This window comes from Argentina anserina, chromosome 5 (genome assembly GCF_933775445.1).
Source record: "Argentina anserina chromosome 5, drPotAnse1.1, whole genome shotgun sequence".
In the NCBI taxonomy this organism is placed as follows: domain Eukaryota; kingdom Viridiplantae; phylum Streptophyta; class Magnoliopsida; order Rosales; family Rosaceae; genus Argentina; species Argentina anserina.
Window position 1 is genome coordinate 17317294 of NC_065876.1, and position 60948 is coordinate 17378241.

The 60948-nt window shown below is 37.6% G+C and overlaps 6 protein-coding genes and 1 pseudogene across 6 annotated transcripts; 2 read left to right on the forward strand and 5 right to left on the reverse strand.

Moving 5' to 3' along the window:
- Window positions 1–8128: 8128 nt before the first annotated feature.
- LOC126794330 (cinnamoyl-CoA reductase 1-like) lies at window positions 8129–10084 on the reverse strand. Its single transcript, XM_050521010.1, has 4 exons — window positions 9691–10084; window positions 8962–9483; window positions 8647–8839; window positions 8129–8460 (listed from the first exon to the last, which is right to left on the reverse strand). The coding sequence occupies exons 1-4, from the start codon at window positions 9806–9808 to the stop codon at window positions 8325–8327; spliced, it is 969 nt and encodes a 322-aa protein (XP_050376967.1). The 5' UTR covers window positions 9809–10084; the 3' UTR covers window positions 8129–8324.
- A 7245-nt stretch (window positions 10085–17329) lies between these two features.
- Window positions 17330–24300, reverse strand: LOC126795634 (cinnamoyl-CoA reductase 1-like; annotated as a pseudogene).
- On the reverse strand, window positions 18812–22426 carry LOC126794511 (uncharacterized). The gene is made up of 8 exons (XM_050521253.1): window positions 22298–22426; window positions 21657–21813; window positions 21015–21516; window positions 20809–20933; window positions 20597–20678; window positions 20411–20525; window positions 19518–20219; window positions 18812–19273 (listed from the first exon to the last, which is right to left on the reverse strand). The coding sequence occupies exons 3-7, from the start codon at window positions 21149–21151 to the stop codon at window positions 20130–20132; spliced, it is 549 nt and encodes a 182-aa protein (XP_050377210.1). The 5' UTR covers window positions 21152–21516; window positions 21657–21813; window positions 22298–22426; the 3' UTR covers window positions 18812–19273; window positions 19518–20129.
- A 1126-nt stretch (window positions 24301–25426) lies between the features above and the next one.
- Window positions 25427–28932, forward strand: LOC126796380 (PHD finger protein ALFIN-LIKE 7-like). Its single transcript, XM_050523199.1, has 5 exons — window positions 25427–25741; window positions 25838–25870; window positions 26487–26715; window positions 28171–28300; window positions 28394–28932. Exons 1-5 carry the CDS (start codon window positions 25645–25647, stop codon window positions 28673–28675), a joined length of 771 nt encoding a protein of 256 aa, XP_050379156.1. The 5' UTR covers window positions 25427–25644; the 3' UTR covers window positions 28676–28932.
- Window positions 28933–38061: 9129 nt separating this feature from the next.
- On the forward strand, window positions 38062–41968 carry LOC126793576 (50S ribosomal protein L21, chloroplastic). Its single transcript, XM_050520137.1, has 5 exons — window positions 38062–38391; window positions 38468–38548; window positions 40604–40705; window positions 40837–40911; window positions 41720–41968. The coding sequence occupies exons 1-5, from the start codon at window positions 38098–38100 to the stop codon at window positions 41789–41791; spliced, it is 624 nt and encodes a 207-aa protein (XP_050376094.1). The 5' UTR covers window positions 38062–38097; the 3' UTR covers window positions 41792–41968.
- Window positions 41969–42042: 74 nt separating this feature from the next.
- Window positions 42043–43654, reverse strand: LOC126793575 (hydroxymethylglutaryl-CoA lyase, mitochondrial-like). Its single transcript, XM_050520136.1, has one exon. It carries the CDS (start codon window positions 43268–43270, stop codon window positions 42053–42055), a length of 1218 nt encoding a protein of 405 aa, XP_050376093.1. The 5' UTR covers window positions 43271–43654; the 3' UTR covers window positions 42043–42052.
- Window positions 43655–44921: 1267 nt separating this feature from the next.
- Window positions 44922–47751, reverse strand: LOC126794753 (pentatricopeptide repeat-containing protein At1g14470-like). Its single transcript, XM_050521527.1, is given in 8 exon segments — window positions 44922–45726; window positions 45729–45908; window positions 46250–46305; window positions 46308–46589; window positions 46592–46723; window positions 46726–47402; window positions 47404–47643; window positions 47645–47751. Coding segments are annotated over 8 exon segments (2166 nt in total). The 3' UTR covers window positions 44922–45234.
- Window positions 47752–60948: the final 13197 nt, after the last annotated feature.

The window sequence follows — 60948 nt, forward strand, 5'->3', positions numbered from 1 at the left end:
AGATCAGCCCACTCCTCTCTTGGGACACGGTCCCCATGCTTATCAAATCCGGCCCCTTGCTCCATAGCTAATTGCTATGCTTCCAACGTTTCTGACATAACTTGTGCAATAGAATCAACAACATCCACATAAAAGCATGAGTAAAGGTCAGAAATCGGGTATTTCATAACCTCAAAAACGTTGAAGCTGATAACATCTCCATCGAATTCCATTGAGAAGCTCTCATTTTCCACATCGATACATGCCCTAGAAATCCTTATGAACGGTCTCCCCAAAAGCAGTGGAGTTGTCTCCAAGGGTGATACCTCCATGTCTAGCACATAAAAATCTACAGGAAAAATCAAGTGACTGACCTGCACAAGGACATCCTCAACATACCCCTTAGGGTACTTGTTAAATCGATCAGCTAATTGAATAATCACGTTATCATTCTTCAAAGGTCCTAATCCTAGTGATTGATAAACATTATAAGGCATAACATTTATTGAAGCACCTAGATCAAGCATAACATTATCAAATAACGTGTTACTAATTTTGCATGGGACAAAGAAACTTCCCGAGTTTTTCATCTTAAGGGGTAGCTTCCTTTGGATGACAACAGAAACTGTCTCATTCATCTTCACTACGTTCTCCCCCTAGTTTTGCTTCTTGAAGTGCAAAGCTCCTTTAGGAATTTCGCATACTTGGGAATCTGTTTGATACACTCCAACAATAGAAGGTTAACTTGAACCTTCCTAAAGACTTCTAACACCTCCTCATCTGATTTATCATTCTTGCTCTTTGCAAACCTAGAAGGAAAAGGTACACACGAAACAAGATTAGTTTTAACTAAATCACTTGAGTTAGAAATTGTACCTTGGGGTGCACCATGGGACGGCACCATCTCCTTCTTAGAGGTAGCTGGATCTTTCTCCAATTCCTTCTTCAAAGCAATTTCGTCACTTCCTTGCTCCTCAAGAAGATCATGGGCCTTATGGGCCTTCTTTGCAACATTTGGCCTCTCCTTAAGCTCAAGCCCACTTCTTGTCATGATAGCGTGGGCTTGCTCATTTCTTGGGTTTGGTATGACACCACTTGACAACTTCTCTTGCTTAGAAAAATGGCCCATCAAGTCCACTACTTGGCCCATATGCGTTTTTAGCTCCGCAATGTCTTTGCTATTTGCTTGTTAACCCACTACCAAAGTTTGAGTAATAGTGTTCAACTGACTTTGTCCAGCAGCTAAGGATTTCAACATTTCATCATAGTTTGGAGTAGCAGCCACGTTTTGAGGTGGTACATTGAGTAGTGGAGCTTGTGGTCTAAACAAACCAGCCGGACGAGGCCCAAATTGTATAACATTCTGACGTGGCCTTAGTACATTCTCATTGTTAGACCACTGAAAGTTAGGATGATCACGTAGGCCAGGATTGTAGGTGTTTGAATATGGATTGTACCTCTGACCTCCTTGATATCTAAGGGCATTGACTTCCTCATACCCTCCACTTGAAGCAACTTGAGGACACTGATCAGTAGGGTGCCCCTCCGTACATATTCCACAAGCTTGAGCTCCACTAGTCTTCATGAAACGACTCATCATCTTGGACAACTTGTCAACCTTGTCCTCTAGAGCAGAGTTCGAACTAGAGTGAGTTTCATGCACCTGCCGTGTAGCACTTGCAGATGTCCCAAATTGTTCATTGTTCATTGCTCTCTTCTCCAAAAAGATCTTATGCCACTACATTGCTCTTGTCCAAAAATGAACCACCACCAGCTGAATCAAGGAACTCTCTTTCCATATGTAGAAGGCCTTCATAAAAGTATTGAAGTAATAGACCTTCCCTTATTCCATGAGTTGGACATGATGCTACAAGAGACTTGAATCTCTCGTAGTAGTTGTAAAACGACTCATCCGGCCCTTGCTTGATACAAATGATATGCTTCCTTATATGAGTAACTCTTGAAGATGGGAAGTACTTTGATAGAAACTCGTTCACCATGGTAGTCCAAGAAGTAATCCTACCAGCTGGCACCTCAAACAACCATTTCTGAGCACGATCCTCCAATGAGTAAGGAAAAGCTCTCATCTTCATAATCTGAATGTCTGCTCCTGTTAGGCACATAGTCTCACAGTTGAACTGGAACAAAGTGAGATGTTGATTAGGATTCTCACCAGAATGTCCATGAAACTTGGGCAAATGGTGTAGAAATCCACTCTTCAAAACAAAGTCACTAGTCTTGCCCTCCTCTGGGACATGATACGCAATGTTAAAGGGCGTTGTCCCACCAACTGCTCCTTCAACATGACCATTTTGTTCTCTAATCGATGCCATTACTTCCTCTTGAACTTCAGGTTCTGGATCAGGTACATCGAAATTCAACTGGGCCAATGGAAATGGGCTTGTCAACAATTCTAACTCCAGATCCTCAAAGAATAATGGATTGAGCCCACTACAACTTGATGCACTTGGAAATGGCGAAATGGACACAAACTCTCTCTCTTCGTGAAATGAATCTGATTCAATGGAAACGTTATCAAGCTGAGATTGAGGCTGGATTTTTTTCAGGCGTGCACTAATCTCTTCGGACCAACCACTAATCTTGGATATTCATTAGCCTGAAAAGAACACATATTAGAATCTTTAAAAAGTATGAAATATAAGTATAAGTAAATATAAACTTCTTTCTTTTTCTCAAATTTTCGTTTTCTCAAATTTTCGTTTTCTTTCTTCTATCACAAACGTCACTCTTCTTCCTTTCTTTGTTCCGTTTTTCTTGTTTCTTTTCAAATTTTGTTTCTTTGTTCTTCTATGTTTCGAAATATACAAGTGTATGAGTATCACTAAGTCTAATTAATTGTATTCACACACAATCCTAACTTTTAAGGTACGTGGAGCAGAGGAGCTAACTGTGTAATGGACTGAAACCGTCCCCACTAAGGGTTTTGCTTTATCCGATATACCTTAAAAATTATAGTATCATTTTCTTTTGAAACTATATACATCTATTTATACAAAGTTATTTTCTAAGTTATAAAGCGAGGTGGACATGCGGCCTAAGTACGTCGTCTAGACACAAACTCATTCCTTTGTTTCAGAAGGCTGGATAGCTGGAATCAGAGATAGTCACAAGGCAAGACTCATTTGTTGGACACCACAGGGGCCACATCCTCGAAATTATGATTTCCCTATCGACTCCATCACCGAGATGTATGTCAGTCTATGGGCCTATGAGATCCAATTTTGTAAACCTTGAACCAAGGTAATGAAAATAGCATGCCCCTTACTCATCTCAGAATAACTTTGTGTGTTAGACTCAGTGTTCTAAAAAGCGGTCTAGGCGGCGCTAGGAGGTCACCCACCGCAGCGCTTTTTGCCTCGGCGGCTATCTGTGGCGTTTTGTGAATTAGGCGGCCTTATTCAGTCATATCAGACCTAGGCGGTCCTAGGCGGTCTAATCAGCCATATTTAGTCTTAGGCGGTCAACCATCATTTGACATTAAAAAAAACCTAAAAGAAGTCGCAACTCTCACTCTTTGTCTATTTTCTGAAAACTGAATCTCATCAACAGAATAAGAGGAAAGAAATATGAATATGAAGTTTGAGTCCGATACTGAATCAGTTAGGAAATAATTTGGAGAGAAACAAATTGAGATTTAGTATTATTGCATTTGTTTCATTATTTATCTTTTCTTCAATTATTTTTATGGACTTTCTACTTAAGTTATGTGAATTTAGACTATTTTAAGTATTTTTAAAATTAATATTAAACATCATTATATATTTTTAATCATTAAAATAGTTTAAATATATGTATAAAAATAAATAAATATTTAATAATTCAAAACCGCCTAGGCGCCGCCTAGGAGGCCGCCTAACCGTCTAGGCGCTAGGAGGTGGCTGTCTGCCTGCATACCGCCCAGCGGTTTTTAGAACCTTGGTTAGACTGGCCTCTAAGTGTTAATAAAAGTCGCCCTCAACCCCAAGTGACCTTTGCAAGGTACAAATGGAGGGTTAAGGCTAATATTAACAAAATTGACTTTACATATTCCGTTCACCTTATAACTTACAATAAATTAAGCATAAATAAACATTTTTAGCTTTCTTAAAAATTTATCTAAGTGTAACAAGTATCCTATATGCATACTACAACAAGGAAACAATTAAAAACACAAACTCTACCACATTTACAATTTATGATTTGTACTTTTTTTAGCCTTTCTTTTCGAATTACTGTTCACAAAAGCACTATTTTACGATTACTGTTCACAAAAACATATTAACCAAAATACAATTATACAATTCACAATATAGCACAAAAGTAACACTTCAAAGCATTGAGAATTAATCAATTCCCCGGCAACGACGCCAAAATGATAAAGTGTTGGTTAGAACGTCTATAAAATACCCTGAAAACATTATCGTTAGTATAGAATAAGGAGGGACGTTCAATCTGGGGAATCAAAAGGGCCTCAAAACTTTTCAAGTTATTGGGGGATTTAATTTGGATTCTAAAACTAATACTTAAAATAAATCCTAAATTACTTCTATACAATTGATCTACCACTCATCACATAACCAAAACACGAATTCTACTCAAGAAACATGTATGACACGCATAGAACAACCAATAGGCTGTAACAATTTTCGATTATTTGTTAGTCCATTTCAATTCCAATTCTAATTACAGCCCGAATCGGTTCATCTAATCGTTAAGACTTCTTAGTTATTTAGAATCAACGAAGCGTTCAATCCTAAACATACGCTAAAAAGAGTTCAACATAATGAAGCGTTCTAGTTAAACAACAAAGTAGCACATAAGCACATTAAGTCAAAATGGAGACATGTAAGCAAGCATGGCGTCACTCATCTTGATTAAGCATGCAAATTTCTAGAACTATCACAACCCTAAACAAGTACCAATAATTGAAACACGAAGCACATACTCACTTAAAAAACACTTTGGTGAATGAAATCACAACCTTAGGAGAACCATGGCATTGGCTTCCTCAAGCATTGATTTAGATGTACAAATTCATGGAATTAATTGAAAGAAAACCTAAAACAATTCAAAAATTATACTGCCCTTAACTATTACACACGGCATACACACATGATCAAGAGTTCATACAATCAAAACATAAAACCAAATAAGTCTGAAAATATATTCTTCATATATGAAACCGAAAATAACATTCATTAGTTCATACAATAAATTCGAAATTTGCATCAAACCAAAAGAAAGATTACAGGTCATGGTTGAATCACACAATAGAAACCTTGAAGGATAAAGCAAGGATGATTTCGATTATGGGGAGGCAAGAGGATGGCACGGCTATGGTGGTGATGGATGAAGGTTGTGGCTTGAATTTTTTGGATGTATTTTGGCAGAGGTTCGGCCTAGCTTTGTGAGAGAATGGTGATGCCAATTATGAAGGAATGCCATGCGTTATATCAAGGAAGGAGGGGAGGAGAGGCTGCTCGGTTTTGGGCTACTTGGTCTATCCATGTACGGCTAGGATCTTCTCTTCACAATTGAATCGAATGGCTCTCCTAGTTCCTTGGATTACTTCAGCTCTTATCTCCTCCTTTCTCTCATGTATACATGGCTGGACTCTCCTTATCCAGGGCTGAATTGAATAACACGGCTCCTTATCCTTTGCTGAATGGTAGACACGGCTTGTTCTCCTTCTTTTCCTCAAGAGTCATGCACGGCATCCACTTCCTTTGGCTTCAAATTGCACGGCTGAAACTCCCTTTTATTTCTCCATTTATCTCTTCAAAACATAGATAATTCTATCCTTGATTTTCTGAATAGGTAGCACGGCCAAGGACTCCTTGTTATACACGGCCTCTTTGCTTCTCTCAAGCCGTGAGTTTCCTTCTTCCTCAAGCCTTGGCACGCCTTATCTTCATCTGATCCATACCGCATAGGACTCATATTTCTTCTCTAATTCGTGCATTATCTCATCCATTCTCCTCTTGCACGGCTAGGATTCATTTTCCCTTCGAATTTTCTCTTAAATCCAAATCTGAAAATAAGAAAAGAAAATCAATAGTAAGAGATAATGAATTTCGAAAATCATGTCTTAATCTAGACAATTGTTGTCTTAAAAAGACACATGTAGTAGATGAGCTTAGCTAGATTAGGAAAGTTTCTAATTTGCAAAAAAGAAACTTACTAAAACAAGTAAGTTACTAGAATAGGAAAGTTCATATAGGAAAGTTTCGTAATAAGAGTTTGAGTTCAAGTATGACTCTCCCAAATGGTACGTTTCCTAGTCTAACAAGGATTCCTAATGCAAATAGGACTCTCAAGATATTGCAAATGCGACCAAAACGTATAAAGATGAAGACTCTTAATCCAACTAGGTTTCCTAGTCCTATACGGATTCCTACTCAAACTAGGACTCTAGACCAATTCTTCATTTTTAACTCATTTAAGCACAAAGACACATCCAATACCATCCAAGACTCATATTGTGACTCAACGACTCGATATTACAACAATAAGGGCTAAGCAAAGTACAAATGGATGTATAAACATATTAAGAACGTAGCACAAAGTGCTCCTATCAAGGTACGTGGAGCAGATGAGTCTACTGTGCAATAGACTGAAACAGCCCCAAGTATGGTCATGTTTTATCCGATATACCATAAAAATTAGGGTATCATTTTCTTTTGAAGCTATATATATGTATTTATACAAAGTTAATTTCTAAGTTATAAAACAAGGTGGATATACGGCCTAAGTATGTTGTTTAGACACAAACTCATTTTTTTGTTTTAGAATGCTGGATAGCTGAATTCAGAAATAGTCACAAAACATGACTCATTTGTTGGACACCACGGAGGCTACACCCTCTAAAGGATGTTTCCACTATCGACTCCATCACCGAGATGGAAAATGTCATTTTATAGCCTTCCAAAATCGGAAATCAAACTTCAGTTGCTAACAACTTTCACATACAATATCTGATTAAGGTGTGCCGCATGTCCACGAACTCGTATCGTCGAGCTCTACAACTTTCATGAATAAACTTTTCGAAGATGAGCGACGGAATGAAAGTCGACTTTTTGAGCCACTGAAAACGTAACGTTTTTCAACCTTGATTCCCGAAATCAGTTTCATTTGCAAAGATATCGACAAAAAGGCGTAAAAATGCGATTTTATTAGAATTACTAAGCTTAATAATTTACAAGAAATTGTACGAATTTAATTCGAAAATTCAGGGTATTACAGTTCAGTCTGGGAAATTGAAGGGAACTCTAAACTTTTAGTGTTAGCAAATAATAGGGGGTTTGATATGATTATTAACTACTAAAGTAAAACCTAAATTACTATTTACATGAGGACTTCTCTTTACCAAACTAAACCAAATTCACCAATGCACCACTTAATTACAAGTTTGGTTCTATCATGAATTCTAATTCATTTGATTACATACTTTTAGACATCAATACAATTAGAGCCTTAGGGGAACATCTAATCATGTAAGATTTCTATTGACATTTAGGATGACTTATGGCCTCACCTAAATTGCATGCAATCAAGTTTAACAACACTTAAGGTAGAAATCAAACAAGATTATATTTAAGCACCAAATCAAAATCTTTGTTGGAGACATGTTTCACGGTGGCGTCACTCACCATGGGGTACATGTAAATTTCCAGAATTTTCCACTTTAATTAACACAAACCGAACTTACTTAGGACATGATTCGATTTGTGTCAATATGGATGAGGAAGATAGCACTCAAATACAATCTTAGGGACTGCATTCAAGTACTAAATTTGTATGCACATATCTGAAAATTATCTAAGAGAAAGTAAAAGAAGAGTAGAACACAACAATAGAAATACAAACTTCAATAATTATAAGAACATAGATTTAGCATAGTTTCAAAAACATATCAAATACAATCTGAAAATTTTGAAGATTTGTTTGGATTCCCACAAGATTGGTGATGTTTTAAATTAAAAAATAATATTACTTATGTTTCTGTTCTTTTATAGGTAATATAAATTAAATTAATATTTATTAATTTGTTTGTGTCAAAAAAAAATTAGTTTGCTTTGTCCGCACAGATACTCGTATTTGTGTTAGTGCTTCACAATTAGTGAGGTTAGGCACCAAGGCTTAATTAGACTAGTAGCGAATAGCGGTAGAATATTTATCTTCAATAACATGCATAGATGTTTTGTGTTACAAAAATTTAAATGAGATATAACTATAGTCTTAGACTGTCATCCTTTCACATAAGAATTTAGTGACACGGTAATTGCACATACATATTGTTTCACCGGAAATACAGAAAGCATGACAATATTTATAGTTTGATTTGCTTAATCCAAGACTCCAATCTTCTGGTAGCTTTCAATGGAATCAATAAGAGTTTCCTCTAGTGGCCGGTAACTCCAACCCAATCTCTGCAACTTTTCTGAACTCAGCTTCTCTTCTTCTTCCTTCGTATGTGTAAGCCTGCCAATTCCAACAAAGAGGGGGCAACACATGATCACAACACTCTAAAACAAATCGTGATTTTTTGTGCTAAATTAGTTAGATCTTAATATAGGTTAAATGTAGTGTAAAATAATATAGAGATTGGGATTGCTTAGACATGAAATTATGGTCTAACTCAAATAAAGTTAATAAAAAAGTACGTACTCCGGGGAATAGTTGTAGTTGGGATGTGAAATCTTCAAGTATTTCTCTACTACTTCTTCAACCCCAATTGCATGTGATGTGCATATGTATCTTTCTCCAGCCTCAGCTTTCTTGTATACAAGAAGCAGTGCAGCAGCTAAATCGCGAGCATCCACCAACGTCCAATAATTGTATCCCGCCTTATCAAATCCGCCTTTTTAGAGAGCCAATTTGCATAATTAGACACTAAAATTAATGTTCACTTGCCTAACAACATATATAAGATGCATATGTAGGTGACACTGTAAATTCAGCACTACTAATCTAATCGTGTACCTTTGAATACTGAAGGCACGAGCCAGCTACTAGTATTCATAGTTGATTGCAACAATGGCCCCAAAATAGCAGAAGGACAAACAGTTACAACCTCAAGTCCGCTAGTGCTTCTTCCAAACTCCAAAGCTGCCGCTTCTGCTTGTGTTTTGGAAAGATAGTACCATTCCTTACTGGACTTAACATATTCAACATCAGACCAACAGCTCTCATCTTTCACTTGATCCTTCGGCCAGTTCGGGTTCTTCACAATAGCAGCTATCGAGGACACAACAACAACTCTCTTCACCTTGGCCTCTAAGCTAGCTTTCAGCACATTAAGCGTTCCCCTCACCGCCGGTTCAAGTACTTCTGCTTCGGGGTCTTCTACCTCAGTTGTTGGTACAGGACTGGCAACATGGAACACACCACTGCAACCCGAAATTGCCGAACATAGAGAATCATAGTCTAGCAAATCTGCCTTGAACAGTTTCAGGTTCTCTGATGCTTTCTCAAGCTTGTTCAAGTGCTCGTACTTGCTACCACCTGCTTGCACAATTAATACACATACTATGAGAGCCTATGAAATTGATTCACCAGCTATATAACATACATATCAAGAAAATACAAGAACAACATATCATGCAATTTACAGAAACATTTCACCCAACTCTATATGCTGAATTCCTGATTATAGCCAGAAAACAATTTAACTCGGAATTATAGATGATAATACAACGAATGAAGCTTGACCTGGTTGTCTGACGGTTCCATGTACAATATAGCCCTGAGAGAGAAGAAGCTTGACTACCCAAGAAGCAGCAAATCCTCCAGCTCCAGTTACGCACACATATTCATTCGCACCCACCATCTTGTGTGTCTATGTTTCACTTGACTCACCGACTCTTTCTTTCTTTCTACCACAGATATAGCCCTCCTTTTCCTCTTGTTTTATATATTTAAATTTTTTAAAAAAAAACCTTCTATTTTAATTCTCATGACTTGATTACAATACAAAATACTGGGTTTGGGATCTTATATATAAACTATCAAGTGTGTGCAAGTCATGTAGCTAGGACTTTTCTTGAGGTAGGACAAAGGGTCACTAAAGGTGTTTCCATAAATCAACATAGGCAGCTTAAGTTGTGCGACTTAGGGGTGTTAATTGAAAATCGAAAACCGAAAAAAACTCGAACCATAACCGAATCATAATTGAAAAAAACCGAAGAAAAAAAAAAGCGCACCAAACCACAAAAAAACCGCACCAAACCGAAAGATTTGGTGTAGTTTTGGTTTGGGATGTTTGGAAACCGAAACCGAACCGAAAAAACCGAATATATATATATTATAAAAAAAATTATATTATTTATAGATATATTTAATATACATATATATATATATTATTTTTACCATATCTGTATTTATATATGCTGATCACATCCGACGGTCGAAATTTAATAATTTGAATTTTAGATATCGGAACCACAACATGTCTACTAATGTGGTATAACTTGTTTAGTGGTCTTTTTGCAAATGTATGCAGTTGTGAAGCAACTATATCTTATAAATAGAATTTTACAAATCTGTCCACATGATACGTTACGTATAGTGAAATATGGTTATGGTAAAAAATCACATATTTTCGATAACGTTTGTGTCCCGATCGAGGCGGTCAACCCTTTTTACGCTTATTATCCCCTATGGGTAGCCTTATCCTTGGAACGTAAAATTTTTGAAAATTTTACATGAGCTGCTACATCACATATATGTGAGAGTGTGTGCATGAAAAAATCCACCAAAACTAGTCAATAATGAGGGGGTAAGAACAAATTCACTTAATTAGATGAAATTAAGTTAATGTTGACCACATCGATCGAGACCCAAATATTATCAACATTAGATGAATTTTTTACCATATCCTTATTTAAATATGCTGATCACATCTGACGGTCAAAATTTAATATTTTGAATTTTAGACATTGGAACCACAACATGCCTACTAATGTGGTATAACTTGTTTAGTGGTCTTTTTGCAAATGTATGCATTTGTGAAGCAACTATATATTATAAATAGAATTTTGCAAATATATCCGCATGATGCGTTACGTATTGTGAAATATGGTTATGGTAAAAAAATCACATATTTTCGATAACGTTTGTGTCCCGATCGAGGCGGTCAACCATTTTTACGCTTATTATTCCCTATGGGCCTATGGGTAGCCCTATCCCTGGAAGGTAAAATTTTTGAAAATTTTACACGAGCTGCTACATCACATATATATGAGAGTGTGTGCGTGAAAGAATCCACCAAAACTAGTTAAGAAGGAGGGGGTAAGAACGAATTCACACTTAATTAGATGAAATTAAGTTAATGTTGACCACATCGATCGAGACCCAAATTTTATCAAAATTAGATGAATTTTTTACCATATCCGTATTTAAATATGCTGATCACATCTGACGGTCAAAATTTAATATTTTGAATTTTAGACATTGGAACCACAACATGCCTACTAATGTGGTATAAGTTGTTTAGTGGCTTTTTGCAATTGTATGCATTTGTGAAGCAACTATATCTTGTAAATAGAATTTTGCAAATCTGTCCGCGTGTTCTTTTTATTTCGTTAAGAATCAAGTAGATAGACAAGGAAAGAAATTCCGATTTTCTTTACAAAAAAACCGAAAAAAAAACCGATATATACCAGAGAAAAACCAAACCGAACCAAACCGAACACAATTGGTTTTTGAAAAAAAAAAGTAAAAAACCAAACCGAATAAATAGAACGATTTGGTGTTCGGTATCACCTATAAACCGCACCATTCACACCGATTAACACCCCTAGTTCGACTGTAGAAACAACCGAAGAAAATACACACACTATGGGAATAAATATTGAGGAGACTAGACTAACAGATTAATTAACTACTAGTCCAACTAGCTCGTAGTCGTCTTCCAGAAGAAACTAAAGAAATGGATTAGCTGACATCAATCACATCATAACCACAGAAGACAGAACGATTATGATTCGAGAGAAACAGAAGAGCTAGCCATGATGGTCATCGGTGGTGCACTGTTAATTATTTCCATGCCCGGACCTGAGGTCAGGCTGCAACAGTGGCCGCCTCAGCACCATTTTCTCACCCTTTAAAATCTCCAATACTTTTTAAATAGTTTGGTTACTCGATCAAAAATTTTTCTTTCATGGTTAATTTTATTAGAACTCTCACTCCGGTTATATTTCCAAACTAAATGGTTCATAATTTTAAAAAGACTGATACATAAAAATAATTATTAAAGTTTTTGAATTTAGATGAATAAATGTGTAATTTAGTACTAGATTATTTATTAATTTTTACTAAAGTACTAGATGACATTATTTTACGACCCGGCTCAGGTCTTGAAATCTCAGATCCGGTCTTAATATCCAAGTAAAGCAAATATTAAAAATTAAAATATATCATATGTGGTGAAACTACCAGTAACCCTATCACTTAAGTGAATTTTCAACTCCATTGTGTTAAGGAACTCAAATGTGACAGATTCCCACTAAGCTTGTTCCCGCGGTTATGGTTGACTTGACTAAACACGTAGTATTCGAGAAGAAATTAAAGAAATGGATTGGCTGCCATCAATCACATCATAACCATAGAACGATTATGATTCGAGAGAAACACAAGAGGTAGCCATGATGGTCATCGGTGGTGTACTGTTAATTATTTCACCGTATGTCTTCTCTTCTAGAAAAAGGAAAGAAAGATGAAGACACCAATACAAGAAGAAGAAAGAAAGAAAGAAAGAAAGAAGATAAAGATGAAGGCTAATGTACAAGAAATTGAACACAAATGAAAATATTGTGGTGGTAAAATCACTTACTTCAACATGAAGGATTTTGAAGAATCAAAATCGATGGCTTGTGGATAAGCCATGAAAGGAGAACTCTTCTAGGTTAATTCTACTTGGTTAGTAAGAATTATTAGCTATGAAGAAAGGTTCAAGTTGGACACTACCTCTTTCACCTCCTCTTTGTAGAAGAGTTCAAGTTGGACACTACCTATCACAACTCCGAATTTTCGAATGATAAAAATTCTAATTCGAAGTTATGATAACTCTAAACCAATCTCAAATATAATGAAATCGTCTTACCGCAACAGTGTATCGAAACTGAATTCACAGTACGACTCAGTTGTGTAATATTCCGGAAATTTATAATTATTTTCTAATTATTGTTTGGAGATATTTAAATTGGTGGTGATCTGATTATATAGTACGAGGGAGAAAACGAAAGTGTTCGAGCGATTTATACTCAGAAACGTTACCGTGAGGGGTCAAGAGTTGACTCTTTATCCGTTAGGAATCTCAGAAAACTTCATTCATGAAAGTCGTAGAGTTCGTTAATACGAATTCGTAGACACGTGGCACGCCTACATCGGAATTCGTATGAAGAAGTTACAAATCAAAAGGTATTTGGACACTTTTGGAAAATAGTATAAGTAGGGGAATTAAAGAGAAAAATGGGGAGAAAATCACAAATTCGGATCAGGTACAGTTCACCCGAAAACCCATATTTTTTCCTCCTGAGCAGCCGATTTTGAGCTGCCGGATCTCCGCCGTCTGACAACCATAGACCAGCGCACCGGTCCCGTTTGAAAGGTTGATGCGTCTCCTGTCGATTGGTGGCAACGTCACTCGCCAGATCACCGCCGTTGGGAGCGGTGAATGCCGAAAGTGCACAGTTTAACCTCGCCGGATCTCCCTCCTTCGGCCACCAATCGGTGAGATTCTTGTCTCATTTTGAAGGTATCCTTCTATACTACAAACTCTCCAAAAGATTTAACCCAAATGTTTTTGTGCTAAGTTTTAAATTGGGTTTTTTTTTGTTTTTGTTAAATTGAAGTGTTTAGGCTCACATTTGACTTTGTGGTGAACTATAAAGTTGTTAGGAATATCATTTAGATTGTGGATTCACCGAGAGCCAATAATGTACTACGGTGCCAGACATCAGGACACGGTTATCACCGTAGTAATAAAAAATACAGTGTCGGACATAAGTACAACGGATTCACCGTGATGGTGCTCGGACATCAGGACACGAGATTCACCATATAATAAAGAAACTTGCGGTGCTAGATATCAGTACACGGAATCACCGACTTATAAACATGCATAAAATAAAAGGGCTAGTCTCAAGACAATACGACCAAAGTAAAATGCAAATAAATGCAACATGCGATAAAGACGTATAACATATACATTTTATATATAGAAAACCACTAACCCGGAAGGCACCGGTTCACCCTACCTGATATAGCAGTGTCGAAGTCCACGCCCCAAATCACGCTCCTCGTGCTCCGCGTAGAATCGCGTCCCGCAAACATATCTCATAACTAAACAAATAACGAAAAGGGATAAATAAGGGTCACGACATTTTTAGTCGATTTAGTAATTGATCATCGGTTTGACTAGTTTGACTACCCCAATCGAGGTCTCGGAATGATTGGTTGACTTTTTTAAAAGTCAGTGTGAATTTATTTTACAGATATTCGTATCTTAGATTTAAGACGCGAATAATCGATAAATGGAAATCTTAAATTTACTCTTCCGGCATTTAAATCTCTCACGCTTAAGAGTTCTTCGATTTCTGATCCGGGGGGAAATCGAGTTTAAGGTTTAATCGTAAAGCTAAAATTACGTTTTCGCGAAAGGTTATTAATTTTCCGTATTCCGATCTAAATCGAGAAACTTAAAGGTAAAAAAGTTGAAACGAGATTTAAGTAAAAACTAAAGTAATTACTTTTAGGCAAAATAGTAACTTTTCAAATTTTTTACCGCTAGGGGTAAGACCGTAATTATTCAAAGTCAACATGGGTATTTTGGTCATTTCATAGGGGCGGTAAAACAGTAAAAAGGTAAGTTTGAAACAGTAAAAATCAGGGTTTTTACCCTCCACCTCCGATCACACTCCGATCAGAAAATCCGGCCACACAACCTATTCTAATTCACTCCAAATCAACAACACCAGCAATGCAACGGGGTCAAAATCAGAAAGAGAAGAAGGCGGTTTGTACCTCTGCAACTCAAACGAAAAAGTCGATGAGCTGTGCTCCTCCTATCTCCGATCTCAAATGCCAGCGGCAATAGCTCGGCCTCTCGACGTCTTCTGTTGCCACACCGAGATTCCTGGTCGTCCCTTTAGCCCACCACAATACTGTGTTTCGAGGAGGAGAGTCGCCGGAGTTCGAAGAACACACCGGCGAGACCAACAATTTGAAAACGGTGAATGAAAGCTCCAAAACTCTAAGAAAGATAGTAGATCGACTGGGCATTGAAAGGTACAAGTGGATCTTACCAAGGGAAGCTTCGCGACGTAGCCAGAGCTCAGGAAAATCTTCGTCGACCCCCACTGCCTCAAAACTCCAAGTTGCCGAAGAGTGGTTGCATGTTGAAGCTGCTGGAACCATCGGAGAGAGGAGATGGAGGCGGTCACGACGGTGGTGGTATTGGGGCGAGACATCGCCGAACGACGGCGGTGCGGTCTGGAGCAGGCGGCGGTGTTATGCTCTGTTTCGAAACAGAGGGAGAGAGAACGAGATGCGACCAGGGAGAGAGATATAAAGAGAGGCTAGAGTGTGTATGGTAGTTAGGTATATATAAGTTGATCTGACGGTCCAAATCAGTTCGCTCAAATGGACGGCCAAGATTTAAAACCAGAAAATAGGAAATTCTTAAAATACGTTTTAAAAGAGTTAATTTCGTAAACTCGTAGGAAACCGAGCGTCAGAAAAATATTTCTCGAGTACTCCCGCGCTCGTAACGACGCGTAGTTTAATACAAAAATATTAAACTACATTTTTGACATCTCGGAAAAATATCGGTTAGCGTGACAATAATGCCAGAAATATGAAGAAATTTTCTAGGGCCTCACATCTCATGAGTACCCATATTTTAAATGATTTTGGATAACAGATGGGTTGCCCAATGTCTCATGATTACACATATTTTTAAATTGGGTAACAGATGGTTTGTCTAATGTCACATGAGTATGTTTGTCTTTACATGTTATATGTCATATTTCCTTTGTATGCGATGTTGTTATACTGTTGGTTTACTCATACATGCTGAAAAGCTTACTGAGTTTGTGTTTACAATCTCGGTGCACCAATTCGATGGTGTAGTGGATAGTTCTGCAGGTGGGGATTAACAGATTCGGAGGACTTACTCTGAAGATTTCTTTTTTCTATTTTTGGTGAGGATTGAGTGAATATTACATTTTCATTGGTTATAATACTGAGGTATAAACTGGTTATGTATTATTCAAGTCGACTGAGTCGTGCTGTGGACTCAGTTTTGATACACGTTTCAATATATTTGAGAATGTTTTAGAGTTTTCATGGATTCGAATTCGAATTTTTATTATTCGAAATTTCGGGGCTGTGACAAATTGACTTGAATAATACATTACCAGTTTATACACTCAAGTATTAAAAAAATTAGAAATGTAATATTCACTCAATTCTCTCCACAAACAGAAGAATGAAACCCTTAGTAATCCTCCGAATAAGCTCTCTGAGCCAGCTAATCTCCACCTGCAGGACTACCCTTACACCATTATATTGGTGCACCGAGATTATAAACACAAACCTGGTAAGCTTTGCAGCCTGTATGAGTAAACCAACATTATAACATTCATCACATACAAGGGAAATATAACATATAACATCTTAAGACATGTGTTCTCATGTGACACTGGGCAACCTATCTGTTATCCAAAATCATTTCAAAACATGGGTACTCATGAGACCCAAGCAACCCATATGTTACTCCTCATGTAGTACACTGGCAGACACTGGGCAACTCATCTGTTACCCAGTATCATTTTAAAACATGGGTACTCATGAGACCTTAGCAACCATCTGTTACCCCTTATGCAGTACACCGACATACAGACTAGAGCTCTAACTGATCGTAACCGACACCAGCCAAAGTTTGGTTCCGATTTAATACCAACAACGTCCGAAGACTATAAAATGTTTTAACAAGACTCAATGTTAAAATATGTACAATATAACAATCCACACATGTTTATGTACTACAACCAAGCGACTCTTACACAACAATAAAAATATAGTCACTCCAATAATCCGTTATACCAGAAGGTACGTTATCTTCTTTCTGGTCTCATCCGCCACAATTAATCGAACACAATACAACCTCATAATTTAAATAAACATTATGACATTATATAATATAGCAACTCATATATATGTATCGTATTTACCATTTTCGTATACATACACAACTCACTATATTATATAGATTTCACAGTTCACTCTTTTTAAGAAATCGTAAATGAGTCACCGCCAATCGTAAATAGCAAGCTCCAAGATCATCATTTTATTCCAATAGTCCAGCCTCAACGCAGCTTTCAACAGAGTCTATGAGAGTCTCATCCAATCTCCGGTAACTCCAACCTAGCTTTTCCAGTTTCGCTGAGCTCACCTTTAAACCCCTTTCCGCTTCGACGAAGCAGGCACTATATAGACATATGATTAATTAAAATAATATAAAGAGAAAACATTCCTACAAAATCCAGTCCATAGTAAATTGGCATTTGTATGCTGGTCAATCAGGTAATATTATTCACAGTGAGTCTGTGATTACATTATAGCCATAAGGGAAAAACTTACTTTGCAGGATAATTGTACTTGGGGTAAAAGCTCCTCAACTTCTCAATCAGCTCCTGTGTCTTAAAATGGTGAGACACACAGAGGTATCTTCCTTCAGCCTCAGGCTTCTCATAGGTCAGAAGGACTGCTTGAGCTAAATCCCGCACATCAACTAAACTGTGGCCTGTATTCCATTGAAGCACTCCCTGGTGCATGTAGATATCGGTAGCAAGTAGTATGCAAGTTTGACCGAAGATACCATGTGTAGACAGTTAACAAAATGAATTTACTATCGATTATTTCATATATGTTTTTGGCATGCAGTGGAATGCGTGGTTTAATAAGTACCCTTTAAAATCTTGATGAGGATCAAGGTGCTTGCATTTATAGTGGACTGTACAACTGGCCCCCAAATAAGTGTAGGACAAACAGTTACCAGGTCAATTTTCCTTTCCTTTTTGCTAACTCCAGGGCCTCAGATTCTGCTTCAATTTTTGAAAGGCGATACCAGTGCTGGAAAAAGAAAGAACTAGGTCAACATATGAATTTAAAAAATCTGGCGTTGGAAGGATATTACTGTTGAACTGTAGATATAACTGAAAAAGAATACCATAAAATCACATAAAAAACTTGTGAAGTAGCAGTGCAGTGTGCATAGGCAGCATAGCTAACGGACGCCCATGATTTCAGATTTGCATAAGCTGAGTTCTAAATTCTAACTAAATATGAACTTGAGGATATATAGTTTTCTCAGAGACCCTTGCTCTTTTAATCACACTTGCTTTGCGTAGGACACCCAAATTACACCATTTTAGTAATGTTTTGCACTTCGTATGAACACTGTGAAGAAATATTGGAATGCCATGTCAAAGGGCGCTTATTAACAACAATATTTTTTGTTATACCTACAAACAATTGAGAGTTCTCACTACTCTCATTCCTAATTTACTGGCAGCTTTTGAAAAAAATGAAAGATAATAGATGTTCTTTTTGTTCTTGGTGATCCTCTTTGAATTAAAGAATGAACAGATCGTTGTATTTATATGATTATATACTAGATAGGGGGCCCGCGCTTTGCTGCGGTTTTGTATTACTAAATCAAGTGTTGTACCTGATTACTTCAGTTAGATTAATTGAAACTCTAAGAATCTGAATTAGACAAATCTGAGTTAGATTACTGAACATACAAACAGTTTTTACAGGAAACTGGTTTTGGTTGTGTAGTAGAACTATTTGTCTCTAGTACAACTGACCCAAAATAGAGGAGCCTAATCTAACAATCTGAGTTAGATTACTTAATATACAATAGTTTTTACAGGAAACTGGTTTTGGTTGCAGTACAACTGTTTGTTTCCATCCAAAAACTGGGACAGCATTTAGATAACAAAAAAAATGCTGAACTCTAGGTTTTCCTCTTACTGCATCAGTGGTGAACTTGAATGGATGTGGAGTTTAGTTTGGGGTTTGTTCAAAAAGGATATTGCCCCAACCTCTTTTGCACCAATTTATCCATTGCTTTTGTTTGCTGCTGTGATACAAAAGCACAACTACTGCTGTACCGACATAAAAGCTATAGATATAGATAGAAAATGCTTTCAGCCTAGTTCATTCTCTCTTATCTTTTTCACTTTGTTTCTTCTCTGTAAGAGATGGGGTTGCCTCTTTGCCTTGCCTGTCATTTGAAATTAATAAGGCTGTGAATATCAGAGGTTATAAATATTGGAGGTGGCTAATAGTGAAGAAAGATCAAGTATACCTAAATTTTGGATGGAAGAAGATAATTATTTTTTCTTGTAGTAATGTTAAAGAGATCATAGGAGAAATTAAACAGAAATGTTTCAACTCTTATTTTCATGCTTCAAATGCAAAAACTAACACTAATTTAAGAATTCCAAGTCATGGATGTTAACGGTTACCTTTTGGTCTTCTTGTCTTTCTCTGGTGCATCCATTGATTTGCCTATGAGATTAGCTGCCCTTTTTTCTCATACGTTTTTTGAGGTGTGGCTGATATTGGTTCATCGTTGTCTGGGTTTGGTTGTATGCCCTTTACAGTGATTTCACGGTCGAGCTTAACTTGAAGATCAAACAGGTACTTGTTGCCTCTTTTGGCGGCTATTTCTTCCGGTAGATCATGATTACCCGCATAGTTTTTTTTTTCTAGCAATTCTGAACATGTGTAGCCAAAGAGCTGTTCTGCCTATTGTCACATTAGTGTTAGGGTGATTTGATCCTCCTTGTCATCTTCTATAGTTAGATAAACTCTATAACTGTTTGTGTAACAAAAGTAATCAATTCACATGATAATAGAGTTCTTCAATTCAGCCCTAACATGTGAAAGCCTAAAGGATTATAAAAAAATGTTATGGTTGGCTAAAATTTTGAAATTTTCAAAAATATCATTTTTAACAAAATATGAAAAATACGTGAGGTAGTTATATGTTTTCATAAAGATGCCTCACCATGGCAAAGCTCCTTTTACAACGTTATGTTTCTGACATTCGTAGGTGCCATCATCTCCATGTTGCTTTAGCTGCTTGTTACAATTTGGTTATGAGCAACTATTGTACCACCACCCACTGTGAGTTGAGAATCTGATGATCGTTGCACAACATACAACTATTTGATCATGTGGAAATTACATTAGTTTCAGTATGAAGTCTAATTTAATACCAGAATTCAAAAATTAGTTTATAAGAGAAGTGAAAATAATGTGCCCAGGTCAGTTTTTGCTGAGCTAGGGCATAGAAGTATTTTCTTGGGTTTATTTTTCTCTTTTTTCAATTAGATAATATAATAACATATTTTACCTTATAGGCTTCTGGGTCCCGTGTATATAGATCAAAAATTGTCTTCCATGTTTCATCTTTTTTCCTCTGCTTGTATGGTGCACTGATTATTGGTTTGTCTCCTGGTTTGTTAAACCTGTATTTGATATTGGTAATTGTGTTATGTTTGTATATAAATAATATATTTAAGTTAATTACAATACTTACTCTGCCTCATATTCTGCAGAATCTGGCAATTGTGGGTTATAGATAATGCATGTGTGATTTGTGCTTGTTGGTGTTATGTAATCTGTTGATAAAAAGTAAGGAAAACATAAATAAGTGTAATGTTGATGATTACGTAATGGTTTTAAATTAAAGCTGTGTCTATGGCTATTTTATCATAAGCAGTTAGATATAAGTGGTTGAATAATGAATACCTCGGAACTTTTTTAGATTCAAACTTGTAAATGCGACAAACACTGATGTTGTTGGGTCCTCAAGAACTTTCAAGTCAAAACTTCTTGCATGGTGTCCCCAAAGTGTGACTATTACGCATTGTCTCCTACATTATCAAATGTGGATAGTTGAAGTTATTATAAAAGGCAATTAAAATTTTCAAAACTCAAATTTAATAAAGACATACCTAAGATTTTCAAGAGTAACCACACAAATGGATTCATGTTCATCTGTTGATGGTATATATCGCTTGCGTTCTGATTGAACATCTTTAATGCAGCCATAAATATCCTGCATTATAGAAGAAGCATATGTCGTCAACATGATTCACTCTATTAAGAAGGCAGCATATATTAGTTAAAAATTGAACTTTTGTTTGATAACTTGCCTATGAGCACGATTTGTTCTTTCTTTTGTTTGTCTTTTTCTGCGTGTTCTTTGAAGCGATCTTCAACTTGCTCAAACTGTAAGAATTGGAATGCATATCTTGGAATTAAGCATGTGTCTTGTTTTAGTGGGATAGACTTCGTGGGTTGATTGAAAGTCAATTGTAGATTACGATCCACCACTTTGTATCCAAAGACATGTTTCTTGGTGAAGACATGATAAATGTCATACATGCAGCCTTCTTCCAGTTTGGTTGTGTACTCATAGTCATTCTCAGCAACAATAGCATGCATGGTGTCAGCCTACATGAACAGTTGTATTGAGAAGAATAAATTCAAACAGAACAAAAGTTATAATCTTGTATTGGCAATTCCAATTATTTGTATGAAATATCGGTGTGGTAATATAGATCTTTAAGAGATAATAATGTTCTAAAGCTTACTCTTTCATCGATCAGAAGATAGTGTAATCCATCAAAGAATTCGCTTTTAAACTTTTTTGGCCTCCATGCTCTTGCAACACGAATTCTAATTCTGCCCACATATTGATTTGGGCGTATGTCATTCAGATATGTTATGCTCATCTCACTCATTGCCTGACTATCAGAAAAAGAGTTAATTATAGTGATATTAATGAAGTTGTCAATGCACATATACTAAGTGAATTTTTGAAACAACAGTAACCTAATAGAAAAGGATATTAAAAAAAATCTTAGGTATTATGTAAAATTGAAAGAAAATAAGTACAAAGGATATCAGTTAATCTTACCAAATTAGTTTTTATATAATATTGATAAATCAACTATTCAAATTAGATATTGTGAAACTTTAAAACCAAATTAGATAAACAAATTTAAACTATTTCAGATCAATTGAGTTTGTATAAGAGTAGAGATGTTGTATGAAACCGTAAAGGATAGTTTCTAAAAGGCTAGTGTAAGTGAGCCAATGTTGTATGAATAGTTCATTATGTTAGATGAGACAAAGTTTTTGATCTAAGCAAAAGAACCAGTAAATTATATTGTTCATTATAAGATTGTCATTAATGAAAATTCACATAGCATGAACAACAAAATATAAATACCTGACAGAGTTGCATTTTCATTTCTCATATCACCTGCAGCTGCCACCGACATCCCTTCAATTTCTATTGGGTCAGCAGCCACACTCGCAAAAACATTTTGTTCAAAAAATTTCATCATTCCCGACTTCCTTTCAGGTGTCATACTTGCTATAAAAACGCATTATCAAACAATCAAAAAGATTAACAAAATAACTAAATAATAAACCGATATATATATATATATATATATTCATTGTTATTTGGCAATTGTTCTACAACCCTAACTAACCCTGAAAACTACAACCTGCACAGACAGCCTATGAACACATAGACACCCTCTAAATCAAAGTTGAAATTATTGAGTTGTTTGCATCATTTGAGTCATGGTGTAGACTCAAATTAAGCAACTCCATAATAGTTTGGTGTCATAGCTGTCCTATATACAGTATACTGAACCTATAACCCTGTTATATAATACACAGAAAGCATGTAAATATAGAATAAGCACATTATGATCTTAATAAAAGACAGTAAGAGAGCAGTACCCAAAAATTACAATGAGGTTGGTTCCGCTTTGCCCAAATGAAAGTTCCAATTTCTATGCCACCACAACAAAAGTTTCTGTTATACCTCACCTGCATGTGTAAAAATACATATATTAGTGTGTTGACGATAAAAAATAGCAAAATGGATGAACATGAAGGCAGATAGAAAATAACAGAGAATCTAAGACATAAATTTATGAGATTGTATATCGTTTGGAACACAGATTCAAGTGTTTTAGGCACTGTATGCTGTGTGCATTTTAAAGTTTCACTATACATGCATACATATTTCAATGGTACATATTTCAATAGTGGGGAAATTGTATTTACCGCTAGCGATCCTATTCTTAATATCTAAAACATCATGTTCACTCAAGGATGAAAAAATATCACCTAATTGATCATATGTAAAATACATTTGTTTTAATAGGTTATTCAAATTACATTGATAATATTAATCAATATTAGCATTTGGATCGTGGGGTATTGTACTGTAAGCCATTCCAATTGACTTTGAAACTTGATTATATGAAAAAAATTGAAAGCAAACAAAGCCCAGCTGAAATATCAGGTCAATTGATGAGCCAATATATGACCGAAAACAGGGAGAAAAACGAAAAACCCAAAAATTGATGGAACCAATCAAACAACAAAATTGATGTAATCAAAGTAGTTAGGAAGGGAAAAAAAACTGAATACGGGGATTAAAACATGATTGAAACATGAAATTGATCTAAGGAGAACAATTGACTTTGAAACTTGATTATATGAAAAAAATTGAAAGCAAACAAAGCCCGGCTGAAATATCAAGTCAATTGATGAGCCGATATATGACCGAAAACAGGAAGAAAAACGAAAAACCCTAAAATTGTTGGAACCAATCAAACAACAAAATTGATGTAATCAAAGTAGTTAGGAAGGGAAAAAAACCTGAATACGGGGATTGAAACATGAAATTGATCTAAGGGGAACTCACCAAAGCGACGCAGGTCTCATGACCGCAAAGTTTGCCGGAAGATTTGGGTTCTAAGGGGAAAAGGAGTATGAGGAGAAAGCAGAGACTTTGTTCTGGTTGTCGGGTTGCAGTTTATCAAGTTCTTTGTTCTGCTCTCTAGGCTAAGTAGCTTTTTAATGAATTGCTTTTCAACCCAAAAAATACGTGGTCCATGGGAATAGCCACAGCTGGCCAGGAAAAGGACAGAGTCCTTAAGAACAGTACCGACTATAGCGTGTCTAATATATAGTAAATTCATACTTCTCATTACTGTAACTAGAATCAAGCAGATCATTACGACTGGTTGATTGTGTACAACGTGAATTATGTCTCATTACCTTAACCTTTCGGCAGTATTCCTTATCTGACCAACAAGTTTCATCCGAGACTTGTCCATCTGCCCACCTAGGATTGAAGGTTACAGCAGTAAGAGAGGACACAAAAACAACTCGCTTGACTTTTGCATCAAGAGATAAAATCAACATTTGATGATAATCATATATTATTATGTATCATCTTAATTAGCACACTTCTTGGTAACAAAATGTAGTCTGCTTTGATTACTGACTCACGAGATAGAATGATTACAGATAGTTATGCACCTTCAAATGCTGGAATCGATTTACATTATTAACCAGAGCCATTCTTATGTAAAATAACAGTATGAAGTATGAACTATCATAAGAGCAATAAAATACATCGAGCATATCTAACTATAAATAATGAGATTGAGACTCTTGCCTCCGGGTCTTCGTTCTCTCTCCCTCAGAAACCGAGAATGCAGGCGGAGCTCCCTAGCCCCGTTCCGCTTCAAGACCACCACCAATATTTTCATCTCTTCCTCCGCTACAAGACCTGTTAATTGCATGTGGGATTTGAGCCCATTTGATTCAGATTAGGAAATAAGGCTGGCGATGTGATCTGATGAAGCAAAATTTCGCTAAAACCCAGAAAATCGATGGAGGATAGCCTTGTAGCTAGCCTCTCTCTAATTTACTCTTCCCACTCTTAATGACCCAGCAAAAGAACTAAGCTTGGGCCGAGTGTTGTATTGATTAGCTTGGTTGCATTTTTTTCCAAGTATTTCAAGGGTACCCAATAAATGTGTTGTAAACGGTTTTTAGAAAAAACAAATGTACGTTTGTTTATCCAGGATCTAGGGACAGCTAGTTGTTGGGTACCCATATGAGTAATTTTTATTATCGACCTCGTGGATACGTTGCTGTTTATACCTTTCACTGAATGATAAATCGGCTTTACTTCCCTACTAAAAAAATATTGATAATCATAATTGAGTTACTAATTTGTTGCCAAAGTAGTGAAAAGAAAATGTGACACGAAAGAAAATGTATATTGTGCTACCCTTTGTTTTTTCTTTAGACAATATATTTTGCGTGAGCGGGGAGACAGTACCAATGCCCCAAGCACAAGACCATCAGAGCAGAATGGAAAAGAAAAACAAACAAAAACAAAACAAGGGGGAACAATTGGGAAAGTAAAACCCCTAGAGGCTACAGTTCCCTCTCTCATATCTCAACCCTTCCCTTAAATCCACCCTCCCTTCTTCTTCTTCTTCTTCTTCTTCTTCTTCTCGCTCCAACCTATTTATCCCCCCCCATTTTACTCCCTTGTTCTCTCTCTCTCTCTCTCTCTCTCTCTCTCTCTCTCTCTCTTCCAATTTCAATTCACAATTAAAATCCCCAATTCACCTTACTCAACAAACCCTAATTTCAATTCCTCTCTTCACTCCCCGCGCCACTTGACATTGCGATTGAGATTGAACGCCAGAACCAGAGATACGGAGAGAAGAAGAAAGCGAGAGAGCGAGAATGGAGGGGATACCGCACCCAGTACCTCGAACAGTGGAGGAAGTCTTCAGCGACTTCAGAGGCCGACGCGCCGGTTTGATTAAGGCCCTCACCACCGGTTAGTTCTCTCGCTTTGTTTACTAGTTGACAGAGACTAATTGATTTCGTTAATCTCATGCCTTGTTTGTTTGTTTTTTTTTTTTTTTTTCTGCAGAGGTTCAGAAGTTTTACCAGCAGTGCGATCCTGGTGGGTCTTCTCTTCTCTTTTGGCTTTTACTCTTCATTGTTCTTCAATTCAATTTCGATATGTTGCGACTTGTTAAACAATGTGTTTGAATGATTTTGATTATATTTGTAGAAATACATGCTGTTAAACAAGTACAAACACATGCTTTTTTCGGTTTTAAAACAAGCCGAATGTGGAGTTTTCTGCTTGCTTCCTGTCATTCGGTGTTGCAATGCTGGAATAGGAAGTCTGTTTGGTTTGATACTATATTGTTTTCATTGGTAACTTCGTTGATTAGTTTGGAATTTTGGACACCTCTTTCCAAGTTAGTCTACAAACTGGTTGGTAATTTTGTGTCAATGAAATGAATTAGAGGATTAAGGTGAAATTTTCTACCTCTGAGTTCCCTGCTACAGTGGTGTATTTTTATGCAAGCACAAAGATTGGTTTTTTTTTTTAGCTCTGTTCGTAAAGGATTTCTTGCCAACTTTGATTCTGATGTCTTATGTTGTTTAGAATTTTTTACCTTCTGTTTTCAGAGTTGTAAAGCATCTAAAGAGTTTGTATGTCATGTGGTTTGACAAAATCTATTCTGTTTTTATTATTTGTGGTTAACACAAGTTTTGTGCTTATATAGAGAAGGAGAATTTGTGTTTGTATGGACTGCCAAATGAGACATGGGAAGTTAACCTTCCTGTCGAAGAGGTGCCTCCTGAGCTTCCTGAACCAGCATTAGGTATAAACTTTGCTAGGGATGGGATGGCAGAAAAGGACTGGTTGTCGCTCGTTGCCGTACACAGCGATTCATGGTTGCTTGCTGTTGCATTCTATTTTGGTGCACGCTTTGGGTTTGGCAAGAATGAAAGGTATCCATTACTTTCCATGTCGCACACACATAGCAATATGCATTTAGTATTAGAACAATTTACCATTTGCTGTTACTTTACTACTGTGAAATGAAATTCACAACCATGGTTGATATGAAGAATTTTACTTTGGTGTTAATCCCATTGGAATACAACATTATCAATTGCATATTCTTGGTTGCAAACATTCATCTAATTACTTGGGTGGGATGAATCTTAAATTGCCGCCCCTTTTCTGGACATGACTGTGGGAATGTTTTTTTAGAGAAATGTAGAGACACTAAATTATAAGTAAAAATGTGAATTTGAATGGCAAGTAATAATTTGTTATATTTTTGTTCTTTTTTCTTTTAATTCAAACAAGAAGTAATGGTTTTAAGAGTAATTTATTGCATTTTCAACAGCACGTCACATCATAAAGTTAAAATGGTAGTTCAGCAACTACTACCAGGCACAAGTTTCTTTTGAACCCTAACCGTATATTGAATCTTGATTTCCCTCGGTGACTAGAGAAAAAATTTTCATTTCTTTTGTAACTCCATATTTGATTTAAGAATTTCTCTGTGTCTGAAGGTTTCTTTATACTATCAAATTTTTACCTCCTTTTAATGTAGGTTTATAAAAAGATTATACCAATTGACAGATTGATTAATAAACATGTATTAGTTATGCAAATGAACCTCTTTGCATAAGTCCTATTATCTGTTTATTTACAAGGTTTCATTCACTTTTCTTTTTTGGTTTGATACATGCACGATTTTCAAAATTCATTGCTAAGTAGCTGATATTTAGGCTGCTTTCATTAGTCGAGCCTGCTGATTGTTAATAGAAAAATCGTGTTTGATTGTTCTTTGACCTATTTACTTATTTAAATTTTAGAGTACCGTGTTTTCAGACTTGTCATTACCTAGTTAGAAGTAAACAGACGAAGTCTTGTATGTACATGTTCATATGATCTGAAGGTATACTCACACGGACATACACATAGATAGAGGTCCATTGCCAGTGGCAACCTGCCTGAGGTGGGGTCCGTTGGAGGGTGAATTTTTTTTGTAACTGTTGTAATGGTGCAGCTATTTGTTAGATTTAGGCTTTGGACTGTGCAGCTATCTGTTTGTGTATGTGTGCACAATTATGTCTGTGATTCAAATATACCCACCTGGGGATGAGATCATTATCAAACATGATCTTCAGTATACTGATACCCATTTCTCTCATTTGTGGATATGGGCTTTGGCCTAAAACACACTCTGCTGGCTTAAGCTTTAGTATTTTCTGAAGAGATGTGATGCTTGACTTCTGTCTGGTATTGAAGCAGTTTCTTTCGTGATGGGATTGAGTGTCAGAGTAGAGCCTTTCATGCTGTAGGACGGAGAAAGATCACCTTTTGTTATGTAATTGAGTGTATAAGTATTTCTAGTGGTTCTAACCTCTATTAAACTATGGAACTTGCAGAAAGAAGCTCTTTCAGATGATAAATGATCTTCCCACCATATTTGAAGTTGTTACAGGCAATGCCAGGCAGCCTACAAATCAATCTGGTATTCATCACAACAGTAGCAAGAGTAAATCAAGTGGCAAGCCGGTAAGGGGACAGATTAGTTTGAGGGATTTTGTTTTCTTTTTTATTGTTATTAGTGTAAGTAATGGTAGATCTTCCTTTGTTGGTGCTGAGCAGTCTCGCCAACCTGAAATCAACCTGAGTAAAGGGGTAAAGATGTCTCCGCTAGTGAAAGAAGATGAGGAAAGTGGGGAAGAAGAAGAAGAAGATGATGATGATGAACAAGGTGCTACTTGTGGGGCATGTGGAGACAACTATGGTGCTGACGAGTTCTGGATTTGCTGTGATGTGTGTGAGAGATGGTTCCATGGGAAGTGTGTGAAGATTACACCTGCAAAGGCTGAGCATATCAAGCAGTACAAGTGCCCAAGCTGCAGTAGCAAGAGGGCTAGAGTTTGATTCTAGGTTATGAAGTTGGAGAGCAATAATGATCAAAGAAATCAGATGAGGGGCTTGCAGTTATCAGTACATTTTGGAGTAAAACAGAAGTCAGTTGTCTACCTTTTAGTTAAATGAATTTGAATGACCTGCAGATGGGATTCTAAGTTTTGCTACTTTTGGCTCTTGTTCTGTCTAATTTTAGCACGAATTTGTTCCTAATATGAATAGTCAGTTATAAATATGTCCATGCAGTTTCTGTGTTTGACTTTGATACATTTCTAAATGTGTTTATGTGGTTTATTTTATTAATCCCGCCGTGTTGCAAATTTTGCTGTTCATGCTGCTGTCTGATCTTGATTAAGATATTTCTAGTGTTATATTAACATCTCTTATAACAAAGCACAATGTTGAGCAATTGTTCATGCAGGCATGATGCAAGGGGAGGGTTTCTGGTAAGTCACTCAGAGATGTACCAGAAGGCTCTGGTTCTTATTATAAGACATCAAGGTTTTGATGGACAATAGAACTTGCTGAAGGCAGGTTTAGTTGAAAAGTGGAGGACATCAAAGCATTTCCATGAAGCTGAAATAGCCGTATATTTACTGGCACTTGGACATAGTTGAGCAAAGTGTGTGCTCCATCTTTTTGTCATTTTCAATTTTTCAACATATTGTTCTGTAAAAATGCAGAGGTGCCAAGTGATTATTATTAATGTTATGCTCGCTTATTTATCGCACAATAGAAATTGAAATTTGTTGTCAAAAACTAATACAAGTGGTGAATGCACACAGTGATGATAAATCATACATCAGTCACTGCCTATCATTGGAGCATTCAGTCATGGATTTAAGCCGGGAGCCTATGCTTTTAGCTTCTGGTGAACATTCATTCTTCCATATTTCATGCAAGTTTAGCTCAGCTGAAGTTGCAACATGGTTTACTTCAGTTGGATCAAACAGCTTATACATACATTCGCAGTGATTCACTTGTTTCACGATACAATCTGAACAAGCTCAACAGGCATATTATGTTTAACAATGCCATTGTTGCTTTCTTTAGACATGTGCTTCATATGATCATATCCACCCTTTAAAAAGTTCGTGATAGTAATATCTCTGTTACTTCTAACCATTGAGCCGTGGGTATATGTGGTCTTGTGGAGATCATTCTATAGTGTTAGTTAGCTAAATATTAACTAAGATATTGGAGTCAAATTAAATAACTAGCGCTGAAATTGTACAAGAGTGGCGATTGGATCTCCTTGTTTCGTATACCATGTAATGAATATGTTAGGATGTGACGAGGAATAAATTAGGAAAGGTCTTGGTTAGTCTTCCTACAAAGATATGGTTTAGTGAAAGTCTTCTTTTTTCTATGACTACTGTAATTTGATTCTAATTGGGATGCCTATATTGTTTATAGATGTGTCGGCATGACACGGTTATTATTGAGTGTATATCATTTGTGTAATGGAGAAGAGATTTCATAGACGAGTACAACTCCCCGCTAAAACATAGTCAAATTATAATTAAACATATGGTTATATGATTTCATGGTGAAGCAAGACATGCTGATTCACCATGCCCAATTTTATCTCTCAAATTTTGTAGAGGGTTTTTTTTCCCCCTCAAATCAAAAACACACAAAATACATAAGGACTAAACATGAAGTGTACTTTCTCAACACACAATATATATTAAGTACTTTTGTACAAGACTACAAGAGTACATGTATGTTTTTGAATCAAGAATTGTACTTTTGTATACAGTAGTATTTAATTCATAAATAAAAATACATACAAATGATATTATATCATATATGCTATGACTTTCTTTTTTTGAAAAACGACAATATCATGACATATATATATAATAAAATGTATGAAAGTCTACTTAAACATAAAACGCCCTCCATAGGACTTCAAGACATTAGAACCATGTGAAATAAACTAAAGCTTAGCGAATTAAACCATACCATACCATACCATGTATGATACTATACCATACCATGTATGATACTATACCATACCATATATGCCATGATTTATGGTATTTGGTTTCTTTAAAAAAAATGAAAAAAAATTAATACATTGTTGCAGTATGATAGAAACGAGAATAATAACAACATACAAGAACATAGCCGAACTCTTTATTGATTAATAATGAGGCATATATATAGCATTACATATAGAGTATCTTGGAGAATTAGAGATTCATATCTATTACATTAAAGTATAATCTACTCCAATAATGAAATCTAAATAGGATAAGACACACAATAAGTACACCGGAATTGGAAATATAAAACCCAGTAAACTTCACAAGTTATATGAGTAAACCAAAAAAAATACTTAATATAAAGCATCAACATCACAACATGACCACCACAACCACAACCTGTCACAACAATATCAACTACTCAACCATCATAACTCCACCATTCCAATAGCATCATCACATATGATACTCACGATAATTGAGTCATTCATGAGTTACAACACTTTGCCCCATGAATGTGATCGGTTTGATTACTCGAGATCAATATTAACCTTATAAGAATCGTTAGTAGTATAAAGTAAGAGGGTATCGTTCATAAACCGGGGATCCATCCAGGGCAAAGAATCAGAAACATTTAACAACGAATTCATAAGAGTTTAAAAGATTTGAGATATATTTCGGATTAAACAGAAAATAAACCTAAACTAATATATACATGTGATCAATCAACCAACACATAAACATCACCAAACAAAATGTCACAAGTAGCTTCAAAATCATAATCTCATCATATGCAAACACCGAGCCTTAGCGGATAAGTATTGAGTGAACAAACAACAACCTAATGCCGAACTAGGTTACTTAGCGCATCCCTAACTCGAAACATGGTCTGGTAATCCTATCTTAGCGCTTAGAAATTACATGGTAACATGTCATTCTCAATCTTACCACTTCATTGATTCATCTCTTATCTAATTACTTAGCGCATCTTAGATAACAACGGATCATGGTTAATTCCTAGTGATTACTAACAAGTCAAATATGTCACTTACTTTAACAAGTTAACAAAAATACTTCAGAAATCATATATGCAAAACTAACTTAGCGCCTTGAATCACATATAGTTAACGCACAAGAAAGAGAATCATTAAATCATTGAATTATAAACTCACGACATCTACATAGAAATCATAGAAAATAAAATCAGAACTACTTTATAACATCTTGCAAAATCGTAAACTACATGAGAGTATTTCAAAAATTCAGAACTAGCCAAAAACATAAACACAACATCACACAATGAATCCAAACCGAAAACATAAGTGAAGAAGTAATGAGTTACACTTTGTGAATCTCCTTAGCGGTATCAAAACAAGGCAGCACGGCTTCAACTTGAATGACAATCCTAGGCGTAGCGCTTTGGATCGAATGGAATGAAAGAAAGATGATGTTTTTGGCTTGAATGGCTTTGAGGATGATGAGTAGTGTTTAAGGCAGAGCTTTGGCTAGTCTTGTGAGCAAGATTGATGATGTTTTTATGTGGAAATGAGGTGCTATATATAGAGGAAGAAACCCAAGGGAGGCTGGCCACAAATTCCACAAAGTTGAAACCAAATTGGTTAAGGTTTCCTAGATTTTCTCAATTTGACAGATCTGACATTTTGTGCCTTGTTCTGGCCATAACTTTCTTTAGAAAATAGATATTGAGTTGATTCCAACGGTATTTGAAAATAGACTCCCATAGCTTTTCATCCATATATCATGCACTTTCTAAATCATTGTGAGCTGTCCTGGGATCCCGTTAAAGTTGGATGATCTGCACTGCCAGAATTTTGATTTTTATTAGGATTGGACATTAATTGCATATCTTCTTCCTCCTTTAATGTTGATTTCTTTTGCACAAATTTCTTCCTTTGAAGTAGGGAGGCAGCAAGAGTCTTAATTATTGCAGCCTTGTTTGAATTTTCTTACTTCTTCTCATTAATTTGTTGCATGCCTTTTTTGACTTTCTTACCTCTTCTCATTAGTTTTCTGCATGCATTCTTTGACATTCTTTGGTGCAGGAATTTATGGTGATTCTGATATATATTCATGCATGTATACATAGGAGAAACAAGGTCCCAACTTTCCCTCACAACCCTTGGATCAAAAGCAAATCAATGGCTGAGATAATTCTACTGAGTTCACTGAACCTCTGAGTAATGATTCGGTCATATCTCCCTGTATGAATAAGATATTGATTTGATTCTAAATCCTACAGAAACTAGACTCACACAGCTCTTTATCCATATATGGTACGTCTTCTAATTCAATCGGAGCTATCCAAGGGATCCCGTCGAAGTTGGACTACGAATCTTGACATCATTTTGATTCTTGCAAGGATTGGGCTTTTAAGTGCATATATTCTTTTATTTCCTTATGGAACTAGGATTGTTTTCCTTCTCCAACATAGATTTGTATTTCCTAATAAAAATAAGTACGTTAGAAACAAATAAATAGGAAATGATGAATCCTACTCGAACAAGGAATCATATCTCAACAAGGATTCTTTACACTTAGCACGATTTCATCATCAATTCACTCATAATCGATATAAGCTCTACCTAGACACTTATTCATACAAAAGAAACTAAAATATACTAAATAAGAGATAACAAAGAGTTCATAGGGCATAAACGCATTAAGAACGTCACACTTTGTGCTCCTATCAGAATGATGCTCTACTCAATAAACTAATCATGAATTACAACGCTTTGCCCCATGATTAGTAGACACAAACACTAGAGCTCTAGATAAATCATCCACACACCCTGCCAAGGTGTGGTTTCGACATTGCCACTTTGGTACAACAAACAAAATAACAGATTTTCACCACTGTGGCAAAATAGTTTGACAACACCACAACAATATCAAAATTCACAACAATAACACTGGAATGTACATTTTCTTCCCTTCCGGTCAAACATCACAACAACACTTCAAATATACATTTATTGCATCCACAAATCCATTTTACCGAGATGTACATTTTATTCCCTCTCGGTCTCATCTTCCACACAATATCTCAAAATGATAAACAAAGCATAACAATAATAAATAAATAAAGGACCACAAATAATAATGTAACAATATATATTCAATGCTAATATTTGCACATTCCCATTAACATTTAGAAGCACATCTATATATCATTAAATATATATAACAATTACAATAATTAAAACATGCATTTACTTAAGTATACAAAACGTAAAAATAAATATGTTTAGTTACAGCCAAGGGTAACTTGCACAAATATGAGGTTTACTCACCTTATAATCGCTACATTTGCAACTTCAAGTGAGATTCACTCACTTGCTTCCACAACAGCTAAGTACCTAAGTGACAAAACTTCACTTAGTAAAAATAAGTCTGAATTTAAATAATGCAACTCAACTTACTAAAAACTCAAAGGGCTTGCTGCCCTCTTCTTACTTCACTTCACCTTTTGTACCCACTTAACACGAAAACAAGTCATTTCCTCTTCGACTACACAAACTAATAACTCAAACAAACCACGCTCCCATTTCACCAAAAACCACCATCTCGGCCTCTTTCATAAACTAACCAAACTTAATAAACACATTGCATATACACTTGTAACAAAACTAACCAAACTTAAAATTGCTGAATACACTCCCCAAAGCACCAACTACACCTAAACTCATCTAAAATCTCCCTAAACAGCTGTCCACAACCAGGCAATAAATCAAAAATGAACGAACTCTAGTTGAACTCACCAATGAGTTTCACAACCACAAAAATAGTGCTCCTACTCCTAAATACAAAATTACTAGGCACCCTTTAATCTAACTCGACTTACACGGCTCAATTCGCTTGAACCTACTCACTGCCCCCAAAACCAAAAACTACTTAATTCAATTTACCCAAATTCAAAGATCAAGTGTAGAGAACACAGCTTCCTTACCTACATTGATTGTCGAGATGACCGAGAAGCTACCGGAGACAGAGCTACAGTTCTCATCGATGCAGCAGTTGTAGCACTAAGTTGTAGCTCAAAACAACCTCCAAAGTTGGTGCAGACGTGACCTACGAACGAGGGTGTCGCTTGAAGGTAGGCTCGAACCCTAGACTCGCTAGCGACGGAGTGCACAATGAAGGCACGATTTTAGCAGAAACTTCGGATGTTGCTACGATTGGTGGGCGGCGAGGAGTGATGTACCACCACCACCAAGTTGAAAAGGACGTCGACACGGTTCCAATGACACCAATGGCGACTAGAAAGGTGGTTGGACGAGGGAGATTGGAGGAAAAGAAGGTATCCGTTGAAAATGAAAGGATGGAGATAATGAACAGTGCATGTGCGACTATTCTAAAATAGTTTCTGATTTTTAGGTTTCTATTTTTCACCCTCCCTTTTAAATCCCTTTCAAAATCGAAAACTAAACTTCTGTTACTAACAACTTCCACATATGACATCCGATTTAAGCGTGTCGTGTGTCTATGACTTTCGTGAAGAAAGTTTTCAGTTAAGAGTGACAGATTAAAAGTCAACTCTTAAGTCAAATGGACTGATTTGTTTAACACGTTTTTAGCTCTCAAAACCAATTCCACTTGCACAAAGGCTACTTAAAAGGCGTAGAATAAGAATTTATACAATTTACCATTCCATTAATCTCTGAGAAATTACAAGAAATGGAAATCAAAATTTCGGGTTATTACACAATCTTTGCATCATAAGTCCTGCAAATATCGCATGATTTCATCATTCTCATTACACTTACGAACAATAACTAACATAACAAGACTAGTTACGCCTGTATTGATTCTTTCCACGTCGGTCAAGTTGCTCATTGTTGATACTTTATAGCGGCATAAGAGCATAAGTGAATACATCATCAATCATGGGAGATCAATCCATTAACACACGCGCGCGCTAATACGATGAATTTAGAGATTTTGTTTATTCTCTAACATCAACAAAAGGAGTTTGTAGCATCCCACAAAAACTTAGTTGATAGACATGTTCAGAGAATATCTCTTGATGATGGGCGAAATATTTGTGCCTACGTACTTCGCTTCTTTCTGGTTTTTTTATTACAGAGAATTTGATGGTCTCCCCCCTCTTTCGGGTAGGAGCCAAGACCGAAGCTATGACCCTTATTAGTCCATCTTTGCGTTTGCCGCCCTTGTTTTGTGGTGCAATACCACAGGCGCTGACAACACCACACGTACAATGGTGACATCGTCGGCTTCCTTCCGGCGTTAATTCCTGGCGTTAAAACCGGAATGGGAGCATTCCATATCTCCCCCTAAAGAGATCAACGGTTGTAGATTGGAAATAGCGGGCAAGTGTTGGTGATTCATAACCAACCAAAATACTTAATCGTTTCATGTAGACCTATTGAGATACTAAAAGTGAGGCACATAAACAACTTAAACAACTAGGTGTTAGTGAAAAGAACGTTGGAATCGTATCCAGTAACCATCTAGTACGCACTAAACGTTTGGCAAGTTGTGGGTCTGACACGAATAAGTGTCACTGCATGCAACATTATTACATATCTCTATGCAAAGACCGGTAAGTTAGTACTCATAACCAAGGCCAAGTCTCTGCTAGATCATTATATGAATGAACATGAGGAACAAAATGTTCAACGACGATCCTAGTAGACATGCAATACGAAATCATCAAAGAACTTGGAGGTGAACTCTCCAACGATATCCAATCGAATAGATTTGAGAGGACGGCAAGGGTGGTGAGCCCTTAGTATGATGCTCATTTAGCAAATGCAGCATTCATTTTGGATAACAAAGTGACGTGTGACCAACGCATCGTTGCATCAACCAATACCATAAAATACTTAGAAGGTCTACATTCTTGGTTGAATAAGTCAACAAATGTCATCTTGAATATGTTGTAAGAATGAACTATACTCAATTGAAGCCTTCACATGAGATGGTTGACAATAAGAGTCATCAATTAAGCATGTTTTGTCAGGAGGCCATGCATGGGGGCCTGCAGAGATGTGCATGGGTCGTGCAGGGAAGCTGCGAGGCAGTTGCAGGGGCTGTAGGGTTATGCAAGGCAGCTACGGGGTAGTTGCAGGAACCATTTTTGAATTTCTGATAAAGATATTCCTCTCCATTCTAAACATAAGTATCCATATGAAAATTATTGGCATGTGTGACTTTTAAAACTTAGCAAGTCGCGAAGATATAAAACATAATCTCCACACGAGATCCGTAAAACAACTATATGTCCCGTTGAACAATGTAGGTGGTTGTGCAAATAGCAAGACACTTGATTTTGCCGCAGGACATCATCAAAATAAATTAAAATAGTCAACAACACGGTGAACTTCTCTAAACAATACACCATAGAATATTGTAAGAGGGGGGATAAAAAAAAGTGCAATATCATCGAGTGTATCACATGACAATAGTACTACATTCTTTAATGTACATGTTGGAAATGGATGTTAGAAGAAACCATCCAAATGGTGCGGGTGGTCACCAATAACTAAAGTCGGTTGAGATATGAAAAACGACTCGGAGAAAACCGGAAAATATAACCGGAAAACCATGTTAAAGAATGCTCAAAACAGAATGAAACTTTGGCAAGGTACTGGAAAACAACGAGAAAAATATGAAGCAAAGAACATAGTCAAAATAGATTGACTAATCAAATATATAGCAAATAAATCGTGCTTATGAAATAGGGCGGAGCCAGCTTGAGGCTCAAAATATGCTATCTTGAGAATAGAAGAATGTTGTGTTTCCATCTCCAAAGCTCCCTCAATATAAATAGATACAAGGATGACTCGTGTTTCTTGGATGTAGAGCATGCATCAAGGTCAACTCTAGTAAGACAACGTCATAGACGTAAATTGAATCACTTGTTAAGTACGTGTGTCCCATAGAATTTTCTATTTTGGGATCTTTTGTCAACAAATAATGCTGCTTCAAAGTAATGAATTTCAACTCAAATAAATGAGTACGAATACCTTGGGATTATCGTCCATAGACATGAGTTCAAAAACCACAAAAATGCAAATAACAGTCACGATGGCGAGACATCCACAAGAAACGAGAGTTGTATTGGTTTCAAATGAACGAAACTATTCAAGTATGTAACATGAATTAGAAGGGTTGTGATGTATATGGTCACACAATAATCAATGCAAAACGGCGATTCTCATGATCGCACCCAAAACAGCGGTACACTTAGGCGACCACACGAATTCGATTTTTTTCTTTTAAATAATAACGTGACTCCTCCAAGACCGTTACACGAAAATCGTCGACTAATGATAGAATAATAATTCTCCCGGAATATACATAAAATAAATATAAGGGCTTTTGGCAACGGATGGGATAAGTAGAGAGAGAGAGAGAGAGGAGAGAGAGTGTGTGAGGAATTGTTGTTGTCTTGAAACAGAAATGGCGTCCTCTGCAACTCTCTCCTTGCTCTACTCCTCCTTCACCTCTCACTGCAAAATCTCACCTCCCTCCTCTCATTTCAACTCCACTCTCACCTCTCTCTCCCTCTCTTCTTCTTCTTCCTCCTCGCACAAGCTTCTCTCCTCCTCTTCAAGACTCGCATTCCCTCTCCTCCCCAAGTCGTCCGAGATCGACTCCGCCGTCCTCGAAGCTCCCGAGCCTGTTGCTTCAGATCCCGCCGCCTCGGAAGTTTCTGCACCCCCAAAACGGGAGGAGATATTCGCCGTTGTTATGGTAAGGTTTTTCCTCTCTCGGTCTATTTGATTTTGGTTTCGTTGTTGATTGCTCTGACTATGATCGTGTGGTCCAGATTGGAGGGCGGCAGTACATTGTGATACCTGGAAGGTATATCTACACCCAGCGGCTCAAGGGAGCCAAGGTCAATGATAAGGTCTGTGTTTTCTTCATTTAATGATTCCTTGCTTTGAATTCTTGTTATATTTGTTTCAATTTAGCTGTAGATTTTAGTATTAATCAACACTGGTGAGTGGTGAGTGTAGAGTCAGATATTGACACAATGACACCGGAAATGAGCTTCGGTCATGGTTTGGTATACCTTTGGTTTTAGGTGGCAGCCACTGAGGGTTGCAGAAAAATTGTTAGTTGTAGATTTATGGCACACTGTTGATAATTTCTGTCGTAAGTGGATTTTGATAAAAGATGTTTGTACAAGTCTTCATTCTGTGGTATCGGAAGTTCTTGTCTTTGCAAGATACCGTAAGAGTTGGATCCTGCATTGTATGGTGGAGCTTCTGAGACCTGTGAGGGTGAATGAAGAGCTGACGCATACATTGTTTCGATTGTGCTCTAACAAAGCCCATTTATTTCTGTAGTCTTCCCATTAATTCGTACTAGTTTTAAGGACACTATCATCTAAAATTGTAAGGAACTCTGGTGGACAAAAGAAAGTAGTAGCTAGCATAGTTTGAAAGGGATGGAGTGATTAATGATGGAGATAATAAGCCTTTCTCTGCACAGTTTTGGATTTCCGTCATCGAGTTTCTAGATACTCGCATACTTCTGTTTAAGTAAGCTGAAACTGAATCATTTGTCCTGATCTATGGGTGCAAGGAGCACATGTTAAATGCTTCACATGTGCAGACTTTTGCAGCAGGCTTTAATTTTGCTTTACAATTGCTGCATGTTGCATTCCAAACTAAAGTGTAAGGTTAAAAATCGAATTCCAGGAGTTGACTAAAATCACAACACACCAACAGATTCAATATTCAGTCATTTCCACTGAGGTCATTAGAATCCTTTTACGTGTTGTGGTTTGAACTAGTAAGTTCACATTTCAAGTGTTGCCCAATAGTCCTGAGGAAATAGGAACTGTATTGCCCAATAGTCAGCATGGCTTGAAAGGGATGGAGTGATTAGTGATGGAGATGCAATGAGGCTTTCTCTTCACAGTTTTGGATTGTTCTGTTTGAATAAGCTGAAACTGAATCATGTCTCCTGATATATGGGAGGAACACATGTTGTATGCTTCAGACTTTTACACCAAGCTTTAATTTTGCTTTTTATCTGCTGGTGTAGGTTGAATAATAGCCATTTTATTGAGTTCGATTTTCCATGGTCCCGTAATAAGCTGAAGCTTGAAAGCTATAGATTGCCAATGGCATATTTTTAATGACTTGGTCAGTTCCCTACATAAACCTTCTAGTTTGCATTATAGAATTGCAATGAACTGATGAGATATGTTGTGGAAATGGCCACATTGGCCAGCGATGATGTGGAGTGGTGGAAGTGTGCGGAAGTTTGAAAAATTATAAAGGATTTTTTTCTTCTGTCTTTTTTTGTTTAATTTATTTTTTAAAGGTAGCATCTTAGGTTATATACAGTGGACGGGTAATTATTTCGGTCTTATGATGGAACTTGAATACATTTTCTCATTTAACTTCAAGAGTTTTATATATGGGCTTTGTAATAATTGATGAGTGAACTGAATGGAGGACTTTCACAAAGGGCATAATAGAAGTGCTTTTATACAACAGTTTGAGGAATTAGAGTGTCTTTTGTTTACCCAAAAGGTGGCATCTTAGGTTATCTACAATAGATAGGTATTTGTTTCTGTCTTGTGATGGAATTAGAATGTACTCTCCTGTTTAACTTAAAGAGCTATGTATATGGGGTTTGCAGTAATTGATGAGGAGTGGACTGAATGGAATTGCATGTTTACTAAGCACATAATAGAAGAGTATCAAGAAGAACAAAGCGGATTCTATGACCTCATTAATGCATGTAGAAAATTCTACTAAAAACAAATTCTGAAACTAACATTGGTGATTAGCATGTACTTCATGTATACAACAAAGCCCTGACCCAGCCGTGAAAGCATTAGATTTTCTAATTTATGAAACACGAGGTTATACCAATATATCAGTGCTTATTTTCCGAGAGTTCATCAAAGGTTTGTCCTCTGATGTTTACGTTTAATCTTATGCAGGTTGTTCTGAACAAGGTGCTGCTTGTGGGAACAAAAACAACTACCTACATTGGAAAACCAGTAGTGACAAATGCTGCTATCCATGCTGTAGTTGAAGAGCAAGTAATTCACTATATCAGTGTTCCGTTTTACTATAACTAATAGCTTGTCTCTATGTGTTAATCTTAGAAGTAAATCCAAACTAATAAGGTTTTGTGGTTTCCACCTTTGATGGTCGACCCATTATAATGCAGGGACTGAATGACAAAGTGGTAGTCTTCAAGTATAAGAAGAAGAAGAATTATAGGAGAAACATTGGTCACCGACAGGTATTACACTGATTATCTGCTTTCTTTGTGTACCGGCCTAACAGAAGAGTTAGTGCAACTATAATAATTGCAAAAAAATAAAAATTGTCATACCTATTTAATTAGTTCCATTGATTAGATTGGATATATGAATGAAGGAAACAAAACAAGGTTTTTGTTTGGAGTAAAAGGATGATAGAGACTTAATAAACCATCCAGATATGTGCGTTAATCATTTTACTGCAACGGGATTTTGCCTGTCATCTAATCTATCATATTCTTCTTTATGTCACTGTAACTTAATCCTAGCCCCATTTTTAGAGCAGTCATGCAATTTAGTTCATTTCAACTCAAACAAGATTTAGGAAGCCAAATTCCTCCAAGTATGATCCTAAACGTATACATTCCCAGTACAAATTATGTTATTATGTATTGAATACTCTAAATCTCTATAGTTGAAGCATTTGACAAGTTTAAATTTTGGAAGTATACCTGTATGCTAGATGCATAATTACATGTTTATCCTGAATAGACACTGAATCTCAAAACACCTGTGTAATTGAGCTTTTTGTTAGTGGTGTCCTGTGAGTGTTTTAATCTCACTGTTAAACCTGATATGGAAAAATGAGAGTGCAAAGTGTCTTATTGGTGGGATTTGTATTTGAGTCCTATCTGATCTAATGGTTTAACGTATTATATTATTTGTATATATGTTCTTATGTTCCTTCTAGTTCTATCTCTACTTTCTCTGTGTTTCAATTTTTGGAGCTTGTATGTTTGAGATGACAAGCTTTGATGCTATTGATTTAGCTTCCACTCATGTGTGCAGCCAAATTCACGCATAAGGATTACAGCTATCACTGGCTATCAAGACTATGCAGCAGTTACCCTCGACTCATAGGGGTCCCGTTGGGTAAAGGTGTAGGACTCCGAGCATTCTGCTGTCTGGATTGATTTCTAATTTTTGTATCTAAGTGTAAGGTGCCGTATGAAAACAATGTACTTGTAGCTCAATTGTATTATGAATTATGTTCCAGTTATACTATATTTCACGTAATTGCGAAATTTATTTGCTGAATCACAATTCATGATTGGCCAAAGGAAAAACATGGAATCGCAAGTCTACTTGGCCAAGTAGGCTCACAACTGGTACAATCAGAACTTAAACCTGAGAGTCATCAGCTTTCACAGAACTTGAGGGAATGGCGATCTTTGAACCAGTTGGGCGACCCAAATGCCTGCTGATGAAATCACCAACCTTCAGGAGCTTGTCCAAATCCACATTGGTTTCCAGCCCAAGTTCACTGAGCATGTATACTACATCTTCAGTGGCAACGTTACCGGAAGCTCCCTTAGCATATGGACACCCACCTAAACCTGCAACAGAGGAGTCGACTGTGCCAATGCCCATCTGAAGAGAGACCAGAATATTCGGAAGAGACTGCCCATAAGTGTCATGGAAATGAACAGCCAGCTTCTCAACTGGAACAACAGCCTTCACAGCTTCAAGCATTGGCACAACAGTCCTTGGGTTACCAACTCCAGTCGTGTCGGCGAGAGAAATCTCAAAGCACCCCATGTCAAAGAGTTGTTTTGCTACATAAGCAACTTTTGATGGATGAATAGCTCCCTCTTCTGGACATCCAATGGCACAAGATACATACCCTCGAACAGGGATCGAAAGCTCCTTTGCAGCACGAGTAACAGCTCGGTAACGAATGAGGCTTTCTTCAATGGTACAATTGATGTTCACCTTTGAAAATGACTCGGAAGCTGATGCGAAAATCGCTACTTCCTTAGCACCAGCTGCAACTGCTGCTTCAAAGCCTTTCAGATTAGGTGTTAGAACAGGCAATGTAGCACCACCCTCAAGATTGCGCACCGCTTCCATTACATCCTTTGCATCTGCTAGCTGAGGAACCCATTTGGGTGAAACAAAACTCGTAGCCTCAACGACAGATAACCCAGAAGAAACCAGCCTCTGGATCAGCTCAATCTTTATAGCTGTAGATACTATCTTCTTCTCATTTTGTAGGCCATCCCTTGGACCAACTTCTACTATCTTCACAAACTTTGGTAATCCTATTCCTTTCAGGAACCTACGTGTTGCATCTTTTTCATTGCAAATGGTCTTGAAGTTACATTCATCATCTGACAAGAACAATGATCCGAAACTACTTCTGAAAACCTTGTGATTTCTGCCAAAGCTGAAAGCCTCTTGGTTGAAGGAGAAGTAGTCACTTGCATACTCTTCATTGCAGCTATTGGATGTGCTACAACCTGTTCCTTGGTCAACATCATCTGATCTTCTTGACCTGCAAACACTAGAAGAGAATTTCTGAATCCTATCAAAAACAAGTGGCTTCTCCAAGCTTGACATGGTGCTGCAAGTAGATTGTGAAAGGCCAAACTGAAGTTCTCTGAGAAGAAGCACCGTTTAGGGTTTCAGATCAAGAATCCCTGTAAGTTGGGAAGAACACGCTTAAGGAAGGTTGTATAAGGCCTTAACCTTTGTTAGGTGTGGCTGAAAACCTAATTTAAGAAGGAGAAGGAGGCGTAGGTAGATGGCAGGTTTACATTCTTTCACCTAAATTAGGTGGTCAAGTAATTATGTTTACACAAGGAAATAGAGAGGGATGGGGAAAGGGTTGGTAGGTGTTTTGGGGTTGGTTTTACATTCTTGCACCTAACCCTGTGTTATGGGGGTAGTTTACACTTTAAATCAATCTATTCTCCTTAAATAAACTTTGATATGGGAAAGCTAGGTTAGGCACCTTGCCTTTCTCGTGTGGCGTACTTTGATCTTACGTAGCCATATTATTGGTGAACGGTGATGGTTCAACTGCAAATGTATGGTGATTACTCCAGGATGTTGACCTTACTATTTTCCATCCACCACACATTCGAGTGGTATTCAGACTATCAGATCTTATGTTACATCAAGGATCTGCAGTATTGATGAGGCCAACTCCACTTAATGCTATAACCTCGTTTCCATTCTCTGAAACCAACAATTCAAACTAGGTTTCCTGGAGAAACTGCAGGAATATTAAGTCGTCTGAGTGATGTTTGCTACTTGCTGGGGCTGGTTGTGGGGTAGCTGACGAATAAGGTCCTTATCGATCATGTGGCTTGAGGGTTGGTACTCAATGTTCCGATTCACCAAAACTCCGGTGAAGGAATTTTGGGATGTTTAGAAGGATTTGTCTTAGAAGGATTCTGCAAGTATCATATCTATGCAATATGCAGTTGTCTTAGTGAGAGGAGATTTTTCATATTGATACTAGTCCTATGTGTGACCAAATGGTTGAAACCAAAGCCCTTACAACAACCAACCCCTAACTAATCCAAATCAGAGGCAGACATAGATAAAGGACAAGTGTACTTCCATAGTTCCATCCATGAGTTCAACTCTGTAGAATGACCAATAGCAGCTATAGCATGAAGAATATCTCTTTCAAGAACTTTAATTTTTAAGGCATTGAGATTCTGCCATTAATGCTACCGACAAGAATTTTGGGATCCTCTCTGAGCACCAAAGCTTCAGCTACAACTCTGATTTTCTGGATGATTTAAGAATAGGTCATCTCGTCTACTTCAGAAAAGTCTGGAGCAGCTCGTTTATAAATTATAATGCAACAATAAACCATTGAAATTGGATTTTATAATATTATGGTCCGGAGGCTTCCATGTATGATAGAAATTGATCGGTAAATAGGGATTGTATTCTAGAGATTAGCATTCCAGTAGTTCGTAATCATTCTAGCAGCTGCAGAAATTATCGGAGTAGAAATCTTGTTGGGAAAAAACGAACACTCATACATACATGGATACAGGAAAGACGAGAAGATATCCCGACTAGTAAGAGTTCCAGAAGTGTCCAATATACAAAGAGTAATTCCGATCAAATGATGAATAGCATCCGAGGAAACATTGCAAATCTGGCAGAACAAGAAGAATCTGGCAAAATGAAGAGATGATCCATACTTTTGACATCCTAAATGAACAGTCTGTGAACGTGTTGCTTAGGTTCAACAATCACATGATTTCCAATTGCAAATTACAGTAAATATCAAAGTAATATGACTAACCAAATTCTTATCTCTCTGCACATCCAACTCTGCTCAAATGAGACACAAAAGTAAACTAAGAATGGAATCAAATGCCTGGCTTTCTAGGTTTCATTTTATATTCCTAATTTCTTTTCTAATAACTCGATATATGAAAAAAAAATTAAAACAGAAATACTCAATTGGCTTGCTACTTCATGTTCCAGAAGGATTAATTATGTGACTTATGTCCCTATCCTTTACTAGCATGAATGTGCAAATTGGTTCTTGAACATTACCAGTCTCCGCAAGAACATTGCCCATCACTGAAATGGTGAAACCGGTTGTTATCCCTCAAGATAATTTTCCTATCTTCCAACTTAGAGATCATCTTAATAATAGCTGTATGGCAATCCCTGCACACCCTCAGATTCGTCACCACTCTAATCACTGACTTTGCTTCTGTAACAAGAAGAGCGAAGCACACGGCCAATTTTTCACTATGAGTACCCACCATCTCTTCTTTCTCTTCCTCATCAACATCTCTTAGCACACAGGCCTTATCAGCAATGTAGCCAGCATTCCTCACATTCCTTCCTAATTCTGCCAATCACCTATAAATTTCATCTGACAGCTCATGTGATCTGTCTCCCCCAATGAACTTGTGCAGCTTACCATTGTATTCCACCCAACTCCAACCAGTTGCCTTTCTCACACCTGAATTTCTCATTGTTTCTCTAACTCTCACCAAATCATCCCACCTGCCTGCAGAGGCATATAGGTTTGAAAAAGTAAAACGTAGTTTCCTGAATTATGTGGTTCAAGCACAAAGAGCTTACTTGCAGCGAACTCCCCAATATCGATTCCTTTGTGAATCCGGCTTGCATTTAAAAGAGATCCATAAACCCCAGCATGTGGCTCTTTCTGCATGCCATCAACTATTTGCGTCATCTACTTTGCCAATCCGAACTAATAAGGACGAGTTTGGCCCGAGGTGAGGTTTTTTATATTCAGCTTTAGCTGAGCTTATTGAATAATTAGTTGCAGCTGAATTGTGAGAATAAGAATAATCAGCTGTGAGTACTTGAAGTGTTTGGTAAATATTGATATAAAAGTGCGGTGAGTTTAGAAAAATGTGGTACTAAGGTAATAGACAGATTATAATCTCTCCCCCAGATTAAAAGTTCCAATTTGTAACTTTTAGAATTTACCTCGGTGTGTGAAATTTTCATATAATCACCTACAATTTCTATTTGTCAAACACATCAGTCAAATTTTTTGATAATTTAAGCCCATAATCTGATAAAAACTCTGGGCCAAATTCCTCCTAAATCAACTATGCATGCATAATGATCTACATCAGATAATTGATAGATTCAAAGATTTTCCTACCATCTTCTAACAACCCGGCGTGGCTGCATGCTGTCAGAATACTAACACATGTTTCACGGTTCGGCTCAATAAATTCTTCTTTTATCTTCCACATTAGCTTGACAGCTTCCATTCCATGACCATGAGCCGCAAACCCAGAAATCAATGCATTGTAGGAAACCACATCTCGTTTGCTCATTTCGTTGAATATTCTCTTTGCACCATCCATGCTTCCACATTTAGAGTAAAAGAATATCATGGAGTTGTATACCAATATATATGATGTTTGGTGATATAGTTGACGGCCCAATTACCTGTTTCCAACGCCCTAAGATGCCCACATGCTGAGATGACACTAACCATAGTGACTTCATTTGGTTTGGGGTCATGTCCACCAGTCATATCTTTAAAGAGTTCTGAGCATAACCAGAAATCATCGAGTTCCATGACACAACATCTCTTTCCGGCATCTTATCAAAGAGCTCTATAGCTGAAGTCAAATCCCCAACCCTTGCATATGCTGAGATCATAGCATTCCATGGACCACAGCCCTTATACACCCCCAATTCATCAAAAACTTCTCTAGCACTCTCAACACTCCCACGCTTTGCATACGTATCAAGCATCACTGTTCTGCCAAAATAACTTAAATGCATCCGGTTCTGGTTCAGCTTCTGGATGAACGAATCCTCAATGGGACTATTCCCACACGTTGAACACGCCGAAATGACAACTGCCCACGTAGTCTCATTCGGCCTATCTCCAGACTCCATCATGTCATGAAACAACCTCAAAGCCTCCTCTGGACATCCATTCTGCGCATAAGCTGAAAGCATCGCATTCCACGACACCACATTCTTCTCCGGAATATTATCAAAACACCTCCTCGCGTTCTCCAAGTCCTTCATCCTCGCGTACCCGGTAACCATAGTAGTCCAAGAAACAACATTCTTCTCAGGCATTACGTCAAACAGCTTACACGCTTCAACTCTATTCCCCCACTTCCAATACCCTGAAATCATGTTATTCCAATCTACCAGACCCCTCTCAGGCATTTCATCGAACACCTTGCGGGCAGGCTCAACCGGCCCATTTCGAGTACACACTCATCACAGCATTGCGAACGTAACGATCGGAGTCGAGACCCAATTTCACTACATGCGCGTGGAACGCAATGCCGGCGCTGCCGGAGGATTTGATCAGAAGGGGGTACACAAATGTACCAGCATACACGTCGTCGCGGCGCCGCATTATCTGATAGAGTGAAACAACATGGTTGGAGAAAGCAGTGCCCAGAGGGGCGTAGAATTGGAGCATGGAGACGAAGAAATGTGTGGCTTTGGTGGTGGAGGGAAGTTCCGATGAAGTGGGCATGGAGCTGCCTCAACTGTCTCACATTGCGTATGTTGCATAGAATGGTGTCCAATTCCAACAGTGGCATATGCCCAAAATTGAAAACCTATGCTAGATCAACAGTTGCCAATACTGACCAAGATTTGAGAACACCATATAGGAAAGGCTTGGTTTTCTTGACCTTCCATTTTGATATGATAAGACCAATTTGGTATACCTGAATTAGATTTGACCTTAGTCTCAAGTTTCTCTAATAAGTAGCTATCTTAATTAAGTTTCCACAGGTAATCAATTTGCTATCCATAAAGTTTTTTTTTTTTTACTGATTCGCTGCCATTTTGTAAAAGTAAATGACTGGATTTTGATCCAAACGTTGGTCGCCAGTTGCAACTTGCAAGACTCCAAACACCGGCCGCAAGACCCCATCCAATCACCGGCGGACGGATTTCGGTCACCACTCAATAATGGATTATCTACCCCAAGGGGTTACAGTTTTGTAATTACTTATCCATGTAACCTCAAATAAATTAATAACACTCAGTAACTCCAATAACCCTTATTATCTAAACCAAGTTTTGAACGCCGGATCTCTAATTGTCACACCTCATTTCACATAGTTGAGATAATATCCGCTTTGGGCTCGTTGCCCCATGCGGTTTTGTATTGTGACATTTAGTTAGAAAGATAACAGACATGTAGGTCACAGATCCCACATCATCCCAATAAAAAGTGACACTAAATCAGTTTCTCCCCATTATTTGTTTTACAAAGCAATTATCATGTTTTAAGTCAATTATTTAATCGGCTATTCTCAATTTCTGATTCAATCTTTAAATTTCATGTCTTATTTTGTACATGTAAAGAAATTGCCTCTTCTTCTTCTTATTATTATTTTTTTTATTTGGATATATATTCAATGATTCTCTGTCAATCTGTCCTCACATGCTTGCTAGCCCTACTACTCCTTACCGTCATCTTTTCTTCATGCAGAATTAATAGCTGCTTCTCTTCCTGGAGTCACTGCTTGGTACTGACACATTTAGACCCCAACAGATTCCCAATTAAGTTGTGACGTACACATATTACCACTATTGTACTACTGTATAATGACCACGGAAATTTTTGAACACTGTTGTGAGAGAAAGATCTAAATCTAATATCAACCATTATTACTGATGTGTCTGTTCCCAACTTGATGATCGACCTCTTTGTTTGCCCCAAATGTACACCGCATTTACATATTCGATCATCAGTGATCATCATATCACTCGTTGATCATGAGCTTCCTTTCATCAACCTTAATTGGCCTCTATATCTGTGGCCCTCAAAGGCTATAACGTCTCTGAGAAATCTGTCCTGGGGAGAAGTTAATTGCACAACGGCTAGTTCAATCAAATGCCACAGCCCATGCATCGATCCCTCCTTAGCTTATATACAACTCAAGGAAAATAATTCGAGAAGAGATCATTAAACATCATTAGTGTGGCAGCTAGGAATAATGAGTTCAAAAGAATGAATGCTGAAATTAAACTCAGAATTTGAAGCAGGTCCTTGTTGTGAAGTACTTATTATTACGTAATCGTTGCCATGGAAAGCCCAATTAAGCCGCTCAAACTTGAAGAAGTAAGGTGCAATGACTGGATGGACCTTTTGAAGATTAAGATTTGCGACTTATCAGTTAATTATTACTCATGAGTCATGACCATTCTTGGATAAATGACTCGAATGGTAGTTTTTACTCTATATAGCACGGTGTCCTCATCCATCATTCATATATCTGGCACTAAACTGTAGTTTTTATCTTGGGGATTCAATCAGAATCATTGAGTTCAATTATACATCACTCAATTAGTCAACAATAGAAGGTTGGTAGTGAATGCCCCGATATTAATGATGATATGCATACCGAAATAGGTTACTGTACGATATCGATATTCAATTCTTATCCTCCTAATTTGGATCCACTATGTGGTCTTATTCATGTTGTGTTGATGTTTACAGTAAGAACTAAGAAGTGTACGTTGTTTTGTGCTTTTCTTAGAATATTTAGTAGGCTATATCTGCTTCTCCAAAATCCAGATAGATGCAGACGAATTAAGAATGTCCTTGCTAATTTGGAGTCTGCTTGGACAAAGAGTTGTGAAGACCCTTTTAAGAGTGCATGCATGAATCTGAGTTGCCATGAATAGACCTAAACGTACCTACTAAACTTATACCTTATTTTCATTTTTGTGACAATAAATTAGATCAACTTCGATCAAGTACACGTCGGAGAGGCATTATGGGTCCATCCTCTACCTTGGGTTTTCAAACAAGAGGATTGGCAGTTATTTTTGTGTGATGATGATCACATGTATATATGAAGTGTAATTTATAAATTAACCGGATGGAAATATTTGTGTTGTGATTATCTTGTGCTTTACTACCACAACGCCAATTCTCTTCTGAATGATATCTGATATGACTTGTAGGGGAATCAGGCGACACAAATGTTGTGCATGTAGTCCGATAAAACTCGGACTAGAAAAATTGGGCAAGTGGCGAATCGAACCTTTGAAACTAGGAATTTCTTATTCATTGGTGGCAGTCTTAGTGGATGGGACATTGATCCAATCTTATTCATTCCAATAATACTGAGCTAAGTTGCAAACAAAAGCTAGCATGCATGTTGATACCTGATAACACCCGTAAACATAGAGATACATTGCATTGGTATAAATTAAGTTGGTGATGTACATGCCATGTGAACCTTCGTTGGAGGCATCAATCAAATTCGACATCATTTATTTTGTAGATTGGTACAAAATTAAAAGGACCAAAGTAGAAATAATTTTATTAACTTAGCATGTCCTTGTAGCTCTGCCTAGCATAACATGACGTTCATGTGCCTAAAGCTCAATTCCTCAATCTTCCTGACGGATGTCCTAAAATGATCACTTAGGCCGGTTTGGTTGACAAGAATGTTAAGACATAAAAATAAATTGTTTTCATTTCCAAACTAATTTTGAATAGATTGAGTAAGTTTTTATAGTGCCATACGGATGTTTGGAAGATATTGAAATTAAAAATTTAGATTTATTTTTCCGTTACTATTGTTGTGTTTGGTATTATTTTTCCGTTACCATTAGTGTGCCTTCGTTAAAGTAAATAACGGAATGAGTTAATGACGTTTATGGTCAACAGACGTAACAGATCAATCACCATTATTCCTTAATTACTATTGTAATTACCATTTATTTCTATTATAATCTTGACCCATATATAAAAGGGATTATCAATGAGATGAGTAGACAATTCCATTTTTCCTACAACAAACTTATCTTTTCTAAAATACAAAATGTAGATTATTATCCATTATATTTATTGCTAAAAAAAATTCAAAATGGGAAATCAAATTGCATAGAATGATTTAATTGATTACTTTCTTTTTTGATAAACATCATTAGTAAAAAATTGAATGTAGATGAAACGACCCCAAAATTTCGAGCTTAAAAACTCAAAATTCTAAAGTCGTTAAACACCAAATAATCTCAAATAAATCGAAATCATTAAAGCGTAACAGCGGATCACATCTGAGTTTAAAATATAACTCAGTCAAGCCGATTATTACAAACCCAAATGATAGTTCAACATATAACAAATGGAATTGTATAATCCTCACAACAACCTCACAAATAAAATCACACCAAATCACACACACAATCCACGCTGGAACCTCACCACGACTGGATGCGATCGACTTCGAGTCTTCGGAGTCGTCACTCAATCACCACTACTCAGCACCTGCGGAAGTATCCCCTACACCATTGGAATTGGTGCACCGGGATTGCAACACAAACCCGGTAAGCTTTGCAGCTCGTATGAGTAAAATATTAAAATAACTCTCGTCTCGTAAAAGACACAACTCCACATCAACACAGTATAATGAAAATCATGAGAAAACGAGCAACCCATCTGGTTACTCTAATACTTTCACAAAATGGTAACTAATGAGCGCTGGTACACATCCGTTACCCCTCACTTAGTATACCGCTGATGTTGGGTAACCACCCGCCACCCAACATCCAAAACAAGCTGAGTACCCATGAGCAGATAACCACCCGTTACCTCCATGCAGTACTATGGCAGACAGACTAGAGCTCTAACTGTATCGTAACCTTCGCCCGGCCAAAGGCTAGGTTCCGACTTGCCTCACATGTACAATAATCTCACATCATATTGTACCACACATCACGTCCGAAGACAAATCACAATATTTCACATTTTCCGTGATAAATCATGTACAATAATCACACATCATATTGTACGTTTTAAAACTTTCACGATATATCCACAATAAAAATCATAACAGTATATTATATAGCAAACTATATATATTCGTACTTATTTACCATTTATACAATATATACATAGTCCACTATATCCTATACAGGTCATATTTCATAAACCTGAAAATTACGTACGATAATCTCACATCATATCGTACCATTTAAATCACACACATGCACAATTTTTCTGTCACCGAAATGACTATTTTTAATGAATTAATAACAGTACGTAATTTAATGAACTATATATATATATATGTACTTATTACCATTATACTGTATATATGTAGTCCACAAAATTATATACATGTTGTAATTCATCTGATAAACACACTTGTAAAAATGTTGAATCACCACGAGGGTAGATTCGTAATTCAGTGAGATTTTACTCACCTTAATGACTTGAGCGTAATTCCACAATTCGCGATGCTAATTCCTTTCCTCGATTTAACGATCACCTTAAAAGAATAAGAAAAGAATTTAGAATCGTTTCGTAAACCTTTAAATGCCAAAACAGTAATATACGGTTACTGTTCAGCAATTTTGGTTTTTACGAAGTTACTGTTCACTGTTCACTATTCACGGGTACTGTACAATACTCAATTAATACGTATTTCTGTACGTATAAATAATATATACGTATTTCTGTACGTATAAATAATATATACGTATTTCTGTACGTATAAATAATATATACGTATTTCTGTACGTATAAATATTAATTCGTATTTCTGTACGTATAAATATTAATACGTATTTCTGTACGTATAAATATTAATACGTATTTCTGTACGTATAAATATTAATACGTATTTCTGTACGTATAAATATTAATACGTATTTCTGTACGTATAAATATTAATACGTATTTCTGTACGTATACGTACGATTTAAATGTAAATACAAATTCAGTAAATAAAATTTACTAAATTACCCTTTTACAAAATTACTTTTTACATTTACTGAAAGTAATTTATAATTACATTTACCGAAGGTAAAATTTAATTACATTTACCGTAGTAAATAAAAATTACATTTACCGTACACAGTAAATTACCAAAATACCCCTATCGTAAAACATTTTTACACAGCCGCACGTGGCGGCGCGTGTGGCACACGCGCCACCTCCGGCGGGCCGCGCGTGGGGCCCACGCGCCGAGGCTAACCACGGCGCGTGTCACGCCACCGCTACCTCAAATCCCTCCCTTTTCTTCCTCCTTCCCCCTCTCCGGCCTCACGCCGCCTTTATACCCCTACACGCTCCCACACGCGCCGCCTAAGGCGGCGGTGTTCACCATACCCCTCCTCCCTCCGATCTTCTCCACAACCACTCCAATTCGCTTCCAAAATCACAACAATCAATCATCACAACCAAATAAACTTAAATCTCACCTAATGGATCTCTCGGATTCACCGAAACTCGTCGGATTGGCCGTGCTCGGCTCGGGGTGAGGAGCGGTGTGGCGAGCAAGGGGTTTTGGTGAGATGGGCCTCGCGATGCCGTAGGGAGGAGCGGCGTAGTCACGACCGCCTGGAAAGGAAGATCGTCGGCGATGGAGTCTTCGAAGGGGGAGGCTCGGTGTCGATCCACCGCGATAAAGGAGGGCGCGTATTGCTTCGGAAAGGGTGTAGACGAGCTTGTGGTGGAGTGGCGACCGGTGGTGAGCAGCACGGAGCCGGAGTTCGTCCGATCTTAGAGGGAAATTTCTTGAAGGGGAGGGGTGAGTCGGGGAAGGAAGAGAGAACCGAAGGAGAGAGAGAGAGAGAGAGAGAGAGAGAAAGAAGGAAGGAGGCGGAAGTGAAGAGAGAGATAGGGTTTTCCAATTATGGAAACCCTAATCTCCAAAATGTCCTTATATACTTGTTTCCAAAATCGGAAACAACTTCTATCGTTAATAACTTCTACGTACGTCGTCCGATTAGAACGCGTCACATATCCACGAACTCGTATCGACGAGCTCTACAACTTTCGTGAAGGAAGTTTTCGCAACCGATCGACGGAATAAACGTCGATATAAACGTTACGGAAATGTAATGTTTTTTAGAATTTAAACGTTCCGAGAACGTTTCCGTTTCTCGTTTAATAACATCGCAACCAAACACATTCATTCTAATTAAAATTCGACATTTTATAGAATTCGAATCAAACTAATATTGTTCGTAAAATTGGGGTTATTACAGTAGACTATTTAATGTATCCACTAACTAAAATTTCTCATAAATTTCGATTTGAGCCAAAGAACAAAACTCGTTAATTAATTAGAGATTATAATATTTCATATACGTTGATATTAATTAGTGAGTTGCATATATATCAATGAATGAAAAAATAGTTTACTAATTTTATTATGAATTTAGAAATTAAGTGGAAAAGTGAATTAATCTCATAAAATAGTTTGTGTGATTATTATGTATTTTTGAGTTGTATATAACAATGAATATGAAATATAGTAAGAAAGAAATTAATAGATAGTAGTTTAATTTCATATATCAAATTAAATTATGAGCATTTTAAGAAAATAATGGAGGTCTAATTAGCATTTTAATTATCTGTAAAAATAAAATAAATGTCCATTGAGTAAGCATGACAAAATAATATTTTTAAGAATATAAATAGAAGCTCCCACAACTTATAAAAAAAAAGATCCAAAAGAAAATGTAATTTAAAAGGAATATTTATGTAATGTGTCTTTGTCGATGGGAATATGTGATCTGATGCTAGCCTTTGCTCCTCTGACTTGACTTGTGACTACTGTCGAGTGCGATGGGTTAAGCTTCACATTTTTTTTCTTGGTGGGACGGTTTATTGTTCCCAAATCGCGCTTTCTCGACTTCTAGGAACAATCCTGAAGATCCCAAGACTCCGTAGGGGCTTTCAGTTCAGGTCTTCATGATGTCGAGGAGATGTATCTCTTCTAATGTGATAACGTATGAGATCGACATTGTGTGATGTTGGGAGCGAGACGAGTGGTATTATCGTTGTACCATGTTGGTGTTGAATAAGTACGCCGACTTCATTACAGTTCTATTGAATAAGTCATCTATATCCACGGTGACATGGGTTGTCATCAAAGGTAGCGGAAGGTAATGATGTCTATAACAGGAGAATACGTCTCTTCATAGTCAATGCCAGGTCGTTGTGAGAATCCTTGCGCCACGAGTCTTGCCTTATAGCGCAAGATCTCGTTCATCTCATTACGCTTACGAACGAAGACCCATTTATGTCCAACAGGTTTGACATCTCTTGGAGTCAATTCAACATTTTCGAAGACTTCTCTCTTCGCTAATGAGTCAAGTTCTACTTGGATTGCTTCTTTCCACTTCGGCCAATCTGCTTTGCGTTCGCATTCAGCTACAGAGCGAGGTTCAACATCGTCTTCAGATATGATCTCATGTGCGACGGAATAAGCGAAAACGTCATCAATGCATGTAGTGGCTCGGTTTCAGACCGACTGCTCACTTGTGTAGTTCACTGAGATTTCGTTGTTCTCTGGCATCAAACAAGGTTCCATAGCGTCCCACGGTAACACTTGAGTTGATTCATGGACATAGCTGTAATCAGAGACAACTTCATACGATGATGATTCATCGTTGATGACGCGTTGTGCCTTAGTCGTTCGCTTCTTTTTAGGTTTTGAATCCCTAGAGTTTATCGGTCTCCCCCTTTTCCTTTAAGGAGCCGAGGCCGAAGCTGCTCCATGCCGGGCCATCTCGACATCGTCGCCACAAGGGGCGCCGGCAACACCACGGCGTACGGTGGTGCCGCCGCCGGCCTCCGTCCCACTGTCAGGGGCGGTGCCAACGTTGCTAGGTCCAGGAGCTTGTCTTCCACGCCCGTATTTCGGGACATCCAACCGTGCCGGTACGTTCGCAGCGGGTATGTTCGATCTCGTCACTTTAGCAATATCTACAAAGCCGTCGGGCATCAAATCCGTGACTTTCTGGAGGTCGATAATGCGTTGCACTTCTAACTCGCTTTGAGCAGTGCGGGGATCATAATGAGACATAGTGGGGACACACCACGTCAATTTCTGACGTTCATTTGGAATGATAACATTTCCATCTCCCCCTAACGACGGGAAGCATGTCTCATCAAAGTGACAATCTGCAAATCTTGCAGTAAAGAGATCTCCGGTGGTTGGTGCTAAGTAGCGGACAATCGTTGGGGAATTATAGCCAACGTAGATACCTAATCATCTCTGAGGACCCATCTTAGTACGCAGCGGAGGCGTAATAGGCACATAAACGGCGCAACCAAAGATGCGTAAGTGTGAAATATTGGGTTCGTAACCAGTTACCATCTGGTACGCACTAAACGCTTGGTTAGCCGCGGGTCGGAAACGAATAAGTGTCGCTGCATGCAACACTGCATATCCCCACGCAGAGACCGGCAGGTTAGTACCCATAATCATTGCCCGAGCAACAAACTGAATACGCTTGATGGTAGCCTCTGCTAGACCGTTCTGTGAATGAACATGAGGAACGGGATGTTCAACTTCGATCCCAATAGACATGCAGTAATCATCAAATGTTTTGGAGGTGAATTCTCCAACATTATCCAAACAAATGGATTTGATAGGATAATCGGGGTGGTGAGCCCGAAGTTTGATGATCTCAGCTAATAACTTAGCAAATGCAGCATTCCTTGTGGATAGCAAAGCGACGTGTGACCAACGCGTCGATGCAGCAACCAATACCATAAAATATGATAGGAGCACAAAGTGTGACGTTCTTAATGTGATTATGCCCTATTCTTACTCTTTGTTACCTCTTATTTAGTATGTTTTAGTTTCTTTTGTATGAATAAGTGTCTAGGTAGAGCTTATATCAATTATAAGTAAATTGATGATGAAATCGTGCTAAGTGTTAATAATCCTTGTTGAGATATGATTCCTTGTTCGAGTAGGATTCATCCTTTCGTATTTCTTTGTTTCTAATATACTTATTCTTATTAGGAAATACAAATCCATGTTGGAGAAGGAAAGCAATCCTAGTTCCACAAGGAAAGAGAAGAATATACACTTAAAAGCCCAATCCATGCAAGAATGAAAATGCTGTCAAGATTTGTAGTCCAACTTCGACGGGCTCCCCTGGATAGCTCCGATTGTATTAGAAGATGTACCTTATATGGATAAAAAGGATATTGAGTCTAGTTTCTGTAGGATTTGGAATCAAATCAATATCTTATTACTACAGGGAGATATGACCAAATCATTACTCAGAGGTCAGGTGAGCTCGGCGGAATTATCTCAGCCATTGATTTGTTTTTGATCCAAGGGTTATGAGGGAAACTTGGGACCTTGTTTGTCCTGCATATAGAGCACAAATATGATCAGAATCTCCATAAATCCCTGCACCAAAGAATGTCAAAGAAGGCATGCAGCAAATTAAATGAGAAGAGGCAAGAAAGTCAAAGAAGGCATGCAGCAAATTTAATGAGGAGAGCTAAGAAAAATCAAACATGGCTGCAACAATTAAGACTTTTGCTGCCTCCCTAATTTAAAGGAAGAAATTTGTACAAAAGAAATCATCATTAAAGGAGGAAGAAGATATGCAATTAATGCAAAAGATATGCAATCCTTATAGAAATCAGAATTCTGGCACTGCAGGTCATCCAACTTTGACGAGCTCCCCTGGACAGCTCAGAATGATTGAGAAAGTGCATGATATATGGATGAAAAGCCACGGAAGTCTAGTTGAAATTACCAGTTGGAATCATCTCAATATCTATTTTCTAGAGAAAGTTATGGCCACAACAAGGGACAAAGGTCAGATCTGCCGAATCTAGGAAACCTCAACCAATTTGGTTTCAACTTTGTGGACTTTGTGGCCATCCTCCCTTGGGTTTCTTCCTCTATATATAGCACCTCATTTCCACAGATAAACATCATCAACCTTGCTCACAAGACTTGCCAAAGCTCTGCCCAAACACTTTCATTCACCAAGCATCATAGAATCCGAATTCACCACCCTTCATCATATTTTCTGTCCAAAGCTTGGGAGCCTAGGATACCATACTCTTGAAGATCTCGTGCTACCTCTGTAAGGAACCTTGGGAGGAGAATTATAAAGTGTAACTCTTTGATCTTCATGTTAAGTTTTCGGGTTTTTATGTTCTTGTTCTTGGATGATTTATGTTTAGGTTTTGTTAAAGATATTTTTATTCTTGTCTATGAGATATTTGTAACTTTTGAATGACATGATGAATTAAGGTTTTTGATTTTTAATTCAATGATTTTAAGTGTTATGCCATGAGTTTATGTTTATTTATTTAAATGATTTTCGGTGTGTTCTTACTTACGTGTGTGATTGATACCCGGAAGTTGACGTCGCATGTGTAATAATCCAAAGTTATAAACGATTTTGATACTTGGGAGTTGATTAATTGTTTGTTCTTTGTCACCTTCACCGATTATTGCCTAGGTTCGGTTAGACTTGTGCATTTGAATATGTTTATCTTTTCTATGTGATTTTTGGAATTGCATGATTGTTGGTTAAGTAGGTGACATGCTTAATGAATTCAATATGCGTGGCTTTGAAGTTGCATGGTAGGATAAGTATGTTAGATTTCGAATGAGGTTGGGACTGAGTTCGAATGTGTTAAAGTGTCATTGAGTTAGGAACCTTGGGAGGAACTTAACTGCATAACCGATTCTAGGATGTATAATGAACCTTATGGCATGAACTTAATTGAGATTAGATTTCGTTACCTTTGTTCTTATGTTATTTGTTTGGTAATTGCTTATGTGTTGGTTGGTTGATCACATGTATATATTAGCTTAGGTTTATTTTCTGTTGGAACCGAAATATATCTCAAATCTTTTAAACTCTTATGAATTCGTTGTTAAATGTTTGTGATTCTTTACCCTGGTTGGATCCCCGGTTTGTGAACGATACCCTCTTGCTTTATACTACTAACGATGCTTACAGGGTTAATATTGATCTCGAATAATCGAGCCGATCAAAATATCGAAAAGGTCCGCATTCTGGTTGAATAGGTCTACAAATGTCACCTTGGATACGTTGTAAGAATTGAATGTTCTCGGTCGAAGCCTTAGCAAAAGAAGGACTTCCTTGAAATTTAGCAAGACAACAAGCTTTGCAAAACGAGCGATGGGCATCAGAAATTGCCATGGAGGCATTTGAAAGCACGGGAGGCATCACAAGCTCATGTGAAGGAGGGGATGCTGCCACCGACGGCATGAAAACCGTGGAGCTGCCGAGTGAGGCATGCTCGGCCACACCATCCAGTGCATGGGTAGGCACGGCCTCACCGTGCGGAGCACAGGTGAGGTGATCCTCCAATCGCTTCCGGGACTTGAAAAATGGATGACCATGTGAATTCTTAAGAATTCTAATCATCATATCACGTCCAGGGTGCACGAGGCGGGCATGCCAAAGCATATAAGAGTCTGAATCACAAAAGTTGCGTTCAACCGCATATGATTCAAAGATTCGAATGGAATTAAGATACAAACCATTCCCAAGACTCTTCATCTTCTCTAAGATGCGGCGATGGCCTGCTTTCTCAGAGGTAACACAAAGATATTCCTCTCCATTCTCAACATAAGTATCGAGGTGAAAACCATTGGCACGTATGTCCTTAAAACTTAGCAAGGTGCGGGGAGACTTCGGCGCATAAAGAGCGTCTACGACGTTAAGAGTCGTACAATTAGGCAACATGAAAGAAGCAGTGCCTCTTCCTTGAATGATAGATTTCGAGCCAATCATTGTAGTGATCGAAGAAGTCGAAAACACTAGATATGTGAACAACTGCCTGTGCGTAGGACAGTGTCGGTGGTTCCGCAATTAGCTAGACATTCGATTTCACCGCGGGACATCTACAAAATGACAATTAAGAGAGTCAGCGACACAGGAACAATTCTATACAATACGCCGTAGGATATTGTAAGAATGGGAATCGGAACAAAGGTCGATCCCATCAAATGTATCACATGGCAATAGTACTACATTATTCAACTAAAGAGTTGGAAATCATGGTATTGAAGCAGTGAAATACCAAACAGTAAACTAGGGTGGTAGAAACCATCCAAAAATGGTGTGGAAACACACACAAAGAGTGCCGGTGAGCGCATATAACGGACTTGGAGAAAACTGGAAAAACGAACCGGAAAACCATGTCAAAATGACTCAAAACCGGGTGAATTTTGGACGAGGAAAACTTGGCAGCGGGGATTGCTGAAACAAGGTCCAAAATCACAATGTAGTGCTATTGGGGTCTCATGTAACCCAAAAGCGTCCAATTTAAAAACCATGTAAGTTGCACACGTTGATCATCATGCTAAGTATAGGGTAAATAAAATTCTCAAAGAGATCGTCTTGTAAGCAAGAGAATGAGAAATTTTATTGAATGTCAATCTTTAATACATCACGCATGAACTTCTAATTCCAAAATCAAAAGACTATTACAAAGTCAATGAAAATAACAATGGCGGTCGGCCATAACAATACTTGAATCATAAAGCTAAAGAAGCTAAAACGACTAGTCAAAGTCGGGAGTGTCCATGGTAGTGGCCGGAGGCCTAGCCTTAGAGGCAAGGGGCTCGGACTTCATGGAGATATGGTGAGTCTCGATCTCATGGTCCTCATCCACATGATTCGATTCGGGTTGTAGAAACTTCTTGTAGGCGGAGTAAGCCTTGATCATCTCTTTGCTTGGCGACAATCGCGATTAAAGTGCTTAAAGGAGCCACATTTGAAGCATGGAGACTTGCCATTACCGGAAGTGGAGGCATGACGAGGCGCACGGCCTCCTTGAATTTTAGGATGGGGATGGCCTCCCCCGGAGGGTGCGGCGCCGCCACTATCACGGGTCCAAGTATTGGACCGAGGCCGAGACCGGCCTCGTTGCCTCCCACCACGAGAGTTGTTGTTTTGGTGCTGATATGGAGCGTTCCTTGATTGATTCTTTTGCTTAGGAGCTTTCCCATAGTTAG

Excerpts from the sequence above, each read along its gene's own strand:
- LOC126794511 (XM_050521253.1), bottom strand. The coding sequence starts at position 21,151 with ATGTTGACGACATATGCTTCTTCTATAATGCAGGATATTTATGGCTGC. Across the intron at positions 20,679-20,808 it reads GAATCTAAAAAAGTTCCGAG|ATTACATAACACCAACAAGC; the intron begins GTATTCATTATT and ends TTTTATCAACAG. Across the intron at positions 20,220-20,410 it reads GGGACCCAGAAGCCTATAAG|TTGTATGTTGTGCAACGATC; the intron begins GTAAAATATGTT and ends ATGATCAAATAG.
- LOC126793576 (XM_050520137.1), top strand. The coding sequence starts at position 38,098 with ATGGCGTCCTCTGCAACTCTCTCCTTGCTCTACTCCTCCTTCACCTCT. Across the intron at positions 38,392-38,467 it reads AGATATTCGCCGTTGTTATG|ATTGGAGGGCGGCAGTACAT; the intron begins GTAAGGTTTTTC and ends CGTGTGGTCCAG. Across the intron at positions 40,706-40,836 it reads ATGCTGTAGTTGAAGAGCAA|GGACTGAATGACAAAGTGGT; the intron begins GTAATTCACTAT and ends ATTATAATGCAG.
- LOC126796380 (XM_050523199.1), top strand. The coding sequence starts at position 25,645 with ATGGAGGGGATACCGCACCCAGTACCTCGAACAGTGGAGGAAGTCTTC. Across the intron at positions 25,742-25,837 it reads GATTAAGGCCCTCACCACCG|AGGTTCAGAAGTTTTACCAG; the intron begins GTTAGTTCTCTC and ends TTTTTTCTGCAG. Across the intron at positions 28,301-28,393 it reads GTAAATCAAGTGGCAAGCCG|TCTCGCCAACCTGAAATCAA; the intron begins GTAAGGGGACAG and ends GGTGCTGAGCAG.
- LOC126793575 (XM_050520136.1), bottom strand. The coding sequence starts at position 43,270 with ATGTCAAGCTTGGAGAAGCCACTTGTTTTTGATAGGATTCAGAAATTC.
- LOC126794330 (XM_050521010.1), bottom strand. The coding sequence starts at position 9,808 with ATGGTGGGTGCGAATGAATATGTGTGCGTAACTGGAGCTGGAGGATTT. Across the intron at positions 8,840-8,961 it reads CGTGCCTTCAGTATTCAAAG|GCGGATTTGATAAGGCGGGA; the intron begins GTACACGATTAG and ends CTCTCTAAAAAG. Across the intron at positions 8,461-8,646 it reads AACTACAACTATTCCCCGGA|GCTTACACATACGAAGGAAG; the intron begins GTACGTACTTTT and ends TGGAATTGGCAG.